Raw genomic sequence first — 72,089 nt, forward strand, 5'->3', positions numbered from 1 at the left:
CCGAGTCAAGCTCCGTATGAAGACATCCAAGAAGAAGATTGCCTGATGAGTCCAGCGGGGACGAAACGTACGTCGCAATCGAGCTATGTCGTTGCTGTGTCATCATCTATGTGCCATGCGCTACTTGATGTACCAGCCTGCTATGCTGGATACCGCCAGCCATGCATCGACCAGGCACCAGGCGCGAACTGATGGTGGCAGTGGTGAGAAGGAGAGCTCTGTGCCAGAACTTTGCAGCCTAGAGGGCGTGTGTGGGCAGGCGTGTGTTTACCGCCATATTGCCAGGTGTGTCTTTACCACCATATTTATCAACATCACAATGAAGAATTTTTAATCCAGCGCAAACGCAGATTGTGAATAGCAACTGAATAGAGCGGTTGTCAGTTGACAAACCGCCTTTTCTTCCACAACTTTCTTATTGAACCTAGCGATACTACTTGGTCCGCGTCAGCAATATTGTCGCTTATCTTTCGACAATTTGAACTTAGACTTTGGACATGAACGCGTGCACTTGGTGTGATAAAACTTGGGACGATGGACGGTAAGGTACAGAATGACAACTAGCTGTAAGGAATTTATTGTCCAAGGAAGGGTTCCTACTTTTTTCGGTCCTCTTCGTCGCTGCTCTCGACGCTGGTGACAAATATTTTTGCTCGGGTTCGACTCTCTTGCTTTTGCAAGCTCATCTCTCTTCCTCTCCGCTGCCTGGCTATTTTCTAAACAGAAGTCGATCGTGATCGTCGCCTTCTCTATAGGACTTCGCGTGGGCAGTACGACAGCCTGTGTGGTTCAAATCAGACGCCGTTCTTTGCAAGATTTATTTTGAACGACGACGACGACGCGTACAGTACTTGCAAATCTCCACGACGCGCTGGATACTCCGAGCGTTGAGTTGGAGGTAAGGGTGCTGAGATCTCAGCTTGACGAGCGATCCCTGAGGTGAGCGATCTCGGCCGTTCAGCAAAATGGAGCTGATTCCGAGTAGCCGATTACTTTCTTGTGGCTTGCGCTGCTCTTGCCTGCACAGCGTAACAAGATAATCTATTTTGATTCGGGGCTGTATCAATCAGAATCGACCACCCGTCGCTCTCGAAATCTACTCGAACTGTAGCCTTTCAGGTACTAGTAAACTAACTTACTAACCAAATTTGGGATGAAATGGGCTGCCGAGTGAGCTTTGGCGACATATAAACAAAGCTGAAAGATAAGCGACAATATCGCTGACGCGGACCAAGTAGAATATCACGTTTCATCGCTACATGTATGCTCAATATCCGCATTAATTCTGCTTTATATTGCTACATTTGAGAATATCAAATGTAGAACACTTCACTTCTCTAACTCCAACACCGTATACTGGTATACTGCTATACTGGTATACTGGTTTACTACAAGTACATTGCACACAAGTATAGTTAGTATACTGATATATCGATTCTTTTGCGGTACGTGACATTGCTGTTCTTGCAAGTATGGCGCGCATTAGCAAAAGGGGATAGCATTAATATAGACCTACTTGTACGTGACACTAATTCGCTAACGTTACTGCATCATAATTAGGCCTATTCATAGTACGCATACCTGGTACCACATAATCACGTGACCTACTGGCACAAAAAAGTGATTTCAAAACACCTAAAGAATATCTGTGTCACGAATTGTTAAAACCGAGTAAAAACTATTCCAGGTGTAAAGTGTACAGGGGATAATGCATGAAGGCCTTAAGGAGGTCAGAGAAGAGAACGGTGAGAGTTTGTTACAAAACTTTCACATGTGTTTACTTAAAAATGTGCAGGGGGTGTAACTGGGCTAACTTGCATAGTCATTTGTATATGCAGCGGGTGCAGATGGCCGAGCAGGCCTGGTTGGTGGTTGACTTGGTCGACCAGGTGCCTGGCCGATGATGTTTGGCCCAGAGTCAGGTATACCCGGATCTGCAGAGGTCACTGATTTCCCCATGCGCTCTTCACCATGACCGTCTGTAGCGCCTGGTTGGTCTCTGGTTCTCTCTTCGGAGGCAACGCGTAAATGACGGTGGTGTGAAGGTCGTGGTATTGCTCGAGCGATGGCCACATTTTGCTTCCGCTTGAGATAAAGTGCAATAAAGGCGGCACACAACAGTGATGCGAGTATCAGACCGATAACAAGTCCAGCAATACTGCCACCTGATAGGCCTGCGTCTAGTGTACCGGCTTGACGATTGCAGTTAGTGCCTTGCCAGCCAATTTCACAGCGACACACGTTCCTGTGTGTGCATACGCCATTACCCGAGCAGCCGAGTCCATTAGCTTGAGGACACCTCCAGGCACCAGACTGCAGTATGGAGGTGTTCACACATTCCTTGTTCCAGCAGGCTAAACCATTGCCACACGGGCTGCCATTATCCACATACACAGTGGGACGATTATCGAAAAAAAGATACAGCTGTTGTATGTGACAGAACCCTAGACTAGTGTGACCACACGTGAGAGAACCACACAAAGCATTCTCTGGCTTGCAAGGAATAGGTTCTTTCCTGCTATTTAAACCACAGTTACCCTTAGTGCTACCTACATTATTCAATTTGGAGCACCTTGCAGAGGAGATAGCTATAGCGGGATTACCCGGAGAGGGTGGGAACCATTCGTGGCATTGCGTATCAATGTTCCCGCACGAGCCCTGCCGGCAAGTGCCAGGCTGACCTACTGCCTCACAGTATGCCCCGAACTGTGCGAGGTCATCTGCTGAACACCTGTCTTGTCTTCCATCACAGTAGTCTGGCAGGTCGCATTGGCCTTTGGCCGGCCTGCAGAGTGTGCCAGCTGGCAGGATAGTACAGTTACTACAGCATTCACCTAGACTACACTGGGAACCGGGTGTGTAACGGCATGTTGTTGCGTTGCAGCAGGCATCCTTGCAGTACTGGTGCAGGCCGCAATCGCAGTCTTCGCCTGCCTCCACAATGCCATTTCCACACACCACGTTGGAGAGCGCTGGTGAGGGCTTGTTCAGATAACACTTCCTGCTTGGATCTGATCGCTGTTTGTTAAACCAATCAATTGTGCAGTTAGACCATACTGAACCGGAACCTATAGACATTGTGCTATAACAGCCAGGCTTGTTACAAGCGCACGGTGGGAAAACATGTTTAAATCCCAAATTGTGGCCAATCTCATGGGCAAGCAAGCCTGCATGGATAGGATAACGCGTTTCTTGTCCTTCCAATCCTTGACGGTAGTTGTTGCAAATATCACCGATAAAAGGACGCCCGGCAATTCCAGGACTTGTCAGCCGCTGAGCGCTGAAATAATGAATCATATCATAGTGAACAATTGGCTGGAGGTGTTGTGCTGAAAATAGACGCACTTTTCTGAGATTGTTAATCCCTGAATCTCCATCCAAGTTCAAAGGGCCAGGTGACTGAGTAAATATGAAGATAGTTACAAGGATAATACGGACATTAAGCTCCTGAAAACGAATATCGACCTCGTTTACAAGCTTCAGCATTGATGCAACAAAGTTTTTGGAGCCATCTAGACTAAGACCACCATATGCTTTAGTATATGAGTAATCAGAAGCCAGAGCAAGTTCCACATACATTGCTGGATCTCGTCCTCCTCCTGTACTGCTACTCCTCTTCACACGTTTGCGTGCTGCTGAAGCTAAACCAGCCAACCCGTCATCAGGAAAATCCCACCGCTGCTTCTCACCTGCAGTTCCTCTGCTGGTGTTCTTTGTAGCTGATATATTCAAGTGTGTCGCACACCCTCCTTTCAACGGATCTTCTTTGCTCATCTTGTATGTGGATTCTTTGAAGACGGCGTGTGGATACGTACCAGGTTTAGATGTCTGGCTGACCAGTGGTTCAATCATATATCTTTCAGAGTACGCTTTAACTTGCTCATTGCTACTGCTGTTGCTGCTGCTAGCTCTGGCTGGATCCTCTTCTCCATGGCCAGCATACTGTTCAAAACCAAATGATCCACTCAAACCATTGCATGTGCTCACAGCGACGTATGTAGATATCACAGCGGTGCTGCTCTCTTCACTGGCATCAGTACTACTTTGCTGCCGTTTCCTGTGTTTGTGAAGGGTGGACTGAGCATGACTGACGTTCTGCAAGCCACGCACTGTCCCATGGTAATAACAGTTGACTGCTCCACGAGTAATCACAGGACTCTCATCGATTGAATTGAATGTGAAGACTTTAAACGAAGCAGGAATCAGCTCAGTGTTCTGCTTCAGATCTAATGTCACCGTCTTTCCAAATGCCCGTATTTGGAAGCTGCTGGTTGGCGGATGGTGTACATGTACATGCTCACTGCTAGACTGATCATCATGTTGTCCTTGTGCTGTGGCATCTCTCTTGCCACGATTGCTGGCATGCTCAACATCACTAAGGTGTTGTGCCATGTCGATATGCACTACTTCATACTCATCCGTCATCTTGCTGATACGTTCTCGAGCCTCGACAGCTATATCAGCATGGTTGCTGCCCCTGCTCTCCGCATCCACGTGAGCACAGCAACGACTAAGCATCAATATGAGTGTGATGATTCCAAGGACACGAGCAAACTCCAAACTAGAATTCTGCTGACTAGACGCTGCCATTGCCAACTAGCTTGTAGTCGTAGCTGAGTTAGTTTTCTCTACTTGGAGTAGTAACACAGTTTCCTCTAACTTTGGGGCGAGAATCGCCAATCGTGGCTTTCTCCTACTTGCAATGTTGGAATGTCCCGCTTCATTAGAGAGGTTCTGCACAACGAAAGTTCGAACGAAGTTTCGCGACAGGCCTTGCGAAAGTGTGTACGAATTTTCGCACGAACTTTGTGTTCTGCACATTTTCGTAGTTTGTACGCGCCAAGTGCAGTACCAGGCGTGGGCCATCCCCTGGATTATCAAAATGGGTGCCTTATCATTTTTTCTGTTGTTTTTTACACTATCTGTATCATGTAAAAAATACGGTATTTTACGACTCCCGGCCTGGTACAGTTTTGAGTGTGATGAATATAAAATTAGTATTTGAATTAACGCACAAAAATCAACGTACAAGCGCATACTCGTACTTTTTTGTAGTCCATTTCCTTTCACACACAGTCACACGTACACACACACACACACAAGCACGTGGATTCCATACGTGGAAATTGTTTTTTTTTTGACCAGCACTGCAGCTTTCAATACAATGATCAAGTCAAAGGAAAACACATGGAAATTGTAGCATTTGTTGAAGTCCGTACGGTACAAAGAGTTCACTTGGTATGAAGTCATCCAAAACTGGCATGTACTTGCAGAGCTCGTACCTGGCCTAGGAGTCGCACAAACCACTTTTGGGGTCCGCACGTTCGGGCTCTCAGTGCAGTACATGTACCTTCTAATTCTGCGAGAATAAACTAAACAACAATTTTTTTTAAATATTAACTATAACTTGGTGCTAAAAGAAGAAGAGAAAATGATAACCCCCGAAAGCGCTAAACACTAGTACAAACAGAAGAAAAGTAGTAACAATGAATCATAAGCCACATAGTGCAAACCCGGTTTTGCGTTTGTTTCACCACGTACAGTACCAGCACTACATGAATATAATATAAATACTACTAAAATATTATTTTTAATAGTACTCGTAGTAGTACCGTAAAATCCCGCCAGATCTGCAGCGCGCCCCGTCTCTCCTTTCCGCCCCTCTCTGACTTCGGGGACGTGATTTCTCGTATCTCTGTCGCGTCTCTGGTGCCGTACTGTACGTGCTCGACCCCGTTGGAAGTGTACGCAACAGTGCCCACCCTCTTGATACTCTCTACAAAAAAGTAGTTGTTTTTCGTTGCGCAGTGCATCGTCATATACAAACTCCTGTACACCATGGTACACGCTCTCAAGTTTCTGCAGCCCTTATATAGGCTGTGTTTACATGAGAAATTTCAACCCGGGTCGAGTTCAGCCCGGGTTGAAAGTCTGTACGATAGACAAAAGAGGTGAGCGTTTACATGAAGACAGTTGACCCGGGTCAAATACTGATGTATATAATAACACATGGTAGAGGGGACGGCTCGATACCGGGACGTTTTGACAGCCAAATTTGTATAGACCCAAACCGATCATCAGCGTTGATTTTTCACTCGAAATATGTTTGTGCAAGGAAACTGGCATGTTGAAGTTTGCTCTGGGGCCAGAGTCAATCGAACTGAGCCAATTCTTTGTGTTGACCCATTGCCTCCAAGTTGCCCAATTTTTTGCTTCAAAAAAGTTCAAATCAGAGGTGGCTCCAAACCGGACACGTTTTAGAGTGCACGTCAAATTCACTCTGGCTCTGAAATTAGGTAATTGCTATCGCTCCACGACGGCCAGTACAGAGTAACAATAAGCCTTGTGTGTGCTTCCATTAGTTTTGATTGGTATGCGGTGCTTTATTGGCGAGAGGCGAGCCGCTGTTTACCTGCGACAAGAAGTTGATTTTTCGAAAGTCGTAAAACTCAAGTCGCAGTGCGAAGCAACACGTCAAAAACTCACCTGCTTGATATGGCGCTTCTGGTCATCGCAGAGCCATGAAATTTTGGCTCGGAGTATAACACATCGTAGTCTCACTGTGACATATGTTTTCTAATCAAAATACCAAGAGAGAAAGTGAATATTGAGTCCGTTCCGGTTTGCAACCGGTGTCCTATTTGAAACCGTCCCCTCTACGGAGGGCATTATGACTGATTTATGCCCTAGTGCGTAGCCCGAGGTCGTGCACCGTAGCCCAAGGGCCGCAGGCCCGCGGGCTACGGTGCACGACCGAGGGCTACGCACTAGGGCATACAATCAGCCATAATGCACGACGCACCATGTGTTTATTATAGTTCATACATGCCACGTGCCTAGTTGTAGACAAATAAGGTAAACATGGTCAAGGGAGGAGGAAGGTTCCAATCAGCTGTCATATGAATGAAGGGTCGAACAAGATCGGAAGGAGCTTTCTCCGTGGAATGATAGAACGTTTTGTGTCAGATTTACTTGCAGTTCCAGGAATATGGCTTTGCATTTTCGTGTTAGTGTTGCCTATTGGGCGGTACGGAAGTTAGCTGCTTCGCTGCTGCTTTGGCGTTAAGGTGGCACTCTGCCTTCAGAGGGTCAAAAAATGAATTTTTGAAATAGGTGTCGATTATGGTCTCAAACGTTTGGCATAGGACCCAGCCGACAGCTGAGAAAATTTGAGCGAATTCCATGCACGCACTCCAGAGATATAGGCGCTCAAAGAGGTAGTGCACAACGAAACTCAATTGCAAATTCAAATATAAATTGCAGTATTTCATCAAAAACGTATAATATTCATAACTTCGTCCAGGTTTAGAGTACCGTTCTCAAATTTCACAGGATTTGTCCCATGGGGTTTCTGGTTAGTTTGGAGATATCTGCGCATGGCACGGACCACTCATGCAGCAGTACATCCATACGCGCATCTGACAAAATTCAAATCGAAATATTTCGTTCTGATTTGTTCGATGTTGAGGTTATTTGTGGTGTTGCGATGGGAAGGAAACAGTGTAGTGGCCGTCCTGGACGTCCAAAGAAACGGATATTTCATGGCAGGAAGCCCCGCGAGCCTGAGCCAGAGAAATGCCCTCATCCTGCGCCTGAGTTGGCAGCCGACAATCCCATAGAGAATGTATTCCCAGATTTATTTGAAAATTCGTCAGACAGTTCAAATTCCGAGTCAGACCATCACAGCACAGACGACAGCGAGTCCGCCTAAGAGAGCAGCGAATCTGAGCCAGGATCCGACACTGAGAGCCAGGATGATGAAGCAGCGACCACCGGATATCGGCTGATCGACTTGGAGTGTCTTCAGAGCCTGCTGCAAAAACTGGTGTCTCTTGTAATGCCTGTCATAGCAATGTCACCCTCAAGGAGACCAAGAGAGAAGGCCTGGCTTCCACTTTGAGTGTTGTCTGTGACAGATGTGACGCAGAGGAGACGGAGACCATGTCCAAAAAGTTCAATCGTGTTTTGGAGGTCAACAGAAGATTTGTTTTGGGCATGCGCTTGATTGGAAGGGGCCATCAAGCCATGGTGAAATTTAGTGCGGCCCTCAACATGCCTAAGCCCATGTCCCTGTCTTCCTACCATGGCCATACCACGTCTTTGGCTTTGTCTGCTGACACTGTGGCGGAGAGGAGCATGGACATCGCTGCTGCTGAGATTCGCAATCCCCCTGACGTCACTTGTGAGACAGCCGTGACATACGATGGCTCATGGATGCGCCGTGGACATGCTTCACTGTATGGATGCTTGCGTGGGGCGACACAGAACCGCAACGAGTGCTTCAATGGCTTGGTGTGGCAGATGTGCCCCAAGACCGGCTTCTGTTCTGCCAGGATCGTGCAAATGGCTATTGCCCTTGCTGCTGCATGGTTCAATGACGGCCCAGCGTCCATCTCAGCGTTGCTGACGGAAATGGGACTCCCCGTTGGCAGTTGCACGGCGTCAGCACTGGGTCAACTCCAGCTTGACAGACAGAAGCATGCAGCAAGGAAGAGGTCTGCAGAGGTCAAGAGGAGGAGGAAGAGGCGAAGAAGAGTTCGCAAAGGTATCCAGGAAGAGGAAGTAGCTCAAGAAGGTGTCTCATACGAAGCTGGTGGCGTCTAGGTATGTGCTGTGACACGGGATCTTGTTGCTGCGGACCCAATGTGAAGTCCCTTTTTTGACCATTTTTCCATGACTGTGCTGGCTCTTAACCAGGCTGTGGCCTCTCCTGTAGCTGGTACACCCATAAAAGTATATATTTTCTGTTTCTGCATGGTGTAGGCTAGACATTGAACCAAAGCTTACCTGCCTAGCAGGTGACATAACCAGTATTGGTGTTCTGAAATATTGACGAATGTTTACGAATGTTTACGCGAAATCAGTATTTTCGCTGTAACGAAGCTATCTGAGTAGGAGATTTGCATATTTTGCTAATCTTTGGTTCAATGTCTTCATTTATGTTTCTATTAGCCTGCCAAGTAGACATTTTGGTCATCTTATACATGAGTTTTTCAGCACTCTGGTGAAGAGTGAAGTATACGGGCATTTTTGAATTTTCAAGCTATGCTCAGAATTAACTGTCACTGTTCATGCCTAAGGGTGTGCACATGGACCAGATATCCATAGAGAACTTGTGTAGAAAATTTGAAGTAATTATCTCTACCCAATCCAAAATTACGGATGTCAACGTGCCGTACGCCCACGAAGGCAGAGTGCCACCTTAACGTTGGCCGCAAACATCCTTGACCAAGTGGCACTAGTAATTAGACTAGTTTTGAGAGTACATTGTAAGTGTTCTTATTCGGAACAATGATACTTTTTCACATACATCTGAGATTTTGTTCGCATTGCTTTCAGTTTACTTGTGGTCTATGTGTACACTGGACAATCATGTAGCTAGGTACATTTGAAGTACAATGTAGATGTAACTGTATATTTTGTAGGAGTTCGAGATACAATCTGATCTCTTCCAGATTGGTAACTTTGTGATGCATGTTCACCTGTTGACTTGTTCGTCTCAATTGACTTGAATTTAGTAATGCATGGTAATGACATGCTGTGTGCTATTGTCACGTTGTTATAAATTACTTCTCCTATGTCGACATTGCTAGTAAAATATAAATGTTTTGGACGGTGCACGTAAGTAGTTTCGTTTTGTGTGGTGTGTGCGAGTGCATGTGGTGTCCTTAGGAATGGTCCCATGTGTTCTATGTGCGCTGGAGTACTGCCAATTATGTACCAGGTCACTGCCCAAAAGGCATGGCTTGGTGCATACATATGTATTTGGCAGTGCACCAGCGTACGTAGTACGCCTGGGGTCATTCCTAAGGCCACCCTTTGTTAATTCATTGTTTAACGTCCTTTTTTTCGCGAAAAGGTACGCGGGAGGGCGGAAAAAAAACAAAAGCCCATTCCAAAAACTGGAAACCCCAATCAAACATTTTGACCAGTAAAGCATGTGATATATACAATATTTCTGGGTCTAACGGCACTTGCAGGCATAGAACAACACTCTTTGATGGTACATTGGAGCACATGCCTGATGAATCCAACAAAACAGGTACATAGCATGGAGTTAGCATGTCATGAATTCATTACATCTGGATTTTTACTAGGACACACACCGTACGATATTTAAAAGCCAACAAAAAAGAAAAAGAACACAAGACAAAGGCATGCCCGGGAGGCAAGATTATAAGTTTAAGGTCATGATCGGCACACTGTGAAACTACACAATCATGTATTTACAACTTCGCATATTAGAGAGGTTTTGCATTCCGAATTTCGGAATGATTTTCGACTGTGCTTTTCCGAAAAAAGCGCGTTCCGAAAAACGGTATTTTCAGTGTTTTGCATTCCGAAAATCTGATTCGACTTCGTTTCCAAGGGTTGCCATGCAAAACAAAATGGAGAGCGTCGAAGGGGTTGAGCAGGATCAAATCCATGTGCGCAGGTCAAACTGAATTTGGGTGCGGTTCGAAGACGAGGACGGACTGATGGTGGACCAAGTGATCCAACAGCTGAAGACGAGGTTGGCGAACTACTGTCTTGTACTGTTAGTAGGCTCCAGGGCAAAGGAAGATAGAGTGTGATGAAGTGTGAGAAGATTAGTCAACATGGCGAGATAAGCGAGAGCAGCAAAACCAGCAAAAATCAAAACTACAGTACATACGTGGAAATTTTTTCAAATAATCGAGAGCAGCAGAAAGCAAAAATACAAACATGAAAAATACACTTTTTTGTATTCAAATATGCACTCCCAAACATGAAAGAGCCGAAAATCTATTTTCGGAAAACCATGCACTTTCGCCACCACACTTCCGAAAGTTCGACTACTTTTTCGACTCCTGCCGCCACATTCCGAAAATAATTCCGAAATTCGGAATGCAAAACCTCTCTATTATTGGTACTACTACTTTTTTGTTTTTTTTTCCAGTCTGAGGCAAAAAGGTACGCGGGCGCGGACGTTAAACAACGAAAAAAGAAAGGGTGGCCTAATGGGCATGGGTACGCCGTACCCGGGCATTATCGTCTGATAATGCCCTGGTACGGTGCTGCTCTGATTGGCCAAATGCTAGCAACGACCTGACAACAGGCACGTGACATGTATGAAATTATTATTATTTTGTACTTCGAACTAGTTTTCGCACAACACTCCTCAGGAAGCTACGTCTAGCTTCGTTGTACTAATGAAAAACAATCCAGAAACATACTAATAAAGAGAAATGGAGTGAGAAGAAACAACTGCTAATTACACCATGACCTATTTCAGTACGGAAGTACCGAGCCAACGGAATACACAACAGGAAAGTGAGACGAGGGATGGGAGGAGACGGGACCTGATTGCTCCGGGGCAGGACGTCGTTGAGGAGGATTCGGCCAGTGAGTCCAGTGATTCCGGTGAGTGTGAGAGCGAGAATGTTTGTGTGAGTAAGAGTGGGTGCGAGCGTGTGTTTTCAAGTAGGAAGTCATCAGTGTATAAGCATCTTGCATCTCGTCCTGATTGCTGTAAGGTTTATTCTGATTCTTCTTTTTCTGTTTTGTGCCGTGCTCGTCATGGTTATAAGTTGCAGTTGAGTGTGTTAGAAGCCGTTTGTCAACGTATTCATAAGCCTAATCTGTGTGTCCAGAAGGACAGCATTATTCGTTTGAAATTGTTTTAGTAGCAACTTGTTCTGTCTGTTTGGCTCTGGTTGGCCATGGTGTCATATCTTGTGTCACAGTATACTAGTAGTCCTTACAAGTTCGTTAAATGCTTTCGCAGTTTTTCCTGTTATTACCTTAGTGCTAGGATTATCATTTTCATAGGTGTTGTTTCTTCTCACTCCATTTCTCTTTATTAGTATGTTTCTGGATTGTTTTTCATTACTACAACGTACTGAGGAGTGTTGTGCGAAAACTAGTTCGAAGTACAAATTTTTTGTTCATCATTTCTTCCATATCACATTATTATTATTATTATTATTATTTTAAAACGAAGGTAAGTTATGGGTCGCAAGTATCCACGCAAACACACATCCAGTCATAATTAGGCACTTGTCATACATGTAAGTATCCGAACGTTTTCGGTCCCTTCTCATCAAGGATTATACAGGGAATGGCTCAAGTTGGAAAGACTAAAACTTAGGCTGTGTTTACAAAATTTAATAATAATAATAATGTAAAAGAGAAAAGGACATATGGATACGAGTTAAGAGTAACTCTCCATCACTGTAACATGATACTATATACAGTCAGAAAGTGCAATAACTAGGCACAAAACTGACAGAGTACTGAGACATTCGACGTCCTGACACCTAACTTCAACACATCTCCGTAGCGCTAACCGACAGCCTTCCAACTTGGAAGGTTCAAGGTTATGGAAAGACCAAAGAGGGGAAGGCAAGCGCAACGAAAACGAGCAAAAGCTACAGTCCCAACGGAACAAAGAATGTCGATTGTTACTGGACGATGACGAGACCAGTACGATATTTGACAAAGCGGTATAGTTATTGCACTTTCTGACTGTATATAGTATCATGTTACAGTGATGGAGAGTTACTCTTAACTCGTATCCATATGTCCTTTTCTCTTTTACATTTATTTATGGCTCAACATCCGAGTTTCAAATAATAATAATGAAGCGTTTCAACCCGGGTTGAGTTCGACCCGGGTCAGATTTCAACCCGCCATGTGCACAAAATGAATGGCGCGTTTACATGACGCATTGCGCTTGACCCGGGTTGAAATTTCGCCCCGGGTTGATTTCAACCCTCCCCCCCCCCCAAGCAAGGGGAGGGTTGAAATCAACCCGGTCAAGAAAATCGTACAAACGTACTTCTGTGCGTATCTCGCGCCAGGTTTGAACGGCACTGCAGATGCTAATTTCGCGCGAACGGATTCACGTGACCATACAGGACTGTAGAAGTGGACTTTTGGCGGCATATCAGCATTTGACCCGGGTCAACTGTCTTCATGTAAACGCTCACCTCTTTTGTCTATCGTACAGACTTTCAACCCGGGCTGAACTCGACCCGGGTTGAAATTTCTCATGTAAACACAGCCTTATATAGCGTAAAGACAAGAGTAGATAAACAAGAGTGTGCAACTCGCGGATGGGTTGGCGCCATGGCCCACGGCGGAATTTTTTGTTGACGTAATCTTTTCGACGACGCACGCGCTGCGAGCCTTTTGGAGAGGTTTCCCTCGTGCACTTGGCGGGGCTTTACACTACAAGGTCGGTGCCCAGCACGTGCTCTCACACTGCTCTGCGGCAAAGTCCGCGTTTCCCTGAAAAAAGGTGACGTCAACAAAAAATTCCGCCGTGGGCGAGGGTATCTGCAGATTGTGCAGGAGAGATCCGGAGTTGCACACTCTTGTTTATCTACTCTTGGTAAAGATAATTAGATATTAAACAACACTCGTGACAAGGTGGGAAATTATCAACGGTTTAGCACGACACAAAACTCGAAGGAAAATAATAATAGTGACAACAACATAGTGAGCAAATTAAGTTACATTGTTACCACCTCGACGAGGAGTAACACCAAACAATTGTAGCGACAACACATTTTCTTTCTGTACGCAAAGTTCAGGATCTAACTTACGGATATACAAAGCTTCTAACACAGCTAAATGCAACGCACATCTACCACGTGACAATATTGAGAAAACATTATCACTGTACAACTCACGACAATTGGTACCGGCTGACAGATGTTGCTTGATTGACGAAGTGCGATTCTTAGCTCCATTGGGTGTTGTCTCCTCCAATGTCCCGTCATCTCGCCTCTTCGTGGCATCACCACTATCCGTCTCTTCGCGTTTCCGCGGCCTTCCACGTTTCTTGACACTAACCGTTGGGTGCGCGATACCCAGTGTCCTTTCAGCTACGTCTCCTCTGAACACTCCCTGAACACCCTCTCTGCTTGCACCCTGGCTCCCCCCTTTTTATTTTTTTTATTTTTTTATCTTTTATTATTTTTATATATTTATTATTTTTATTTATTATTATTATTTTTTTCTTCCTCTATCACATGTATCATCTTTCCCTTTTTCCTTCCTCTATATAAATGTACCCCCCTCCCCTCCCCCTGTGCCTACTCCTCCCCAGTTTTTGGTGCTCTGAAGTGTCGCTGAAGCCAAGACCTCAGGTCGGCGGAGATGCTCCAGTTTCACCACCACAGTTGCGTCTGCAACCACCTCTACCATGCATGATTCTGTTCTCGAGGTTCGTGGTTTCTCGTAAAAGAAAAAAAAATTGCGGATTGCTATTGAGCTTCTTACTCCAACTTGTCCGGTGTCCGATATTGAGGTTAGTTTTCGCGGTCTACCACGTTTTCGAATATTGACTGTTGTTGTCACTTCCGTTGTCGTTGTACGTTCGTCCTCACCAGTCCGTATTTTCACTTGGCTTCTCGTCACCCTTTCCGACGCCGACAGATCCTTTGTCAGTTTCGGGGGTTTACGTGTCGGTCTTTCACCGTGTCGGATAGTGGTGATGCCACGAAGAGGCGAGATGACGGGACATTGGAGGAGACAACACCCAATGGAGCTAAGAATCGCACTTCGTCAATCAAGCAACATCTGTCAGCCGGTACCAATTGTCGTGAGTTGTACAGTGATAATGTTTTCTCAATATTGTCACGTGGTAGATGTGCGTTGCATTTGGCTGTGTTAGAAGCTTTGTATATCCGTAAGTTAGATCCTGAACTTTGCGTACAGAAAGAAAATGTGTTGTCGCTACAATTGTTTGGTGTTACTCCTCGTCGAGGTGGTAACAATGTAACTTAATTTGCTCACTATGTTGTTGTCACTATTATTATTTTCCTTCGAGTTTTGTGTCGTGCTAAACTTGATAATTTTCCACCTTGTCACGAGTGTTGTTATCTAATTATCTTTACGCTATATAAGTTTTAGTCTTTCCAACTTGAGCCATTCCCTGTATAATCCTTGATGAGAAGGGACCGAAAACGTTCGGATACTTATGACAAGTGCCTTATTATGACTGGATGTGTGTTTGCGTGGATACTTGCGACCCATAACTTACCTTCGTTTTAAAGTATTAAGGACGTTTAGCAATGCGAAAGTTCGAAAGAAAATTCGAGTCTGGGAATGAGTACAGAAAAAAAGCTCGAAACTTCGAAAACTTGGACGCGAAGTTGCAGTGATTTGCGAAAGTAACTTTCTCTTTTCTCGGTACGCATTTGACTACAGGGAGTAGTAATGTTACAGCCCCCTGCTACAGAGCTGCATATACGGTACGGTACTATAAGATTCAAATAACTTCGAGAAAAAGTCATTTCGCATTGCTATTAAAACCTCACAAGTTTTCTTTTTCGAAATGGATTTTCGCGAAATATCACCACCACAAAAAGTTCGAATTTTCGCATTGCTAAACGTCCTTATTATCCGCCTCCAACCTCTTTTAAAAATTATTATTATTATTATTTTAAACTCGGATGTTGAGCCATAAATAAATGTGGAAGAGAAAAAGACATATGGATACGAGTTAAGAGTAACTCTCCATCACTGTAACATGATACTATATACAGTCAGAAAGTGCAATAACTAGGCACTTTCTGACTGTACACGTATATAGTATCATGTTACAGTGATGGAGAGTTACTCTTAACTCGTATCCATATGTCTTTTTCTCTTCCACATTTATTTATGGCTCAACATCCGAGTTTAAAATTGCACACCTGATGAGCCGTCACAAACCATACGGCGAAACGTACGTCGTGTGAAACAACTTGTTTTGTAGTCAACTAGTCCATCATAATGTCATGCATGAGGAGTACTGTAGGAGTTTGGCTTTCGGCTTGTACAATTCGTTTTCGCAAAGCTTCCCTTTCTTTACTTATCTTTGATATTTATGACCCACCCAAGTTGGGTGGTGTGCTGCTTTGCTGCTTCGAATTGTAGTTAGACCGCTTTGTCAAATATCGTACTGGTCTCGTCATCGTCCAGTAACAATCGACATTCTTTGTTCCGTTGGGACTGTAGCTTTTGCTCGTTTTCGTTGCGCTTGCCTTCCCCTCTTTGGTCTTTTCCATAACCTTGAACCTTCCAAGTTGGAAGGCTGTCGGTTAGCGCTACGGAGATGTGTTGAAGCTAGGTGTCAGGACGTCGAATGTTTCAGTCTCTGTCAGTTTTTTGTGCCTAGTTATTGCACTTTCTGACTGTATATAGTATCATGTTACAGTGATGGAGAGTTACTCTTAACTCGTATCCATATGTCTTTTTCTCTTCCACATTATTATTATTATTAAATTTTGAATAGGGCAGTCCCACAGGCCTAGGGCCTTTTTACAGGGTACCAGGGAGTCGTAAAATACCGGTATTTTACGACTCCCTGCAGGGTACCCTATGAATTGTTGAATAGATGAACAGAAGTTTCTGAGCAAGGGGATGTAAAGAATATCTCATGAGTACGAGGGTGATACCGGCGAATATCAATCCCGACTGCGAAGCAGAAGGGATTGATATGAGGGTACGGTATCACCCGAGCTACGAGGGTGATATTCTACTTATCACATATGACCCTACGAACCTAACACGTACGACCGTCATATCCTGCTTATCACATGCTACATGTGTACATCGAGTCCATAAACATAAACATGATACTACAATTGTAGTACTACCCACTACTGTACATGTAGTAGATTTGACCCTGTGAACTGAATAGGACATCGCATTGTGTGGAGACCCTCTCCGATGCCACACCCATTCACCCCCGTCTGACATATCATTCGCGGGATAGAAATATTCAAAGCTTCGAATTGTTTTAGTTGAAGTCTAAGCAGAAGTGAAAGGACATCAATGTAAAAGAGTCCCAGGAAATAGAGATAGAAGAGAAGATGATGAAAATGAAGCAATATACTGCACTGTATCTGAGAATTAGCGCTGCTCACAGGCTTTGACATCATGAACGTGGATGTGAACAGCGCCTGCGAAGTTTCCGGAGAAGATGAACTTTGCGCTGTTCTCCGAACTGACACACGATGAGGCTGGCGAGGCTGGTGGTACTTGTGGTCTTTCCAAGGCTTCCAATTCAGCCGGAGTTGACTCCTGCAGAGCTTTATCAACCTCCGCATTGAGCAGGCGAGCTGTAGCAATCTTATCTTGCTCGCTAGGCTGCAAGTAAGCTGTTAGGCACTTGTATTTCTGAACCCCTGAGACACTGTGATATGTGATGACGAACCAGACAAGGTAGGTGAGATGCTCGGGGTTGTTTTTCCAGTCTTAGTCCGGTATACCCTTTCCTTGGTTATGTACATACAATTATCCCTTCACTGTGCATAGTTCGAAGCTCCCCCCCCCCCCCCACACACAATGGTTGCCTCTTTGCTTTGTCATACCACAACCATTCAACGCGGTGAACCCCTCGATAGGCGATTTGCCTTTGAGTCATCCTAATAAAGTTATTATTACCATAATGTTACGCTTGAGGTCTTGTAGGCTGGCGGTGAATAGCACTGCGGAATTGCAGCAAACTGTTCTTGGAGTACGAAAGCTTGTTGATCTGCCTAATTTCCACATACGCATGCTTTAGGATTGAGGAAAGGTTGGTAGCTGAGATGGTTTTCAGATCACATTTTTTCTTATAGACTGTACACCAAACATCCGAGACACGTTGGTGGCTCGCTTCGTGTTGGTTGAAACACGGCTTTCTCGGATTCTGTCGATCTCATCCTCCGACACTTGCACAAATCGTTGAGACGTTTCTTCTACAATACTTGGCTCGGATGTTACACGTTTTTCCGTGGTGGTCTTCTCCAGTACTTCGCCATTCGACAAAGTTGCAGTTGCGGTTGATGATAAAGAAAAATCAGACACTTCGGCTAGTTCGCTGGGTGATAAAAAATTGAAATAATTTGCAGCAGCCTCTAAAAGCTCTTGATCTTCCAAGTCACCTTCACAAACGCCCAAATCAAAGCTAGCCATTTTTCTCACGAGGACACGATAAGGACAAGCTTTAGAAGAAGAATGGTAAGTTTCTGTTTGTGCTTACCCTCGCCTTGTCATTCTTCATGGTAGGTCAACTTGGATGCGTACTATAGATGGAATTGCATATGTAAGGAATTCATTATTATCACTAGCCCCTCCACATAGACCCCCTCCCACAATCCCAAGCCAGCTGGCCGAAGGAGGGCTGGGGGGGGGGGGGGGGCTGGCGACGGCAGTGAAATCCTAATTACCGGTATGCAGTTTCAGCTACAGTACGCATTCGAGTATGTGAGTACCAATGGTACTGTACTAGGTACGCAGCCGGGTGTGATATGGAGCAGCAGGGGTGATATCGGCCTATATCACCCGCCTAGGAAGGGCAGTGATTGGCCCATTCCTAGGAAACGGTCACCTGATATGTGATAATGTGCGAATATCAGATTTGCCGCCAAAAATCCACTTCTACAGTCCTGTATGGTCACGTGAATCCGTTCGCGCGAAATTTGCATCTGCATGCTGCAGTCACAGTGCAGTGCTGTTCAAACCAGGCGCGAGATACGCACATAAGTACGTTTGTACGATTTTCTTGACCGGGTTGATTTCAACCCTCCCCTTGCTTGGGGGGGGGGGAGGGTTGAAATCAACCCGGGGCGAAATTTCAACCCGGGTCAAGCGCAATGCGTCATGTAAACGCGCCATTCATTTTGTGCACATGGCGGGTTGAAATCTGACCCGGGTCGAACTCAACCCGGGTTGAAACGCTTCATGTAAACCAGGGAGTAGTACAATACCGGGAGGTGACACGGCCACACATCCGGGATTACGAGCTTTGCCTCACCAAAAAAATACAAACCGCGCGAAAATTCAAATTTTTGCTCTTTTGACAGCGCTGAGAAACCTTCAAATAGTGACGAGAAGACCAGACGTATCCCTTCGTGACAAGCTGCCACTTGTTCTTTTCAGCTCGAGCCTTTTTTGGGAGCTACTCTGGTACATCGTCCACACTGCTGCCAAGTCTCGACTTCCCAAAATGGATGGAAGTGACGAATATGGAGGACGCTATCCTAGGTAAGTAACGTGATGGAATTTTCTCATCTTGACATGGTGTAACACGAACCTGAATTTCTCATTTGGACACCTCACCAAGTTGGGATATTTCGAAAGTATACCTATTTGTCTACCATTCTACTTCATCTCAACGTGTTAGCTTATGTAACTCTTTGTAAAACTCATTCTGAAAATTTTGAAACTTATTAATTTGTATAGACTTGAACATAATGTTCAAGATCACTTGTTTTCAGCACTGAATGAGGCCAGGCCTGCTTGCTTTGTTGCTTTTTTAACCCCCAGAACCCGTGGACAGAAGAGGAAGAGCGACGACTTGGGTGCGGCTGCGAAGTCTGCCTGCCCAACGCCAATTGCTCCTCACCCAAAAAGTAAACAAATTATATAGCAGGAGTGGTTTCAAGTGGTTTCAATGCATTTTGTTTTGGGGATGTTGGTGTGTACTTATGCAGTCCTAGCGTGTTGAGCAATAGCAATCATGAGAAGGGTATAATTCTGCAATACAACATTGTTGATTATAAATATGACACTGAAGCAATACTGAAACTACGTTTTGGGGTTGTATTTGTTTTCATGCGTGTTCTACAGCGCACCCCATTGACGAAGATCATCCTTGTATAGACGATGATAAAATACTCTCATCTGACAAGGTTAGTTGCACAGTTCTACCATATGTGTAAGGTGGACGTCGGATATAACATGGCTTATCTCTTTTTGGTATGCCATCTACTGCACAGAACACGTCATCAGAAGTCACTGCCTGCTGCGAATAACAGCGCATCGTGTATGACAATCTCTTCACCAACAAGTGCTACCCGTAAGTCAGACAGCAGAGTACAGTCATTCAATAATAGCCAAGTAAGCCCATGCTTTATATGCTTATATGACAATAAGCTGATGGAGGAAAAACAGATCCAATTACATAAAAGTACGCCCAAAAAAGCAACGGCCAAACACGCACACACCAGAACAATTTCAATGCTCTTCATGCACACCAACTAGGCTTATAAATCTGCACAGTGTACGTAAATGAAATATCTTATCCGCAGATCGCATCTGACTTGTTTGATAAAACCTGCAGCAAAACAAAAGCACAACACAGACATATCGATGAAGCCTGTGTGGTTTTATGTTTGTTCTGATTCATACAGCCTCTTGTCCATCGTCACATGAAGAACATGGACAGCCGCAAGCTGGAAATGATTTCTCAACAGCAGAGAAGAACGATACTATTACGTTCACACCCTTGACACAGACTTGCGTCATAGTGACATTTGCGAATAGCTGCCCCTGCAGTATATTTTGTGTTTCTCTCTGACGACTATAGCATCTGGATTCGGAATAGCCTTACTATCTTGAGACGGGTCAGCCATACCTGAAACATGTTGTTCATTGTGACTAAAACTTGAGTCAACATTATCTATTCCCCTAGAAACGACGTGAATAACTAAATGTAATACAAATTAAATTAGGAAGAAAATTTCACTCTTACAAGCCGCCCACGTAAATACTGGACACACTGAAGGTACCCGTGCGAAGGCCAGCTGCTACTTGATATCCTTCGTAGGATTCATCCTCATCACTCAGCAAAGACTGATGGATTCGTTCCCTACATCGTCAAAACAAACTTCAAAAAGTACTGCTCGAAAACTTCTTGACAGCATTCTGCCACTCTCTTCAAGTCGTTCTATGAATTTTTTTGAAAAATGCTACGAAATGCTACGATAAATGGTACGCGAAGTACGATATTTCGTGACGTTTCCCGGGACACAGCGCGCGAAGTACGATATTTCGTGACGTTTCCCGGGACACAGCGCTCCACAGAAAAGTGACCTGAGGCAAAGCTCGCCCGCCTGAATGTGTGGCCGTGTCACCTCCCGGTATTGTACTACTCCCTGATGTAAACACAGCCTTACTCTTCTATTCCCCCTGCTTCAAATCGGTGTGGTCTTTTTTCTCTTAGTTTTCTAGGCAGGCAGGCATAGTGGGATGGTCTAAGACCATGATTGAGAAACAGAGGGTACCAGGTTCAAGTCCTGCTTGGAAGCGGAAGGAATTTTTCCAGCCGTGCTGCGACCCACAGTTAATTGGGAACTCGTGGCCTGGCACGAGGGTAACATGGATGCAGCTAATGGGATTTCGGTCTTTGACCACTTGGTGGTGGGTCTGATCCAGGGAGCCCTACACATACGTGTAGGGCTCCCTGGTCTGATCTACTCACCTCCCACCGTTTAGGCGCTGCATCTGCGCCTTTGATCCTAGAGGGTGGTGGCGTTCCCACGGCGGATGCGGAAAACTCGGCTTCCAGCCGAGTCTCACGCGAACCGTGAAATTTATTTTAATTTTTCTAGGCTCAGATCGTTGGAACTCTCTCCTGCTGACATTCGCCTATGCACATCTGTTTCTCGCTTCCGTAACCTTGTATTGGCACATTTAGGATACCCTGCTTGAAGGCCTTGGGCCTGTGGGGATTGCCCTATCAAAAATTTAATAATAATAATAATAATAATAATTGACCAGGGATCGCACAAACCCTGAGTTTTGACGGGTCTATACGACTCGGATCGTGGCTCTTGACCTTTCAAACGAATGAAAAACGCAAAATGTTTTTGGCACCTACATGATGTATGATCAGGGGACCACGCCTGGTAAAACAAAAACTTGGTCGGTGTACGAGATGCACGAACAGTTTTCGTAGGGTGAGTACTTTTTCATGTAGCACTGAATGCGGCAAGTCGGACTAGGCCTTGACGGATTATGCTAATATTTTCGTGAAATTATGCTTTTCGCATTGCTGAAAAAATTGCAGAATTATGCTATTTTTATGCTAAAAGCTATCAAATTATGCCGCATTATGCTCACATATGCTGCTAATGTACATGTATAATGATGGTTCTGTGCAAAATAACAGGGATTTTTTTTGTATATGGCGTTGTACTGTAGTAGCAAAAGTTCAACGGGGTCTATGCACCGTCCGACCTACAATTGTAGCTACGACCGTCACTGATTGTAGTGGACTGGACATGTTATCAAGGGAGTCGTAAACCTACATGTATGACTTCCTGGTGCATCTACTTGAACTTGTACTTGTAGAACATGTACAACTCTATGGAATTTGATGCAAACAGGCGGATTATTCCATTATTTATGCAATTTGTATGCAATTTGCCTCGAATTATGCGATTATTCGATTTTGGTAGGAATTATGCGAAAAATTATGCTAGCATAATCCGTCAAGGCCTAAGTCGGACTCGCCCATCCTCCCCTGCCCATCCTCCCCTGCCCACCTGAAGCGTCGAGGAGGTAGGGGCCAGGGCGCTCTGGCGGGATTTTACGGAACATGTACGTTTGCCACTCAAAGCCCTTCTATTTTTTTTTTTTTTTAAACTTTCCGAAAGACTCGCAGTAACCAACAGAAAATCACGGAGTCATAGCAAAACAAAACAAGATCATCGGATAATAAAAAGTGTGGCTAGACACGGCTACTCCGCAAGAGTCTCAGTCACGCAACTGGCAGTCGTTGACTGCCAGCACAACAGGAGTGGCAGCATCCAAACGACTGCGCAAAGCCCTTCTATGGAGTTTCTCAATCTGTACGAATCTCGCCAGAGTATGCTCAGACCACGCAGCTCGCAGTGGTGGTTATAGTAGGCGATTCACACGACAGGCAAATCCACGTTTGTCAAGTGCCCGCAGGAAGTGAAACGTGAGGCGCTAGGCCGCAGTTCAGTCTCTCACACGGCCGCGGGTGGCGGCCAGAGCTCCCGCTGTGAGTATCCGGTGAGTATACGGCGTTACTGTGGTGATTTGGAATGAGTACCCAAAAACAAAGGTCAAACAACCAGGGTTCAAGACTACCGTACCATAGACATAGTACGACCTCACAGCCTCATAACTGTAAAAGTGCCCGCAGATGAGTGCATCCGCGGGCAAAAAGGCCATGGACACTTTTGATTCCCGCGGGCAAATTTTGGTCACCCGCAGGAATATCTCCATGGTGACTTTCCTGTAAACGTGGATTTGCCTGTCGTGTGAATCGCCTATAATAGGCCATTCACACGACGGGCAAACTTACTTTTACTTTTATCGTACTGTTTCCAAGGATATTTACTCGGATACGATAAACTTGGACACACGCGTGCAACTGATTTTTTATCTTGGCCGAGGCCCTTTTGCTCGCGATTATCTTTGCACGCCAGGAAAAGTGTCGGTTGTTGAAAGTGCGTACTGCAAATACAGTGCTTGAACAAGGGAAAATTCAAAATTGAACATTTCCCGGCATTTTCAGGAGGTCACTATGGATACATTGACGGTTGCAAAGTTTGCCCAGCGCTGATGCAGCACCGTGTGAACTGGATCACGGTTTGCCAGTGTTATCTTGGTCACACATGTGCAAATATTTACACGTCGTGTGAATGGCCAAAAAGTATAGGCCATTCACACGACGGGCAAACTTACTTTTATCGTACCGTTTCCAAGGATATTAATTTTACTCGGATACGATAAACTTGGACACACGCGAGCAACAGATTTTTTATCTTGGCCGAGGCCCTTTTGCTCGCGATTATCTTTGCACGCCAGGAAAAGTGTCGGTTGTTGAAAGTGCGTACTGCAAATGCAGTGCTTGAACAAAGGAAAATTCAAAATTTAACATTTCCCGGCATTTTCGGGGAGTCACTAAGGATACATTGACGGTTGCAAAGTTTGCCCAGCACCGTGTGAACTGGATCACGGTTTGCCCGTGTTATCTTGGTCACACGCGTGCAAATGTTTGCACCAGGGAGTAGTACAATATACTACTCCCTGGTTTGCACGTCGTGTGAATGGCCTAATAGAGAGGTTTCGCTTCACGTTGTTCTGCACTACACCGTGAAATTTCACGTCGGTGTGGCAAATTTTGGCGTCGAAACTCCCGTTCATGACGTGAGCTGAGGTCAACTCACGTTCGACGTGAACGCGAGTTTTTCAAATTTAGCCTTGCTATCAGGTTGGGATTATTGACTCGATTTTGTCGATTTTGCCTAAACTAGCTATAAATAATATTTGTGCGACTTTGGCCTCACCAAAAATCACTTTTTTCACTTTTTGAAGTTTTCGCTCCCAGTTTTCGCTCCTGTCGTCAGCGAAACGACGTGCTTCACAAACAACGTGAAACGAAAGCTCTTTCTGAGCTCGCGTCGACGCAAAAAATTGACGTTCACGTAAGAGCACAAATCACGCGGGTCGAAACCTCTCTATTATAGGCCATTCACACGACGTGCAAACATTTGCACGCGTGTGACCAAGATAACACGGGCAAACCGTGATCCAGTTCACACGGTGCTGGGCAAACTTTGCAACCGTCAATGTATCCATAGTGACCCCCCGAAAATGCCGGGAAATGTTAAATTTTGAATTTTCCTTTGTTCAAGCACTGCATTTGCAGTACGCACTTTCAACAACCGACACTTTTCCTGGCGTGCAAAGATAATCGCGAGCAAAAGGGCCTCGGCCAAGATAAAAAATCTCTTGCTCGCGTGTGTCCAAGTTTATCGTATCCGAGTAAATATCCTAGGAAACGGTACGATAAAAGTAAGTTTGCCCGTCGTGTGAATGGCCTATTAAGGCCTCGGTCACACTACGGCAGTTTGAAGCTGGACGCAGCGTCAAGCCGCAGCACTTGACGGAGACGTGGGGTCACACATATGACTGCCGCGGCTTGACGCGTTTGTCTACGTCACAAAACCACCAGGAAAACTCAATGACGACACGGATTCCCACGGAAACCGGCCTTTTGCTTATTATACTTGCAAGTACAAAAAAATTGTCGGACAAAGTTTTCGAATTTTTCATTGATTTTTGATTACAAGAAGACGAAAGGTACTAGGTCCACGCGTGCACGATCGTTGTTGTTTCTTTCCGAATTTGAAGCCATTTTCAGTTGTAGTGTCATTGATCAGGCAAGAAAAGTCCGCATCGCAGCTGTGTTTCTCCTGACTTCCTCATACTGGTTGCCCTTTTTGGGGCTCTTGACGACAACACAGCACTCACAAGTCAACAGGCTCCAGTTGGCCGATGACCCACTCAAACAACTGGTCCTTTCTCGACATCATTTTCTTCTCAGAAAACGCCTCGCTCTTCCGCCAGGTTCGGAGCAGAGCAGCCTCGGCCTCGTAGGTCCAAGGACTCATCTCGAACAAAAAGAGGGAACAAAACAAACCTTGAACAGACGAATGTCGAATAACTGCTCAACTCAAGCAAAGTGTCTTGAAACTAATTTTACTTGAAAGACACTGTTTTTCCGCCAAGCGTCACTCCCATCAGCGGCAACGCAGCCGATTTCCCCACGTCAGACGCAGCAGCGTCTGACGCTCAAACTTCCCGCGTTGCGTCAGTTGCCATGGAAAAGCTCATGATTCTGACGCTGACGCAGCATTTTTGCCGTAGTGTGACCGAGGCCTTATAGGGGATTCACACACACGGGAAAACCTGAGGTCACGGGACAAGGTAAAAGTTCAGACCGTCGGGCAACTGAGTGGGGCCGTTCACACGCGTGGTCACTTTTCCCTTGGCCTCATGTCTGACCATGAATTTGTGGCGGGGGAGTACAAAACGTAGTCTGTACTGCATTTTTGTAGTACATTTAGTACTATGTTTCGCATTCGCAATGCGCAATGCGTGGGTCCATTGTCTGCAATGGGTGCGAGCGCACTGCCTGAAAATGCGGGTTGCGATGCACTCGTACAACTAGGGTTCAGAGTTCTCGCCAAAGACAAGATCTACGCATGTGCGTCGAATAGCCGTGGACTTTTTCCCTTGACAAACGCCCTGAGGCCCACGGCCACGGCTTTGCCAATTTTTTCCCGACAGATTCTTCCTTTCCCCCAGTACCATAGTTTCCATAACAACTTTCCCATAACCGTGGTTTTACCCGTGTGTGTGAATCCCCTATTAGCGATTCACACGACAGGCAAATCCACGTTTGTCAAGTGCCCGCAGGAAGTGAAACGTGAGGCTGCAGTTCACACGGCCGCGGGTGGCGGCCAGAGCTCCCGCGAGTATCCGGTGAGTATACGGCGTTACTGTGGTGATTTGGAATGAGTACCCAAAAACAAAGGCCAAACAACCAGGGTTCAAGACTACCGTACCATAGTACGACCTCACAGCCTCATAACTGTAAAAGTGCCCGCAGATGAGTGCATCCGCGGGCAAAAAGGCCATGGACACTTTTGATTCCCGCGGGCAAATTTTGGTCACCCGCAGGAATATCTCAATGGTGACTTTCCTGTAAACGTGGATTTGCCTGTCGTGTGAATCGCCTATTATCCTTTTTTTGTACACAGTTGCGTGGGCATGACGCTCTGATCAGGCCCGAGGTCTGTGAGTGATCTTGCCCGAGGTCGCGACGCCCAAGGGGCGTAGCCCCGAGGGCGTCGCGACCGCGGGCAAGATCACTCACATGACCGAGGGCCTGATCAGAGCGTCATGCCCGATGCAACTGTGTAGGATTGCGGTTCAGACAAGGCCCACATATATGGAGATGTTCAAAGAGAAAAAAGCCTTGGCAATGGCAAAATGCCGCAATGTCACATTGTGTGCAATGTCCATCACAAACAGATTTGTTTGGTCAGGACTTTCCACTCTTGAGATGAAAGTATTCAAGTACAGTGAAGGCAGTAGTAACGTTAGTATTACCAGTAATATGATTGGTTGAATAAACCCGTTCTCTGAGTAAGATTGATGATTGTCAGAGTAAGGTTCGAATGCTAGTGCTGAGAAGCTACACTTTTGTTGAGGTCTGCTTCCCTTACGTGCGTTTCGCCGAGCAACATGCCCAGCTGCAAGGTTGGATGGCGTTTCTGGCCTCCCTACAGACGTTCAAGACGTTCAAGACAGTAGTGAGTAATTTTGGAGAAGCGAGACAAATTTTGAAGAACTCGTCGGAGATGTTGACCAAGGCAAGGACTTCGAAAAATGGTAAGTACGCATGTGCGGCGCGGTGCTGTATGACTGCTGTTCTTGCCCGGATATGCGGGCAAGAACAGCAGTTGTACCGTATCGCGTACAGAATAGGCGGGCAAGATCTACTGATCTTGCCCGCTTATTCTGGCCGCTCATTGGCTGTGGCCTGGCAACAAGCACGTGCCATGTCTGAACAGCTATTCTGGATTATACATCTATGAAGAATGTGATGTCAAGCATATCATTGTGCCCACATGCTTTCCATGTTACAATTTTTCCTTGGCTCACCATCCGAGAACAGTGATTCAAACGACCCACGTGCCCTTTGCTAGGTTACGACCAATCAGCAGCCTCGGAGAGCGGGCTTTGATATTCCATCAAAGCCCGCTGTCATTGACAACCTGTACGAGAAAACCATCAAAGCCCGCTGCCATTGGCAACTGCACGACAAAACCATCAAAGCCCTGATCATGCCCAATCGCAGTCTTTTCAAGGTGATCTGGCTATAAGAACAAGAAACCGATAGGGGTGGTGGTCGGGGATGCGGTGGCTCTCAACTACTTGTGGAGTTGGAAATCTAGCTGCAGCACTGCAGAAATACATAATCCTACACAGTTGCGAGGGCATGACGCTCTGATCAGGCCCGAGGTCTGTGAGTGACATGGCACGTGCTTGTTGCCAGGCCACAGCCAATGAGCGGCCAGAATAAGCGGGCAAGATCAGTAGATCTTGCCCGCTTATTCTGTACGCGATACGGTACAACTGCTGTTCTTGCCCGCATATCCGGGCAAGACAGCACTCCATCAACCTTGGCAGTGAGGCGGGTGCGTCCAGCTGGCTCACGTGTCGCCCCCTCAGTCGGCATGGGTTCAGCTTGTCAAAATGTGAATTTCGCGATGGTCTGGCATTGCGGTATGGCTGGCACCCTGCACGGCTCCCTTCTACTTGTGTCTGTGGTGCCACCTTCTCTGTTGAGCATGCTCTCTCTTGCCCCACTGGTGGTTTCCCGACGCTTCGCCACAATGAGGTACGGGACATCATCGCTGGCCAACTGAAGAAGGTGGCACACAGCGTAGAAGTAGAGCCTCATCTCCAACCCCTCACCGGCGAGCTTTTCCGCTACCGGACGGCGTCCACCGAGGATCAAGCCCGTCTGGATGTGGCGGCGAGTGGCGTGTGGGGAGGACGGTTTGAACGCGTTTATCTTGATGTACGGGTGTTTAACCCTTTCGCTCCTTCAAACCGTTCCTCTTCTCTCGCTGCTCGCTACCAGAGCCATGAGCGAGAGAAGCGTCGCAGGTATGGTCAGAGGGTGCAAGAAGTTGAGCGAGCCTCCTTCGTACCTGTCGTATTCTCAGCCACAGGTGGAGCCGGTCGAGCTGCTTCCGCTCTTCTCAAGCGAATTGCTGCTCTGTCTGCTGAGAAATCCGGAGAGCCATACGCAATGGTGATGGCGTTGCTGCGTTGTCGTCTTGGTTTTGGTCTCCTGCGTGCCAGTGTTGCCTGCCTTCGTGGTGCCCGGCGGATGCGCCGCGTCAATGATCAGTCTGCTGTCCTCGCAAACGCGGAGGCTGCATTGATTTAACTTTCTTTGCAACTCCTGCAGTCTAGGTACTGAGTATCATTGTTATCTTGTGTGTGTGTGTGTGTGTATGTGTGTATGCATGAGTCAACAGCGTTGATAAAGTTATTGTGTTTAAAAAAAAATATCCGGGCAAGAACAGCAGTCATACAGCACCGCGCCGCACATGCGTACTTACCATTTTTCGAAGTCCTTGCCTTGGTCAACATCTCCGACGAGTTCTTCAAAATTTGTCTCGCTTCTCCAAAATTACTCACTACTGTCTTGAACATCTTGAACGTCTGTAGGGAGGCCAGAAACGCCATCCAACCTTGCAGCTGGGTATGTTGCTCGGCGAAACGCACGTAAGGGAAGCAGACCTCAACAAGTGTAGCTTCTCAGCACTAGCATTCGAACCTTACTCTGACAATCATCAATCTTACTCGGAGAACGGGTTTATTCAACCAATCATATTACTGGTACTACTAACGTTACTACTGCCTTCACTGTACTTGAATACTTTCATCTCAAGAGTGGAAAGTCCTGACCAAACAAATCTGTTTGTGATGGACATTGCACACAATGTGACATTGCGGCATTTTGCCATTGCCAAGGCTTTTTTTCTCTTTGAACATCTCCATATATGTGGGCCTTGTCTGAACCGCAATCCTACACAGTTGCATCGGGCATGACGATCTGATCAGGCCCTCTGTCATGTGAGTGATCTTGCCCGCGGTCGCGACGCCCTCGGGGCTACGCCCCTTGGGCGTCGCGACCTCGGGCAAGATCACTCACAGACCTCGGGCCTGATCAGAGCGTCATGCCCTTGCAACTGTGTAGGATTATGTATGCAGTATGCAGCGTGAGCAAGGCGTGTATGGTCGAAGTGAAAATACTTCCGTGACTCTTCAGCCACGTCTGGCTCTTGACACGTAGTCCTGAGAAAATTCTCACGAAACAGGTTTTTCGTCCACTGACATTACTTTCCCTTTGCTGTAATCTCTGTGTGAAACATACGAACGGGACGAAAACGACATGCACTTTAGACTGCTCTGAAATCCCAAACGAAAGGCCAACATTGTCCACACTCGAGATCACCCAAAGAATGAAGCGAGTTTGATTCAAAATCAAAAAAAAATGTGCGGGATCGTCTGAAGCATACTAGTATTCAAGCGAGGTACAATCGGGCTTGATGACTGATCAAAGCCCTCGGGCCCAGCCCTTGGGCCTACGGCCCTCGGGCTGGACCCTTGCCTGGCCTTGGGCTTTGATCAGCCATGATCAAGCCCTCTGTACCTCGCTTGATTATCTACATAAACACAAAACTAAACGGCGCGAGTGCGAGTGTTGTGACAGATTCTTTCTGGATGCATAGGTCGCATTGATTTGTTTTTTGGTTTGTTTGTAGGGCGCTGGCACCCACATTCAGTGACCCAGCTGTAATGTCAGTGGTGGCATTGATTTGATTTTTGGTTTGCTTGTAGGGCGCTACGGTTGAGTTGGGTAACTCCGCTCTTCTTCCTCGCTAACTGCACCGGAGGAATTTCTCAAGTCTCCTCGCGCAACTGGGGAGCACTCCAATATGCAATGGAGAGAGAAAGATTTTCATAGAGCGGCTTGCTGTGAGAGGTGGACTGAGATTTGACGGCACTAACGGCGAGTATCAAGACCTTACGGCCACGGAGCTGCGGGACTCTGCGCTGGTCGTCTATCCGTGTGGAGGCAAAGCAAACGCGGGCAACATTCTGCTGAAGCGAGCGCGGAGCTGAAGCTGGATTGGTGACTGACGTACTTGTTTACTTCACAACACCGGCGCATAATGATGTACATGTACATGTACATGTACAAGACTTCGTGAGTATTCAACTCAAATTCGTGTTCCGTCAGCGTCAGTGTCAGCAAGTACATGTAGTACAATTATTTGTTCCCAAAATAACTCCGGAACAGTCTGTTCATGGTTTTCATTTGTATTGGACTCGTTCTCTACACTTGCGATAATTTAGTGGAACCTGTATTAAGTAAATGAGTTTTATGTTTCGTTACATTGCCGACAGATCTCCTGTGTACCGGTTTTGTGGCACAATGATTATAGCCATTTGTCGTCTCCATTCTTGTGCAATCATGCATATGTACAATGTAGGTTGGTTCTCTTCATGTTAATGTTATTGTGACCTATTTCATAGATGTTGGTTGCCTTGTTGTTTTCTCTCCCCTCTCCTCTCACCCAAGCCATTCTGCATAAGCGAAGCTGTGGACGCAGCATACTGCTGCTACACTTCAACGCGGGAATGCGTATAATAATAATAATAATAATAATAATAATAATAATAATAATAATAATAATAATAATAATAATGTAGGGCGCTGACACCCACATAGAGTGACCTACATAATTTGGCACTGCTGTGAATAGTTAAGTCGCAAAGTGAAGATTCACGGGTAAAAAGCCCCAAACTGTGTGATTGGTTATTTTTCAGCTTTCAACAGCCCTGGGCAAGTTCTTTAGAGAAATGTGGCTCTTTTTCTTGGTGCACTTGTCTATGTCCAGCTAAACAACGAGATGAGGATGGTCATTGTAATTTTCTGAGCTGCGAACGGGCAGAAAGGTGAGAAAACGTCGGATTTTGACCATTTGTGCTCACCTTTTTTTTCAATGTACCTCTCTCTAACATGACCCAGCTGTAATGTCAGTGGTCCCATTGATTTGATTTTTGGTTTGCTTGTAGGGCGCTGGCACCCACATTCAGTGACCCACAAAAGTTGGCAATGCTGTGAATAGTTTAGTCGGAAAGTGAAGAGTCACGGGTAAAAAGCCCCAAACTGTGTGATTGGTTATTTTTCAACTTTCAGCAGCCCTGGGCGAGTTCTTTAGAGAAATGCGGCCCTTTTTCTTGGTGCACTTGTCTGTGTCCAGCTACAGAAGGAGATGAGTATGGTCATTGTCATTTTCTGAGCTGCGACAGGCAGAAAGGTGAGAAAATGTCTGATTTTGACCACTTGTGCTGACCTTTGGATTTCAATGTACCTCTCTATAACATGACCCAGCTGTAATTTCAGTGGTGGCATTGATTTGATTTTTGGTTTGCTTGTAGGGCGCTCGCATCCACATTCAGTGACCCAGAAAATTTGGCAATGCTGTGAATAGTTTAGTCGCAAAGTGAAGATAAAGTAAAAAGCCCCAAACTGTGTCATTGGTTATTTTTCAGCTTTCGGCAGCCCTGGGCGAGTTCTTTAGAGAAATGTGGCTCTTTTTCTTGGTGCACTTGTCTATGTCCAGCTACACAACAAGATAAGTACGGTCAATGTCATTTTCTGAGCTGCGAACGGGCAGAAAGGTGAGAAAATGTCAGATTTTGACCATTTGTGCCCACTTTTCAATTTCAATGTACCTCTCTATAACATGACCCAGCTGTAATGTCAGTGGTCGCATTGATTTGATTTTTGGTTTGCTTGACCAACGCATATGGCCGATTGGTTTGCAGGCCTGCCTGCGAATCATGAGGTCCCGAGTTCGAGACCCGCGCTGGTAGCAGGGAGCGTGTAAAGACCCTTTACGTGAGTAAAGACTCTTTAATATGCGTGGTGAACTGCGCCGACACCCACGGTCAACTGGGTACTCACAGCTCGGAGTGAGGGTAACAAGGATGCAGTTTACAGGGTTATGGGCCGTTACACGCCCGATTGGTTGAGAGACTCACCTACTCTCCCCTGACTCACTTGTGAGGTCTGCATTCGCCACTCAGGTGTGCAAGGCATAGGCATAGTGGTGGCCTGCGGAAGCGAAGGCTAGTTTGTGTGTTTCTGAACATTCAAGCGATGCCAACGCGAATCCCGCGAATTATTATTATTATTATTGTAGGGCGCTGGCACCCACATTCAGTGACCCAGAAAATTTGGCACTGTTTTGAATAGTTTACAGTCAACTTTGCATATAACGACATTCGGCGGGGCATCAAAAAAGTGTCCTTATTCGCGAAGTATCGTTATACGGGAAGTCTCATCATATGTATTATAGTTGAAAGGGACTTTGCTCTGGCCATGGAAATGCTGTCGTTATTCGCGAATTGTCGTTATATCCGCAGTCGTTACTAGAGAAGTTGACTGTGGTCGCAAAGTGAAGATTCACGGGTAGAAAGCCCCAAACTTGGAGATAGACAATTTTTCAGCATTGAGCAGCCATGGGCGAGTTGTTTAGAGGAATGTGACTATGTCTTGCTGCACTTGCATATTTCCAGCTATAGAACCAGATGAGGCATGGGCAGCAAAAAACAGGGTTAGGTGATATTTGGCGAAAATGAGTTTTTTGATGGCTTTGAACTGTCCACTAAATGAGTGATCTATGGGCCAAATTTTGGAGCTCTGGGCACCTTCCAAGATGGTAAAAAGAACGCCCGAAATGATGGGTGACGGTCAACAAAAATGGTCAGCAAAAAGGCAAAATGGAACGCAGTTACAGCTAGCTCTAATGGAGTGACTGAGAACAATTTAGAATATTTATAGGTCTTCAGGGAAGCACAGCGTACTCTAGTTGATATTATAGTAACATTGTTTTGTGCAGGTCGTAACATTGACATCATCCGCTGTTCAATTGCCACAAATCGTTATTTCGGCACAGCATACGCAAAAGTTACCATTCCGGCTGATGTCATCAACACCGTACTCACGCCTGCGTTTTGGCCTGCCACCATCGGCCACACAGTCAGAAAGTGGCGCTTCCATGACGAGGCGTCCATGCCGACGAAGGAACAAAGTACTGAAGATTAACCATGGCTAGTAGTAGTAAAATGAACCCAGGCGCAACCCCGTTCTACCCTGGATGTATACGGACACTGTCCCTGAATATTTGCAGTCTACGTAATAAACTTACTGACTTGTCCCAATTGATATCGGACACAAAAACTGACATTGCTGCTGTATGTGAAACGTGGCTTAACAACTCCGTTCCGTCGATGGAGATGTCAATCGCAAACTATACTTTATTTCGGCTTGACAGGCGCGACAAACCCGGAGGTGGTGTATGTTTGTATGTTAATAACTCACTGTTTAGTCACCTACGTCCCGACTTAACAGCCGATGGCGTTGAATGCATTTGGGTAGAGATCAAAGCTCACCCACAACCTCTTCTTGTCGGGTGTATTTACCGCCCACCGAGTCAGTCACTAGCTTACTGGCAGACTTTCGAGGCCATGTTACACAAGGCATCGGGAGAAGCCAAGAATATTCTGCTTTGTGGTGACTTTAATGTTGATCTGGTCAGTCAATCTCCCACATCCCAGCATGCTTCCTTGCATGACATCACAACCACCTTAGGCCTGCATCAACTTGTAAAATCTCCAACACGCATAACGCTGCAAGGGAGCTGCACTCTATTAGATCATGTCTATAGTACAGCTCAAATCATATCCCCGCCTGATGTGTGTCCAGTTCCGTTCAGCGACCACTGTGCTATTGCAACCAAGATTTGTGTTAAACCAGTGCCGACAGCATTGCCTTCTCAGCGACTTTATCGAAACTTCAAGAGAATGGACTTGGCATCACTTCGTATGGATATATCTTGCGCCAACCTCTGTGAACTTCGTGGGTCCTGCGATGACATGTGGCAACAGTGGCTGACTAAGGTTGTGCCCATTCTTGATGCACATGCTCCATTGCGCCACGCGTCTTCCCGACCAAGACAGCATTCACCATGGGTCAATGAACATTTGTTCCTGTTGATACGACGACGTAACCACGCTCATCGGAAATGGCTGCAATCTAAGTGCCAGACTGATTACGATGCGTTTAAAGAAGCCAGGCGTATCGTGACTCGTATGAACCGTGAATTGAAGACGAATTTTTTTCAGTCTAAGTTCACCAGTGTTCAAGGTAATCCCAGGAAAACGTGGAAGGTTTTGAACGAGTTATCCGGAAGACAACGTGTTCAATCCGTTCCACAATGCTCTGCAAGCAACATTGGGTGTGTATTTGCTGATGTTGTCAGTGATCAACAACGAGCACCTGAACTGTGTCTTCCACAGGGCCCAGTGGGACCTAAGGGTTTTACATCCTTCAGTTCGGTGTCAATAGGTTGTGTGCGTAAACTGTTGGGTTCCTTGGACACCAGCAAAGCGACAGGCAGTGATGGAATACCCGCATTTCTTCTGAAGTCCTGCGCTGATTTGCTAGCTCCCTCCTTAACATTGATATTTAATGCATCTCTTGCTGTTGGTTCTGTGCCGGACGGCATGAAGTTGGCACATGTCACGCCGGTATTCAAGGCTGGAAATCCTCAAGATCCGGGAAATTATCGCCCTGTGTCTCTCCTGCCAATTGTGTCGAAGCTGTTAGAACGAATTGTCCATAGACAACTATCCTCATTTCTGGACAAGGAGAATTTGTACCCTCCCTGTCAGTTTGGCTTTAGACGTCAACATTCAACGGAAGACGCTCTAGTTTTCGTCACGGACACGTTTGTTCGCGCTCGCGATGCCGGACAAATTACTGGTGCTGTGCTCGTGGATATGTCAAAAGCATTTGACAAGGTCGGGCACCAAGTGCTCATTAATGATTTGTTTGAGCTTGGCATATCTGGTTCAGCATTAGTTTGGTTTGCCGACTATTTGTCCAATCGTCGCCAAATAGTGCACATTGCTGAGAACTATAGCCCTCCTTTCCCCTGCATGTGTGGCGTTCCCCAGGGCTCTGTTCTTGGTCCGCTGCTTTTTGTACTCTATGTTCGTTCGATCCAGTCCATTGTCTCCGAGTTTTGTGTGAAAGTTATTCAATTTGCTGACGATATTCTATTGTATGTTTGCGGTACGCAGAAGAATGCGCTTAGCAACTCCCTGTCTGCAGCTGTCTCAGCCATTAGTACCTGGCTGTCAAACCGCAATTTAATTCTAAATGCTCGGAAGACACAAGTGCTCTTCCTGTCTACGCCACATATTACTGACCACCAATTTGCAGTCTACTGCCATGGAGTGCAGCTCAAGCAAGTGACATGTGCAAAGTACCTTGGAATACATTTGGACCAGGATCTTTCTTGGAGCACTCAAGTTGATTCTATGGTCTCCAAACTAGCCAGTAAAATTGGTATTCTGTTCCGAAATCGACACAATATTCCGCTGACTTGCCGAGAAACCTTCGTAAAGTGCCTAGTGTTGCCAGATTTTCTATATGCATCAAATTGTTTTTCTGCTGGCCTTTCCTTAACCCAGTTAGGTAGGCTTGAACGAATGCTAAAGCGAGCTTTGCGTTCAGTGTACGATACTGGTTTTTGTAGCCCATCAAGCCCTTTATTTGCGAGACTTGGTCTAGATCGTTTGGCAACCATGTATTGCAAGAAATTACTGTATCTGACGTGGCGCTGTTTGGAAGGCCGCTGTAGTGTCACATTAAGTCAAATGTTCGAGCGTTTAAATAATGGTCTTGCAACGCGCAGCCTTGTATCACGCACTCTTAAGTTGCCCATGCTCAGAACTGCCTTTGCCCGTCATGGCGCTTCCTTCCAATGTGCTAAGCTGTGGAATGATTTGCACCCTCTAGCTCGCTGTGTGGATAACTCCGCCCGTTTTAAGAAACTGTTACCCCAATGCCTTGCTTTTTCACGCTAGTAATTATGACTTTCAGCTATGCAAAATGCGAACATGATCATCTATCCAATACCGGTAGTCTATTATATTAATTATTCATATCTTTTTGCATCTTTCCCTCGAGTGGGTCTATTGTTATTAAGCAATTGTCTGTTATAGTCACCACTATAAATAAAAATCCAATCCAATCCAAAAATTGTTGCCTGCACTTGCTGCAATGTTACTTGAAAACTCAATCCCTGTCATGTGCAGGTCTGGTAATGTATGCAGACTTGTCAGACAGAAAGAAGCCAAGCAACTGATGTTTCACATGGCTGGGAAGAAGCTGAAACTTAGTACAAAACTAGATATGCATGCTGGACCAAGCCAGATACATCCACCAAGCATGTCTTGCTCTCCAACGCACAGCAGCTCGTAGATACATGTATAATACTGTGACAAATTTCATGCGCACCGCAAGCGTGCATGTGCATGTATACTTGCAACAATTTTATTCACAAAATATCTTGTATCAAGTAAGGTTTAGTTCATTCAGGGCTGTCTCCGTATCTCACCAACTTATTCAGCTGCTAAAAGTCGCCACGGAGTACTGAATCTCGCTCGTCACTCTCAGCGCTGCTGTCCGCGTCGCCACTTCGTGTCACGGAGCTCTCAAACTCGTCGTCTGCGCTGCCTCCGCTGATGGCTTGTCATCTGAGCGAAACCTCTTCACTTTCACCTGATTCGTCTTGCGGGGGACTATCACAGGCAGCGGAGTATCTCTGGAGATCCAGCTGCCAAATATTCTAGTCGCTCGTGCTCCATCAAGAATTCGTGACGGGATCGTTCCGCCAAGAAATTATTTGTTCCGCTCTCTTTTCAGCGCATGATCAGCAGACGCTACCCAGAGCGCAAAACGCTTCCATGGTGGCTGAAAACGCCTACCTGGACGTCCCAAGTGCTTGGCGGATAAACTACAACTGCAATGACAACAAATTATAGCGAAGCCACCAAGAGGAAAGCACTTTCAAAGCGATATCGCAAGAAGTCTTTCCGCTTTGATCGCGGTGACTAAAAAACGACATCGGTTTGGTTTTTCGCAAATATTGGCATTTTGAAAAATCGCCAGGACCCCGGTTCTTGCTGCCGATGCCTCAGATGAGGATGTTCATTGGCAATTTCTGAGCTGCGATGGGGCAGAAAGGTGAGAAAATGTCAGGTTTCGACCATTTGTGCCCACCATTCAATTTCAATGTACCTCTCTATAACATGACCCAGCTATAATGTCAGTGGTCGCATTGATTTGATTTTAAGTTTGTTTGTAGGGCGCTGGCACCCACATTCAGTGACCCAGAAAATTTGACACTGTTGTGAATAGCTTAGTCGCAAAGTGTAGATTCACGGGTAAAAAGCCCCAAACTTGGACAAAGGATATTTTTCAGCTTTCAGCAGCCCTAGGCGAGTTCTTTAGAGAAATGTGACTCTTTTTTGCTGCACTTGCCTATGTCCAGCTATACAACGAGATGATGTTGGTGGTTGTCAGTTTCTGAGCTTTTAACGGGCAGAAAGGTGAGAAATTGTCAGATTTTGACCATTTGTGCCCACCTTTCAACTTTAATGCACCTCTCTATAACATGACCCAGCTGTAATGTTAGTGGTTGAATTGATTTGATTTTTGGTTTCCTTGCAGAACGCTGGCACCCACATTCAGTGACCCAGAAAATTTAGCACTGCCGTGAATAGTTTAGTTGCAAAGTTAAGATTCACGGGTAACAGCAGATTTTGACTTTCGGCAGGCCTGGGCGAGTTCTTTAGAGAAATGTGGCTCTTATTCTTGCTGCACTTGCTTTTGTCCAGCTATACAACTAGACGAGGATGGTAATTGTCAGTTTCTGATCTGCCAACCGGCAGAAAGGTGAGAAAGTGTCAGATTTTGACCATTTGTGCTGACCTTTCAATTTCAATGTACCTCTCTATAACATGACCCAGCTATAATGTCAGTGGTCGCATTGATTTGATTTTAAGTTTGTTTGTAGGGCGCTGGCACCCACATTCAGTGACCCAGAAAAATTGGCACTGCTGTAAATAGTTAAGTCGCAAAGTGAAGATTCACGGGTAAAAAGCCCTAAACTTGGAGATAGATCATTTCAGCGTTCAGCAGCCTTGGGCGAGTTCTTTAGAGAAATGTGGCTCTTTTTCTTGGTGCACTTGCCTATGTCCAGCTATACACCGAGATGAGGATGGTCATTGTCAGTTTCTGAGCTCGGAACGGGCAGAAAGGTGAGAAAGTGTCAGATTTTGACCATTTGTGCCCACCTTTCAATTTCAATGTACCTCTCTATAACATGACCCAGCTGTAATGCGAGTGGTCGCAATGATTTGATTGTTGGTTTGCTTGTAGGCCGCTGGCACCCACATTCAGTGACCCAGACAATTTGGCCGTGCTGTGAGTAGTTTAGTCGCAAAGTGAAGATTCACTGGTAAAAAGCACCAAATTTGCATATACATGGTTATTGAGCTTGCAGCAACCCTGGGCCTTGTTCTTTAGAGAAATGTGTCTTTTTCTTGGTGCACTTCCCCATGTACAGATACGATATACAAGGAGATGAGGATGGTCGTGTCGTTTGCTGAGCTTAGAACTTTCAGACACGTAAGAAAATGTCAAGTTTTGACCTTCTGTGCCCACCTTTCAATTTCAATGTACCTGTCTATAACATGACCCAGCTGTAATGTGAGTGGTCGCAATTTTCATTTTAGGTTTGCTTGTAGGCCGCCGGCACCCACATTCAGTGACCCAAACATTTTGGCACTGCGGTGAATAGTTTAGTCGCAAAGTGAAGGATCATGGGTAAAAGCACCAAACTTGGAGATATGGTTGATAAATATGGTGGTAAATACACACCTGGCAATATGGCGGTAAACACACGCCTGCCCACAGATGCTCTCTTAGCTGCAAAGTTCTGGCACAAAGCTCTCTTCTCACCACCACCACCATTAGTTCGCGCCTGGCGCCTAGTCAATGCATAGTTGGCGACTATGCCCCAGGCGCGAACTTATGGTGGTGGTGAGAAGGAGAGCTCTGTGCCAGAACTTTGCAGCTAAGAGAGCGTGCGTGGGCAGGCGTGTGTTTACCGCCATATTGCCAGGTGTGTCTTTACCACATTTTTTATCAACCATAAGTACAGCTGCATTGGTGTCTTCAACTTCAGTCTCCCGAGTCAAGCTCCGTATGAAGACATCCAAGAAGAAGATTGCCTGATGAGTCCAGCGGGGACGAAACGTACGTCGCAATCGAGCTATGTCGTTGCTGCGTCATCTTCTATGTGCCATGCGCTACTTGATGTACCAGCCTGCTATGTCGGACACCGCCAACCATGCATCGACTAGGCGCCAGGCGCGAACTAATGGTGGTGGTGGTGGTGAGAAGGAGAGCTCTGTGCCAGAACTTTGCAGCTGAGAGAGCGTGTGTGGGCAGGCGTGTGTTTACCGCCATATTGCCAGGTGTGTCTTTACCACCATATTTATCAACCATAAGTACAGCTGCAGTGGTGTCTTCAACTTCAAACTTGGAGATAGGTTGTTTTTGAGCTTTCAGCAGCCCTAGGCTAGTTCTTTAGAGAAATGTGTCTCTTTTTCTTGCGCACTTCCCCATGTACATATATACAACGAGATGAGGATGGTGATTGTCAGTTTCTGAGCTTCGAACGGGCAGAAAGGTAAGAAAATGTCAATTTTTGACCTTCTGTGCCCACCTTTCAATTTCAATGTACCTCTTTATAACATGACCCAGCTGTAATGTGAGTGGTCGCAATGATTTCATTTTAGGTTTGTTTGTAGGCCGCCGCCACCCACATTCAGTGACCCAAACATGTTGGCACTGCTGTGAATAGTTTAGTCGCAAAGTGAAGAATCATGGGTAAAAAGCACCAAACTTGGAGATATGGTTGATAAACATGGTGGTAAAGACACACCTGGCAATATGGCGGTAAACACACGCCTGCCCACACACGCTCTCTTAGCTGCAAAGTTCTGGCACAGAGCTCTCTTCTCACCACCACCACCACCATTAGTTCGTTTGTTGTGTAAAGAATTGTTGTGCCTTCCCTTTGCCCCGCTTTTCAACAAGATCAGGATGGTCACTGTCAAATTGTGGCCATCCAACGGGCAGAAAGGCGAGTAATTGTCAATTTTGGGCTATTTGTGCCAGGCTGTCCTTTCAATGCACTCTGTGCATCTTGGCCCAGCTGCATGTGCCTTGATTTGATTTTTAGTTTGCAGTTTGGCTGTTTGCACCAGCATATAGTGACCAAGAAAATTTGGCACTGGTGTGAATGGTCTATTCGCATAGTGAAGCACCGTGGACAAAAAGCCCCAAACTTGGAGAAAGGTTATTTTCACCTTTCAGCAGAAATATGGCTCTTTTTGTTTGTTCACTAGCCCTTGCTCAGCTATTCAGCAAGATCAGGATGGTCACCGTAAGTATCAGAGCTACATAACAGCAGAAAGGTGAGTAATTGTCAATTTTCGACCATTTGTGCCCAGCTGTCATTTCAATGCACCCCTGTACAACTTGGCCCAGCTGCAATGTGAGTGCCCGCATTGATGTGCAAAAATCCTTGTGTGTACCAACTTTGGACAGACACAGCATGATTAGCCGTTCCGCTGTGAAGGTGCTAATAATGCCTTCAATGGTCATTCGAAGGAGATATTGATGTCCGGATGATGCTCCCTGATGCAGTTGTGCGTTATAATTTGTTTCAGTATTACAAGGAGTATACAAGATGCAGACATCACCCATCACCATACCAACGGCTATAAGTTAAAATACAATGGTATTCCAGAATTGGAATTGGAATTGCAATTTTCGTGTTCCGCTCGTCAGAAAATTGCTATACTGGAATCCAGTGTTGTGTGGTGATTAGTGATGTCTGCATCCTTTACCATCCTTAACGGGGAATTCCCTGGAATATTTCGGTGTCGGCCTTTTCTCTGTGTCTTTGTCTTCAGGTGGAGCAGCCATTAGTGTGGCTTGCAACAGGAACTAGATTACAAAGGAACAGGAAGCAAGGAAATGAAGGAAGCAAAATGAATCAAGATGGAATGAAGATGAAGCCCGCAAGAAAAAACAGAAGTCAACAAAGATAGAAGTCAGCAGAGAGAATTCTAGAAAGCCATCCCAAACCCCGACCACCATTCCCTCCCTCAACGATTACTTTTATAGCCTATACAATGGTATTCCAGAATTGGAATTGGAATTGCAATTTTCGTGTTCCGCTCGTCAGAAAATTGCTATACTGGAATCCAGTGTTGTGTGGTGATTAGTGATGTCTGCATCCTGTACCATCCTTAACGGGGAATTCCCTGGAATATTTCGGTGTCGGCCTTTTCTCTGTGTCTTTGTCTTCAGGTGGAGCAGCCATTAGTGGCTTGCAACAGGAACTAGATTACAAAGGAACAGGAAGCAAGGAAATGAAGGAAGCAAAATGGATCAAGATGGAATGAAGATGTAGCCCGCAAGAAAAAACAGAAGTCAACAAAGATAGAAGTCAGCAGAGAGAATTCTAGAAAGCCATCCCAAACCCCGACCACCATGAGATGAAAGATGAAACCCGGACAATTTATACACCTGGCAACCCATACACCTGCTGCTGTCGAGCTACACATGGCAACTCGTACAAGGGTATTTCCCTTGAGCCTGGTGTTAGAACACTGATGACACACAACACATGCATGTATACGCATTGATAGCAGGTGCATAAACGCACACTTGTACACAGAACACGGGTAGTGGGACAAAACATATCAGGAATGAACACTGGACAGTGGAATGGCACCTGGCTATTCTAGTAGGACAACAGTACATTGGGACATCGAGATTCCAACCAAAAAAAGAAAAGAAAGACAATTACAACACAGTAGATATTGAATTTGGATTGTTCGTTTTCTTGTGATATTGACTGAGTTAGGGGTGCAATTAGTTAATGACTAGTACGTACGTTTGTGGCTAATAATCGTTTGTGGTCATTAATTGACATTACTACTGAGTAGAACCAGCACATCTGCACACAATGGACAAAAACAGGAGCATATACAGGGCAAGCCATTGTCAAGTATGCAATCATGCACAAATGATATCCAATCATGTAAGGCTGCAACCACACTAGGTACAAAATCACGTACAAACTGCATTACAGTAGAAATCGTCATGCCGACGCGTGCGAAATGCAAAATGCGCTTTGTAGGTTTTCAGCAACTGGCGCACCCCTGTAGAAAGCCACGTTTGTCGTTTTCGCGCTCCATCTCCTGTGTACAACTTTGTTTTTGTACCTGGTCGTCGTACATAGCATCAGCATCAGCATTGTTTTTGAATTTCCCGGTCTTTTCCAGCGCATGGCACACGCTTTGGTACGACAACGTCACGTGCTGTTCGCGTGAAAACGTCAACTATGCAGACCGAAAAGTGTAGTGTGGTTGCGTACCGACTTGTACTGAGATATGCATGAAAATTTGTAATGTGATTTTTACGTAGTGTGGTTGCGGCCTTAGGTAGGGATCTCAGCGCGTGCAGTGCGCAGGGTGTTTGCGCATACATTGCGTCATCGAGTTTTGAGTGCAGCTCGCGGACACAGCAGAAAATGGCGACGGTCGATTTTCGACACTAGCGGACGCGGTGGACACTAGCGGAATCGTCATCTTCATCGTCATTCGAACATACTTTGTAATTCCCGCCGAAGGACAGCGTGGCCAAGGCGATATCGCCCCGGTCGATTTTCCTATAATTTGCCATGCGGCAAGAACCCACTTCAGAGAGGATTCAGTCAAAAATTCAGACGTTTTCTCCGGTTAGATTGTCCTAACTTCGATTTTCAGTGCATCAGCCATCGCGAACATCGCCGCCATTATCACTCAGAGAGAAGACATCGCGCTCAGTAGAAGAGGTGTTCACGCTGCGTCCAAGAGTGAAAGATTGTGCTCTTTGACCCTCCATAGTTCCTCTGAGAGAGTGTCTGGGAGATAGGTAGCTTGGAGATGGCCGTAGAACGTGCTTTCCTGGACGCAATATTCAGCCATTTCTACTGTCTTCTTCAACTTGATTTATTTCGAAAAAATGTTCTTTTCCACGATTTCTGCACTGGACGCGTTTGGGATCGAAAATCTCACCTGCGCAGACTGGCTGCGCAGTTCACGCGCTGAGATCCCTACCTTTAAGGGGAAGTATACCCTAAAATCAAATTTTCACCAGTTGTCTTCTGGGTGCTGAGTCGAATGGTCTGGGTCCGAGGAAGCTGCGACGCTCCCTTCCTACTTGAATCCCAATCGAACTCGCGCACTTCCACCGAAACTGGGTGACTGCGCCCTACTAGATGGGGAATTGTATGCAAAATGTCACTAAAAGCGCCATTTCGTTCTTATAAAAGCACGGATGACCGCGATTGGCCCATATGTTGTACTCTTTTGGACGCTGAGTCGACTGGTTTTGGTCCGAAAAGGCTGCGATGCAGCGTTCCTCCTTTATTCCCAATCAAACATGGTTGAACAAGCGGTCACGTGCTCCTGGGTGCCCAAATCACCTGGTCACCACGCCAGCAGGCGACAAATTTCACACCAAGGTTCAACTCAAGTTCAACTCGAGTGACAGGAGTGCACCCAAAAAAGGTCAAACAGGCTAGTAAGTTGTACCCTGCAGGCACGGTGACCAGGTGACTGGTGTACGCAGGAGAACGTGACCGCTTGTTCAACCATGTTCAATTGGGAATAAAGGAGGAACGCTACATCGCAGCCTTTTCGGACCAAAACCAGTCGACTCAGCGTCCAAAAGACTACAACATATGGGCCAATCGCGGTCATCCGTGCTTTTATAAGAACGAAATGGCGCTTTTAGTGACATTTTGCATACAAATCCCCATCTAGTAGGGCGCAGTCACCCAGTTTCGGTGGAAGTGCGCGAGTTCGATTGGGATTCAAGTAGGAAGGGAGCGTCTCAGCTTCCTCGGACCAAGACCATTCGACTCAGCACCCCGAAGACTACAACTGGTGAAAATTTGATTTTAGGGTATACTTCCCCTTTAAGATGATAACCAATCATGTACAACTGATAACCAGTGACAGTGTACAGGTTTTGAACAGTATGACGGATAACTCATATGCTGACGAAAGTTCCAATTACACATCACCGACTACCGCCACTATTGCCTTTCATGCTCAAACGCGAGTACTGGCTGTAGGCACGCCATCTACCTGCTTTCACCTGTGAAGCTGTGTCCATGTTTGACTATCATAGGTTGTGGACATGTATCGCTATTTGAGCCTGTTTCCCAAGCTGTAACTTAGCATGTGCTCCCACTCCAGTAGTACTATGTGTGCATGTGCAGCAGAGAGCTGAAAAAGATGGGGACACTGCAACGGAATGTCTGGCCAGATATGCAGCAGAGAGCTGAAAAACAAGGGGACACTGCAACGGGATGTCTGGCCAGATATACAGCAGCGCTGGAGAATACCGTTGATTAGGCTACAGCTCGGGAAAAAAGCAACACTTATCCTTTGAACCTTCCTATTCCAATATACAGTACATTTAGTTCAATATAACCTGCAGTATAACCTGTCAAGGCGACCACCTGCCCCAGAAGACAACCTGCCCCAGAAGACCACCTGCCACAGAAGACCACCTGCCACAGAAGACTACTGCAACCAGGACCAAGGTATGCTTTTTTGCAGGCAAACGATCCAGGATAAGAAGACACCTGGCAACAGAGACCACATGTTGAAGGTCCCTATAGAGGTCTTAGACAGGTTTCACTGTATGAGTAGGTGCTATGACAGGCACTCCTCCATAGCTGTCCTGTTGTGCAGTCATTAGCTGTCATACGTACAACAAACCAGTGTTTCCTCATTATCCAAGACATCAACCGCGCCTACCTACAGCAGGACGAATACTCAAATCGTTAATAACTTTCATCTAGTAGCACTCCAAGTATACCGGAATAGGAAATGTCAAATGCTAAGATTCAAAGTGTCACTAGGGGCGCGTTTGGTTGGTACGAACTAGAACAGGATTCACCAGAACAGCGCGTTTGGTTGGGACTGCACCTGTTCTGGGTCGGCCAGAACATGTTCTGCTTGCTCCGGCCTCGAGGCCGGAGCAGACCGAGCAGTTTCACTTTTTCACAGTGAAACCTGGCGGGAACATCGATTTTGGTCCCAAATGATCACGTGCATACGCTTTTGGTTTGGACTCGTTGTACCGTACAAAGTGACCATGGTGACCCATACACATTTTTGAAGGATGCACCCAGTTTGGCACATTTTTCCACAAAAATGTGCTCTGTTTCTGGAGTACCGTTTGGTTGGCATGAGGCTGCTCCATGTGCACCAGCTGTTCGATCCTGTTCTAGATCGTACCAACCAAACGCACCCTAGATCTGGTCCTTGAACCTGCAAGACATTTTCCAAATAAAATTTTAGACAATCTGTAGCACCACGGCATTACATCTGTGTCGACAATGGCAGAGGAGACCCAAACCATTGGACAGTAAGAATGGTAGTGCTCGGTAGGGCAGAAATCTACTTTTCTAAGTCAGCCTCTCTTGCGCAGACAGCATAAGTGCTTCCCTGTCCAGGATCTTCAATGAGACCTTACAGACAGACCTAGTACCAGATATTGACAAGTTGGCGAGCATTTGTCCAATATACAAATCTTGTAGTCAAACAGACCCCTCCAATTACAGACCCATGTCCCTCCTTCCGATCGTCCACAAACTGCTGGAGCAGATCGTCCACGCCCAGCTACAGTCCATTCATAAAAAAATGGGTCCTGGCTCTGGCGAGCTCCCGTATTTGGCGATTTTTCGTGATTTCATCGTACACAGTGCAGTGCTGCGAACTTTGAAATTTGAAAAAGGGTCCAAAAAGGGTGCCTGAACTGGGGTTCGAACCGCAGAATGCACTGTTGCAGGCGGGGTCAAACGGCCTGGATTTTGATGGTTTTTCCCAATTCAGTGCTTTTGGGGCAAAACCTGGCCGAAATCCTATTCTTGCTATGGCTTGCTTTTTGGACAAAAAAACTTCAGAAACATAATTGGAAGAGGATTCCATATGGGATTGCAGAAAAAAATTCTAAAAAAACTCAACGTTTGACCCATTTATGGCCAAAAGCTAGAAGTTCATTTTTTCTGAATGGACTGTAGTGCAGCACATAGCCAAAACACCGGAGCTTGGGGTTATGCCCCCTGAGCAGTTCGCATACAGAGCAAACCATTCCTGTGAAGATGCACTTGAGTTGGCCATCGACCGCTGGCAGCGAGCGCTTGACGAAGGCCTGTACTGTGGTGCTGTGTTTGTCGATATGTCGAAAGCCTTCGACAGGGTTCGACACAACCAACTTCTTCTCGACCTTCAGGCTATTGGCGTGTCGGGTGTGGCTCTACGGTGGTTCACGAGCTATCTGGCTGATCACTATCAGCGAGTCTCAGTAAATGGCGCCCTGAGCAGTACCACAGAATGCTCCCGATGTGTCCCGCAGGGGTCTATACTCGGGCCACTCCTGTTTTGCGTTTAAGTACGTGATATACCCGCCACATTTCAGTATTCGCAGTGCCAGCAGTATGCCGACGACATTACCCATTGCCGATCCAGTACTGATCTCGACGACCTTGTAAGGAAGCTTAGTGCAGACGTCAGTATGTTGGACACATATTTTACTGACAGAGGGCTTCTGCTCAATCCCCAAAAATGCACTTTCTCGTGATTCGGAGAAAGGGGCAGGTAATTCCACCCACGCTAGCCATTCAGTGTGGACCTAACATGACCCCAATGCCGCAAAGCTCACAGTACCTCCGTTTCGCGGGGTTCTGGAGAGCGAAGATGAAACCAGGAAGTCGTAAAATATTTTTACGACTCCCTGGTGCAAACGAGTAATCGCCATCGCGGCGGATCACGCAGCTTGAAAGCCAACTTACTTGAACGATGGCGACATCAAGTCCAGCGGAATGTGATCAAAGAAGCCGATGCAAGGCTGAAATGAGCTGATAAACGACTCGAGAGAGATGACGGCTCGCGTGCAGCAGATGACGACAGCGACGCAGGGTCAAAAAATGAGTGGAGCGAAAGCGACGCAAACTGAACTCTCTGCTCATTCCATCAACAGTTTCTCTTGTAAAGATGCTGTACATAGGCTGAACTACCTTCGTCCAGTGATTTGCAGTCGACACAAACTGTTCTTGACCTGTTCTAGAAGTGTTTTCGAATCCATTAAAATCCATCACGTAGTTTTTTGTTAACGGAGGAAGTACTACTACGACTAGTTCATAGCTGGTATATAGAGAATTATTGTTCCATCAGAGAGGCCTTTGTGGAAATTACAGTTATTACAGAGGTTCAGTGGCTCGTTTGTTTCATACGAAATGAATCAATGGATCAGGTGTAGTTTAGAGTCCCGTGAATATCTCAAAGATTCGATTTGTTCACATGGGTCGGGCCTTTTTTTTATTCACGAGTAGCTCCGAGATCATAGTGCACCAAAATATGGATCTATCATACATAAATCTCTCCTCCTCCATGCGCTCTAAAGCCAATCATTGCTCTAAAGCCGATCATTGCTCTAAAGCCGATCATTGCTACCCTCGGTAGCAATTACTCACACCAATAATTTCAAACAACGAAGGGGTCACGGGAAAACATTTCCTTCTGGCAGCTGTTTCACCTATCAAAGGCTCTTCAGAGAATGTGATACTGGATATTGTGATTGGCATAGCAAAATTACTGGGTGAATTCCCCCAGTTGGGACTCCCACTTCTGTCCGTCGCTATGCTTCGTCAAGACATTATTTGTTTCTCTCTCTTTCGAGCGCATGATTTTGCAATGCTACCCAGAGCGCAAACGCCTCCATGGCAGCTGGAAATCTGTACCTAGACGTCCCAAGTGTCTGGCGGACAAACTACAAAGACGATGACAACAAAATATAGTGAAGCCACCAAGAAGCCATATTCAAAGCGATAGGGCAGGAAGTCTTTTTGCTTTGATTGTAGTGGCCAAACAACGACACCGCTTAGGTTTTTCGCAAATATTGGCATTTTGAAAAATCGGCGGGACCCAGTTCTTGCTGCGGATGCCTCATATGTCCTTGGTGAGGCAAAACAGCTGAAACAGTACCCCACCCAGCCTATTGCAAAGTAATGCATATAGAATATCACCTACACTACAGCCAATAGTGAAACAGCTGTATTACATGCATATCGATCATCTTATGCGTAACTCACCTTCTTTTTTTTTGAAGATGGACGAAGGCCACATCTCAAGGTTGGAGAACGTTGCAGCACGCATCCATTGAGCCATATCCAACTTGCGAGTATGTTACGCTGACTGCTCCTTGGATATGCACAGCGCTCAGCTTGGCTTCTCTCCGCATGATCTTTCCAGGCTAAACCTATTTGAAGTGTTTGGATGCGGATGTCTAAGCTGCTGCCATCCATCACAGGTAGACCCACACACAGCTGTAGTGTATTGTACTGCCAGCAAGTACTACCACCAATGCACTGTACACAAACTGCTCTTGGCCTGGCCTATATCCATGAAGTTGTAACAGTTGTTGTGTCTGTCAATTCGTACCCGTAGGACGCTTTACGAGTCGGTTGAGAAGGTGAACTAAATATCAGCATATTGACGAGTAGTTGTGAACCAAACAATTGAGTAGCAAGAAGCCGTAAATTGCTGACTTCTGCACTCCACACACTAACAGCCAAGACAACAGGACGCTGACAGGAAAGCTGCAGTAGAGAAGCAAGTGCCGGAGAACACGACTAACCTTATAAGCTCTCCACTAGCGGAGGTCGGGTGATGGTTTGTTGCTGCTTTCGTATGAGTGTGCATTAGCGGCTGCTCCGTAAGATACTTCCCGGTGTCTTCTCACACTTTTCGTAGAATGTCGTTGAAAATTCGGCGCATGGTCACGATATTGCGCCTGTGTTTGTGACAGTCAATGGCGGTCGTGAGTTGAGTCTTCCGCCTCCCGAGAATCTCTGCATGCTGCTTCTCTATGACCCACGACTGGCTCTCGTTTAGACTGGCTGTCTTATTGAGGGCTTGACGTTATTGCCCTCGGGCGCGGAGAGCCGCTGTAAAAGATAGCTCCCGAAGGGTGGCGGAGTGTTGCCGAGCGATGGCGGGTTGCTGAGTGGGAACGGGGAGAGGACAGGCGACGTTAAACCGGACTCGTACTATTCGGCGTCGTCGCCGTCGGTCTACTTCATTCCGTCTTGCTTGTGCGAGCGCAATGAATACTATTATATTCAGGGCAGCGAATAGCAGTCGAGCACTAACACGGATATTGTCCATGCTCGAACAACAAGGCGTAGAGGAAAGTGAATCGGCCGCCTGTCTGCAACACAAGCTGGGTGCTTCCAAGTAACAGTTCGTTCTAGTTCAAAGCACAGGACTTCCGTTACCCAAACTGGCTTTTTGCTCCGATACCTTCCCACTCCATGTAAGCGGTAGTACTTCCAAACAAACTATGAGATACTGGTACACGGAAACCTTTAGGAAAACGAGGAAACTAGAATGAAGAAGAAAAGAGTAGTAACTGCTGACTCGTTGACCATCGACCCGTCCGCTAGTGGCGCTACCCAGCATTTAGTGCAGATCCGCCAGCGAGAGAAAACCTCGCGTGATGTCTAGTACTGCACTCTCACATCGAATACCGCCATAATATGCATCGTAGATCTATGCACCTATCGCCAATGCCAAAGGGAACGTGGAAATGACAAGTCGTCAAAAACAGCGCCCGGAATCACGTATTTGCAAAGGAGCATCATTGACATTATTAATTTTTCTGTACATGCAGTCGGTGGCTTTTATAGTGATACCAAGAATATACGTTGACTCACATAGATTTTTGCAATACCTAAGCAGTCAAAATAATAATACTATTCCTGCATACCGGTATTTGACTCCTTACTGACCTTCGGGCTATATTAGAGAGGTTCCGGGGTACGATTTTTCGTGCCAAAATCCGTATGGGCGCTACGGATGTTTTCGAGGCGTCTTTCATACGATTATTCGGCACGGAGAATTCATGTCTCCATACGAACCTTACCAAGTTTCGTATGAAGATTTTGCGTCATCGAGCGCAGAAAGATTTCTCCCATACAATTTTGGTACGAGAAACATCGATTTTCCGCGGGAAGTTTTGATTTCGGTACAAATTTTCAAAATAGAAAGGCATAGCGTGGAAATATGAAATGTTTGCGATCGTAACCTAGGCAATGACAGCAAACACCTAAGTTCCGTGCTCCGGAACATTTCACTGCTCGAAAACGACGTATAAAAATCCGTAGCGCCCCTACGGATTTTGGCACGATTAATCGTACTCCGGAACCTCTCTATTGAGTATTGACTGCTTATATTTGACTCCATTTTAGGGATTCAACGCATCCTTTGGCTAGTCGTGATAAATCTAATATTGACTTCGTACTTGGTCAATATAGGAAAGAAAACCTCGTAAAAGACCTCGGCTTCACCTCGGTCTTTTACTCGGCTTCGCCTCGGTCTTTTACTCCGCTTCGCCTCGGTCTTTTACTCGGTTTTATTTCCTATATTGACCTCGTACTGAGTCAATATTAGATACATATACGCAAGAGTAGATAAACAAGAGTCTGCAACTCCGGATCTTTCCTGCATAATCTGCGCCCACGGCGGAATTTTTTGTTGACGTCACCTTTTTTCAGAAGAACGCGCATTTTGCCGCAGAGCAGTGTGAGAGCACATAGTGGGCACCGGCCTTGTATTGTAATTCTTTCGTTTCTTGAGCACGGTCCACTATATTTTCATCGGCACATCGCTGGAAATGGTGGGTTTTTAATTAACACGTCATAATATAGAATTTATACCCACCATTTCCAGCGATGTGCCGATGAAAATATAGTGGACCGTGCTCAAGTAATGGACCATGCCCAAATAAGAGACCGGGGGTCCAACCCTCTTCAAAAAACAAAAGACCGGGTCTATTAATCGAGGAAATGCGGTATTCAGTATTTACTATGTGTCGTGTGTGTCACTGTGTGTATAGGAGGAGCGGGGTGCGGTGCACGGGGAGATCTAAATGGCTGTACAATGTGTAGGACCAACACAGACCCTGGTTGAAGTTGATCAAGGTGTGGGTCGATCCTCTTCACTCAGAGTAGAGACAGAGTCGAGCGAGCTGTATTCCCGGTGCCGAAAGGTGGGCTCGCCACCCCTGTACGGCAACTTCCCCATGTCTAACCCACACTGAGACGAAGTGAATACTGTAGTAGTAGTCATACTTGCCGAAGTATAGAAAATAAAAAATAAAAAAGTTGATGGGAGCATCAACTAAATCCGTCCGTCCACTGAAAAATGGAGCAAGTCCGAACTGGTAGAACTAATGCTCATTGTGGGGATTGGATTGGATTCAGGTCAACCGAAGAACTTCGTATAACAGCATGACACTATCCGGACCTCAAGAAACTGCTATCCCCCCCCCCCCCCCTCTCCCCAGCACAAACACAGACAGAGAAAACACTGTCCCGCAGTAGGCTCTCTATTGTCAGCAGGGGAAGCCAGCACAGCTCTGCAGTGACGGTGAATACATATAGTCCCAGCGGCATCACAGTCGCCACACAATGTTCCCACTCATCACAGTCGCCACACAATGTTCCCACTCAGGAAGACGAAGTAACATGTTAGTTTCCAGTGGTAGCATGACACAAACCACCACAAAAATAAGCACCATAGCTATCTGCTGAGAACGGCTTCACAGACAAAAACACCTAAAAGCGATGTAAAAACAGAACTTTGGACATAGAATCAGGGAAATTCCCTTAAAAGAGTGAAAGGAGTAGAAGATGAACAGAAAAGATGACAAGGCTACAATGGAGGCTACAATGGAGCTTCAAAGTTCTGAAAAAATCCAAATACTAAAAGAAATTCGTCGCAAGAGAAAATAGGTTCGAGTTAGCTTCTCTCGACCACAACTCCTGTGGGCTCACTGCGAAATCCTTACACGAGAGGATAGCTGGCAGAGGTGGCGATTCCGCAGTTGTTGTCACGGTTGCGTGCCATCTCAATGTAGCCGTCCTTGCCCCAGGTGGTTCCCCAGCTGTTCTTGACCAGCCAGTAGTCCTTCTCTCCGTCAACACCATAGCCGACAGCCAGCACACCATGGTCGAGGCGAGTGTGAGAGCAGAACAGATGGTAGAACACGCCGGACTTGTAGTAGCGGAACGAGGAGGAGCTGGCATCGATAGCGACGGAGACGGGTCCCACAGTGGCGACAGCCTCCTGCAGGTCAGCCTCGCTCTCCTTCTTGACATCGGTGTAGCCGCTGACGGTGGCACCGGAGTTGGTCGGGTTGTAGTGGCACTGGCCGTTCTTGGCAGTGTACGGGTAGCTAGCCTGTTACGCATTACACACACACACACACACACACACACACACACACACACACACACACACACACACACACACACACACACACACACACACACACGACAACATAGACACGGAATAAGACAACAAAATTTGCAGATCCACTTACTTTATTTCCTCTCCAACCCCTCAAAAATGGCCCAAAAACACATGCTTTGCGGGTCTACAGACGGAAAAGCAGCTTTGATTGCATTTAACTTCAACTGAAAAGCTTCTTCTAGCGCCATCAACATTGCTTTGTGCGACCGCTGATGCAAAACTGATCGAAATCTTGCCTGCAGTTTCGGAAATTTACAGCAAGATGAATGGAAAAATCGTGGCGGTTCGTGGTGCAGAATAACAATATTTTGATCACGACATGAAGCACACGATTGTGATTGCGCTTAGTGCGCTATTCGTGGTGTTGCATGTCAATGTCAATGTTCGGCTTAGAGCTCCAGCCGACAAGGGATGGATACAGAGCATGTTAGCCACGCTGGTTCATAGTGGCCGGTGCGGGAACAGAACTGCATTGGCTACGCTTCACGCGTGCATGAAGTCAAGAAGCACACAATCACCGATCTTCGTGCTGCATCCTCAGAGTAATGATTTAGCTACATTATGGCGTGCTTTGTCTGCTTAAGACACCGGGACACTTAGGGTGTGGCCGAGCATCCTGGCCCCGCCACCACTTCTCGTGCCTATTCGGCAATACAGTGGACTTTCATATAAAAATATAAAAAGTAAAAGTAAGACTGGGTTTGGCGGCCGTCAACGCAGTCAGTGTACTCCTGAGCCGTGCAACAAGACACACTTGATCTTTTCCACACCAACAGGAGCTCAGTGTAAGGGCATGTGCATGATCAAGGTGAGTCGGGAAAACTCATTCAATGCAACACCTGGTATTCTTGTGCCACAAGGCAAGTGGATTTAACTGTTCCTCTTGCCATAATGTTCAAAAGCTGCAGGCAAGACTGCAGTCACTTTTGCATCATCGCTTGCACAAAAAGGTGTTGGCGGCACAAGGAGAAGCTTGTAGTTTGGAGTGACAAGTGATCACAGCTGCTTTTCCGTGTCTGACTCAACAATACACTTGGTCCTGAAGGGTTGGGATTAATGTAGGAATATACATTGCTGACGATGTGCAGGGGCCAGCTTTCCTGCGCAGGTATGAGTGCAAAAATCAAACTTATTTCAATCAGGCAGAGTGGGCTGGTGTAAGACTGTGATTGAGAAACAAAGGGCACCAGGTTCAAGTCCTGCTTGGAAGCAGAAGGGTATTTTCCAACCTTGATGCGACCAACTGTTTTTCGGGAAATCGTGGCCATTTTGTTCAAGGGCTTTGCACAGTCTATCTACACCCCGAAGCAAAACTACCTGCAACAAGTAGGCGAGATCGGAGAGACTGACTTGGACACATGTCCAGAGCAGTGCCGCCGCTGAGAGTGATGGGCAGAGTGACAAGCAGAGTGATGGGCAGAGTGACAAGCAGAGTGATGGGCAGAGTGACAAGCAGAGCGTATACCGCAATACCATTGCCTATGTTTTCTCTTTCTTATCATATTTCTCCATGTCTTGCCAATCAGTGGCATGGAGAGGAGTTGTGACCCTACAATCAGGACAAAACCGAAGCTCAGAAGCAACACTGCGGTGGGTAGCTCATCAATCAAGAACGTACCTCAGTGTCGATTCCACCGTTCTTCTTGATGTAGGTGAAGCCAAAGTCCATAAGACCACCCTGGCAGCCGTGATTACCTGGGCATGGCGAGAAGAGGAACAGAGGTAGATTCAGAAAGACATTGTCAGTCTGCAGATTCCTTTACACATCTGTAGTAGACGAGGATCAGATGGAAAGCCAAGGATTAAAATTAAAAGAAAGGAACAAAAATGTACCACAAAATAACATGCAACATTTTGTTCATTCTTTTAAATTTAACACCTGCAGTAGCTTAATTTCCTGCTGCCGTCAGCTGCTTTGTTCATTCTCAATCATCTACCAGAAGTAGTCACTGATGAGTTCTGGAGAAAAAACGTCTGTCCAAATGAATCGCTGTCCGTTGGTTGTGGATTGGTTGTGTTTCTATCAATAATCAATTGCCCGTTCCAGCCTGAGATCAGGCGCGTAATCCGCATGGGGCACGGGGGCACCCCCCCCCCCCGAAAAATCTCGATTTATGTTCAGCAAGCACATAATGACCATGAATAGGATACACCTGCCATCCTACAGATATGCAGCCGTGCACCCCCTGAAAGAGGGACCAACTACGCCCCTGTGAGATGTTCTTCCATCTGAGTAGCATGTTGCCTGAATGTTCTTACAATGAACAATCCTGCATGCTGATCTCAATGTAAAGACCGTCACAAGAGGTTTAGTATGGACAAGAATCTACAGTACTGTCGGTTGACAAAGAACTGGGGGGGGGGGGGGTCAGCCTTGTAGCCTTGGCCTTTCTTATTTTCATGTACTACAGTCTAAAAGCACAGTTGAGTCACTGTGTGTGCATTCATATGCTGTGCTTTGTGAAATTCTAGCCTGTTTTTTTCTTCGGCGCTCCATGCTTTGGCGCCCGAAAGTAGTGCATTCCAAAGCCTTACCCTCAGCTTGTGAGCAATCGACCAGATTCTGCTCAGATAGAGAGACGAGCTTGCCGGTCTTCTTGAAGTGTTGTCCCTCTAGTGAGCCAGTGGTACTGAATGCCCAGCAGGATCCACAGGCTGCCTGATTCTTGATTGGGGTGACGTATCCTGTTCATGATAAACGGAGTTGGATAGAAAAGGAAGAGAGGGAGGCAGAGACAGAGCAAGAGCGAGATGGAGAGAGAGAGAGAAGAGAGAGAGAGAGAGAGAGAGAGAGAGAGAGAGAGAGAGAGAGAGAGAGCGAGCGAGAGAGAGCGAGCGAGAGAGATAGAGGGAGAGAGAAGAGTTTGGTTAGCTCAAATAAATTTGAGAACATCAAGTTTTCAGCCCAGTGTAATCAAAAGGTCTATGGGAACCACCAGGCAAAAATTCACATTCCAAATATGACCAGAACAATTTCAAAACTGGAACCCAAGATATGAATCTAGATACTTCCTACAATTGCCCGTTGCCAGAGTGATTTTTTCAAATATATTTTGTCCAATTGCAGCAACATGTGTCACTAGTGTGCTGTGTGTGTGTGTGTGTTTCGCTTGGCCAAGTGCTGTTCTTCGCACCATTTTTCTGCCTCCCGCGTCCCGCCTTGCTACTGCTTTTCACACCTGTAGTAGCTTTATTTTCTGCTACCATGAGCTGCTTCGTTCATTCTCTATCATCTACCAGAAGCAGTCATTGATGAATTCTGGAGCAAAACACTTCTGTCAAAACAAATCGGCATCAATAATAGAGAAATTCAGATAAAATATTTACTAGCTGCGGTACACCACACTTTCCTGTAGAGCCCATTCTTGTCTAGACATATACACCTGATCCATACTTTACTATCTATGATTTACAACAAGGTCAGTCTTTTCGCCTATCAGATGGCCAATCTTTAGAAACTAATACGATATGTATGGCAAGAAATTTCCAGGTTTTCTCTTTTGTTGCGCCTTTCGACTGCGCGGTATAGAATGAGGAGTTCAGTTCGAACACGGGTCAGGTGAAAACTGCAGTCACGATTCCCGTGTACAAGTGCAATGGGCCCCGCATGACAGCTCTTTGGGTAGACTTGCTTCTATCTAATTCCATGGCCAATACCGTAAAGCATAGCGAGAGCACGCCCCCCCCCCCCCCCTTGATTTTACAGTCGAGAGAAGGAACATCGTATAGCAGAGTGCTACTTAATTTGTACGGTGTGAGAACCTTAGTGTGCTAAGGTCACACTTGGCATGTTTTCGTGTGGAGCTCGCGTCCGCTCAAAGGTAAACTGAGTCCGGATTGACTGCCTAACGTGCAATGTTTGTACAAGCTCCGTGTCGTACGACCTCCAGACAGGACACCAGCTCCACTATGCGACCAGGAAAGAACGACATGGCAAGGCGCTCTTCCGGTACTTTACTGTACTCCCCTGTCGATGATGTTTTTAGCTAGCTGAGGTCTTTGCTCATTACCTCTTTATTGATGCCACACATGCCATGCTTGAAAAAATGGAGCCGCGCTTTGCACAGAGCCATAGTGCGCAGTACAGTGGAACTCGGATAAGACGTACCCCTCGGGAGTGGAAAAAATTATGTAGATTCATTTTCCTTTCTACTCCAAGGTACATGTACTTGTTATGCAAAGTTGACTCCTGCGGCCCCAGTAATACGATACATGTGCAGTATGTCAAAATACTCGAAATTATTTGTTGCACTCGGAAGTGTACATGGTTAGTGCCACCAAACCAGGCTTCCCGCTCTGCAAACAGCCTCCTCTGCACTGTGAACATACTAAAGTACTTGTAAACGAAACTGTCAATTGTAAGGGTGTCCAAAAACACAAACAAAATATTACGTAGTATGCAAGGCTACACGAGTCGAATGTCTTATCGGAGTACGTCATATCCGTATACAGTTGTACATGCGCTAATGGGAGGAAAATCGGCGCACCGAAAAAGGACCGTACTAAGCAGGTGTATGTCTTACCCGGGCACGTACAGCTATGGCAAGTGAAATCCGACACTTGGTATAAGCAAGAGTACATAACCCCCAAGAGTGCGCAACTGCCTGCACAACGTCTATGCAGTGCTGCGACGGCAGAACTTTACATCACCTGACATGGTTCAAAAGGTTGCACTGGCAAACAGTGCAAAGTGATCACAAGAGAATTGTACCCAAAGCAGGGTTGAGTACAACCCTGTATCAATCATGCAAAGAGTGCAAATAATGTGTACGGGTTCATCACGTGATGTGAAGTTCTGCCGTCGCAGACCCCATAGCTGGAGTTGCAAACTCTTGGGGGTTATGCCTCATGACAGAATAAGTACTAATCACAGCCAATGTTCACCTGAAAGGTTCAAAGGTGTTTGCAAATATGAATGGGCATTGGATACCATTACTCCTTATGTGTACCATGTCGGTGAACTGTGTGTATCTACCATGTGACCTTTTGACCTGTTTGGGATGCCTACGGCTCTAATGTACTAAATTGTGCTGTCCTGGACGGAAACCACACCAGCCCCATACATACTTTTATTGCTTTCTCTCACTACTCGGGCGATCATTTTCCAAACTACTTCAATCGTCCATAACTCTGAATTGCCTTCGAATTGTTGTTTCATATCAGGTTGTTTCTGACACCTTCCCGGTTACTACTAGCGTTTTATGCAAAACTCGCGATTTTGATTTTTCAAGTGAACTCCCTAGAATCATTCAATGCCCTCGATCGCCATCCATATCAGGCATATGAACCACAAAGCTTGCAAGCAGCCTGCGTGGAGGACATTAATTTAGTCCCTCACCTTTCGAGCGCCAGTCGACGGAGGTGGGCAGATCCTTGGGATCGGTGACGGCCTCGAAAACCTTGCCGGTGCTGTTGCGGCGCAGCTTGGAGTTGTAGCCCAGATACTGCAGGTATTCCTCGTCAGTCAAGTCACCAAACTGGTTCATGCCCAGCGTGAAGCCGTGATCCTCCGTGTTGAACTGGTTGATGTAGTCGTTGGCCTTCGTCCACAACCCGTAGCGCATGTCATCCTCCATGTTGTCCGCGTACTTCTTGCCGTGTTCCATCTTGAACATCTCCCACTCGGCTGCCATTTCCCTGGCAAATCCATGGCCGACCAGGGCAAGGACAAGAATCAGGGCAGCACGCATCTTGAAAAGATCTTTTGGAACGTAAAAAGCAGGAAGAACGAATGTAGACCAATGGCTTTCCAGAAGGAAACTCCAGCTAGTACAACTACAAGATCCGACTTCGGTAGTTGTGCCGAACGGAGAATTTTCTCGAGTCCTCTACCCCATCCCCAACCCGGACCCCGGCCCATCGATCCCACAGTGCCAATGCATGAATGCTCATGAGAATCACGAGGCACGCCATGTGCATCATGTGCATCCGTCAAGGCGTCAACCGCGTCTGAGCAGGAAAATCACATCGGTTCCGGTCAGCTTTAGCTATTCAATGGGATTTTAAGGGAAATTCCATGGCAAACCTGACTGTTCTCGCTTTCTGCTGGCTTCAAGTCAAGATGACCACGTGAGTTTTTGACACCATCACTCATCATGCATCAGCATGATGCCATGGCCTAGCGCGGGCTAGGGCAGGGGCCTAGGATGGCTAGATTCTAGGCTAACGCGCGTATGCCATGCATGATTTTGTCAACTGGTGAGTGGTGGCACGCACGCGTGCACGACACTGGCCGCAAAAACTGAACAGTCATGCACGCTCGGCTGTTCCTGAGCTGATAATGAGCCTTGTGAGTGAAGCCTGAATAGCCTTGTGAGTGAAGCCTGAATGAAGGCTGTTGCTGAAGCCGAGTGTAGGTTGTGAATGTGAATGTAGAATTCGCTATTCACCTCCAAAAGCAAAATTTACGGTTACCGGTATCTGAATATGAGGGGAAGGACTGGAATGCAGGTAGGGTGATGGTGACATGGGTGAGTGGAACCAAGAGCGCATAACCTGTACTCTTGGTGGAACTAGAAAGGTAGACAAATAAAATAAAAGATCAGCTATGAAAAGTGATTTTTAGTCGATGATGTCTTTATGATGGTACCAATAGGATGACTCGATAGGTGCGAGGGCAAGTTAGTAGCAGCAAGAGTACTCTTGATAGTAGTGCAATAGACGCTTTATCTTTTTTTAAATTTTTAAATAGCACATACATGTACATGTACCTGTAATATTATGTGAGTCTGACATACATGTACGTACTCTGCAGAGGCTGGTCATGCATACTGAACTTGAATGCGAGAACTACTGAGTACTAGTAGTAGTAGTAGACCTCAAACGGAGCCGAAAGCCTCACTTTTCGCGCACCTCCAGTGGCCCAGCCTCGCATGGCGAAGACACATTCAGTGCCTTCTTGAGCTCCACCACCTTATCAATAGCCAGATGACGACCCTGGAGGACCTAGGCTACTCAGTGTCAAACAGCGCCAGGCGCCCCCAACACCTACTCCCACCTGCTAGAGCCAGCACACACACCCGTACCACCTTTCTCTTTGTCACCACTGCCACATGGAACTCCCTCCCGGCTGCCATTCGTACTGTATCCAGCCCAAAATGTTTTACCGCTCTTGTCCGCACACACTTTGCTATCACCCGTTATGAGCCCTCTGGTTTCATTCCACGTAGAGTAGCGATGTCATAGAGCACTGTGTTATATTACTACCACCCCGCATCATTCTATTTCCTATTTTTATTTTTCTCCTCAGCTTCTTCTTCATAAGCTGTTGACGGAGACTCCCTCGATTTAGGCTAAGGCCTGTCGGTGGAGAATCCATAAATACAAATACAAAATACAAAATACCTACTGTCCTCTCTCCAGACTGTCCAGTCCACACCACAGCTATGTGTACATGTATACAGTGGACTTGTACAGTGCTGGCAATTCAGTGAAATCCGACCCCTGAGCGATGCGTTCGTATTCTAGCGGTCTCTATTTACTACCATTCATGCACCATTCATTGCACCACTCATGCACCATTCATTCACCACTTCCCGACCAAGGCCTCAAGGCCAAGGCAAGGGGCATCGCTTTCTCTGTGAACAATACTGTAATCCGCTGTACATGTTTGTTTTTTAAGAGTAAGTATTTAAACGTTATGGTGTCTGTTCCCGAAAGGAACTCACTAGGCATTGGCGGATAATGCTCGAAAAGGTGGCAGATTCTGCTCGAAAAACAGTGAAATTGGCAGAACCATACAAACCTTATGGCGGGCAATTCCTCGAATTCTGCTCCATTTCTTTATCCACATACCAAACATGCATGAAACTTACCAGAAAAAGGACCGAGTTCTGCCAATTTTTCTGCCGGCATTCTCCTCATACGCCTAGAACTCACGATGTCCGCCAACACCTGCGGTAAACATGTTTATTCTGTGGGATATAATAATTTTGAGCCCGTGGCACGGTACACGCAACTCGCAACACACGAACAGTCCCTAGCTACACCACGTACAGTAAATTGTCCAAATTTTTCATCCAGGAGGGCGTCATCATCATCAGGGATAAATTTGGACATTTGACTGTACGTGGTGTAGCCCAAGACTGTTGGGTGTTGCGAGTTGGGTGCACTGAAAACATGACAAGGCTACAATGGAGTTTGAAAGTAATTAAAAAGACATATTAATACAAGTCATATTGCGAGATAGTGGTAGCGACTTGGGCGATGATTTCATAGGAGCAGATCTTTTGGAAGGTTCGATGGGCTTCTCTTGTGCTCTGGATGGCAGTCGTGAGTCAGTCGGCGGAAAAGCGCCAGCTCCGGTATGGGGAACACCTTTCCAATAGCACAGGACTATACATGAATATTCACTGTTATATTGATTGATTACGAGTGCAACAACGCTTAGTGGTAGTGCATCGATAGCTGGCCATACTGATAATGATAATACGCAAGAGAGAGAGAGAGAGAGAGAGAGAGAGAGAGAGAGAGAGAGAGAGAGAGAGAGAGAGAGAGAGAGAGAGAGAGAGAGAGAGAGAGAGAGAGAGAGAGAGAGAGAGAGAGAGAGAGAGAGAGAGAGAGAGAGAGAGAGAGAGAGAGAGAGAGAGAGAGAGAGAGAGAGAGAGAGAGAGAGAGAGAGAGGGAGGGAGGGAGGGAGGGAGGGAGGGAGGGAGGGAGGGAGGGAGGGAGGGAGGGAGGGAGGGAGGGAGGGAGGGAGGGAGGGAGGGAGGGAGGGAGGGAGGGAGGGAGGGAGGGAGGGAGGGAGGGAGGGAGGGAGGAAGGGAGGGAGGGAGGGAGGGGGAGGGAGGGAGGGAGAGAGGGAGAGAGAGAGAGAGAGAGAAAGAGGGAGAGAGAGAGAGAGAGAGAGAGCGAGAGAGAGAGAGAGAGAGAGGAGGGAGAGAGAGAGAGAGAGAGAGAGAGAGAGAGAGAGAGAGAGAGAGAGAGAGCGAGAGAGAGAGCGAGAGAGAGAGAGGGAGAGAGATTGAGTTGAAAACGGGAAACGTGCGAAAGAAAAGATTGACTGTAAGGCAAGTAGTGTAAGCATCAGGACTTGAACCTAGGACCATCGCTTATGGCCAGCATTGCTCTACCACTAAGCTTTGGTGTAATGCCACTAATGGTCATCATTTCAAGAGGAAATAATTTCGACGCATCCTGCAGCTTCATTCCTAGAGAGTAGTACTACTAGTAGGGTGGATACACCCATTCCCACAGCACTGCAAAACCAAACCGATTCCTTTTATGTACAACGTTTCGGCAAAATTGCCATCGTCAGGTACGAAAATGAAGCAATGATGCAAGAGGAATAATTATTATCATTTACTCTGTGGGACATTAAATGTCACAGAGTAAATGATCTGTTGTTTCGGATGAAGAGATTATTCACGAGAAAAAAGAATCCTTCGAAGCCAAATAATTCTGGCGATTGCGTTGCCTTGTCTGTGACCAAGTGGAAGAAAATATTTTACAATTTAGAGACACACACCCCAGCTCACCGTGACCCATGATCACCGCGCTACCAGCTTCCTACCCAGGAATGAATTACTCAACTAATCCCCGCGTGAGTACCACAGATAGGTAAACACTACTTCTATCAGCGGTTTGTTTCCAATTCCTTTTCCCTCGTTTGGGTGTCCCTTTTGTGTGGGTATCCCATGTGCAAAGGACTATCAGCCTTGCTCCGCTGTTTTTTTCTGTGTTGTGCAACAACCTTGTAAGACCGACCTGTAAATATATCCCTTTTATACCTTGGATTTACCATACTTGTAGTTGGTGCTTAAATGTCCCTTTTATTGAAATGAAAATGAGGATTTCGAAGACTTTTTGTTGGCCATCTTGACTGTGATGCGAATGGCTGGATTGACACCATTCCACTACCTCAGCCTTTTCGTCTAGATCCGGTTGCCTGAAGAGAATCAAGTACTGCCATTAAGCAAAGGTATTAGATATAACGAGTTCAAAAACCAACTCGCGGTAGTGGTGGTGGTGGAGGTGGTGGTGGTGGTGAGTACCGCCAAATACTCCCTGAGCCTCTCCCACTAGCATTCGGGGTGTACTGGAGATTCCCACCCCGATACCGCGTATCTGCCGATCAGTGGGGCTGGTGGTTGAGTGGAGAGTGAAAAGCCCGCCAAAAGGCACTAGCATGTTGATGCAGGCAGCAGTAAACAAAAACAAACATTTTTTAAGGTTAAAGTGAAGTTCCAGAGGTGCAATTAGCTATCGTCAAACAGTCGTTCAAAGACATGTACGGAGACAAGACAAAAACTCTGCAGGTGGCCAGCGCTTGCTCGCAAAAATCACTGTTAGAGCGTAGTGCTCAAACAAGGAACAAATGCTATGCTGGCATCGTCAAGGGTTGACTGTATCAATGATAGATAGAACATACGACGACGTTCATGGTTATGTTCTTCTTGCCATGTCTGAATGCACCTAGCTTCGGGTGTACCTTCTGCAGCACGCTCTCAATCTGTAGGTCGAAGGCTAAAATAATGGTCGTCGATGAGGATTAGGCATCAGCGGGTAATGCTAGCATTAAAACTAGCATGATGGGGGTGTTCGCAGAGGGGGGCATTGCCCCGGCATAATGAGGCTTTTTTGGAGAAACTAGCATAATTCGCGATTTTCAGCAGTACTCAGCAGTACTCCCTGATCAAATGCCTGTACATGTACGTGCCACGTGACCATCCCAACGCAAACTATACCATCGCGTACAACGATGTTGCCTTTGTTGGAGTAGAAGTAGTCTACCACCGATCAATCAATTTTTCCACGCATATCTTTATACCTACTTTGGAAACAGACTTTTTCGCGTACTCTCCTGATTTGTTTGCAGTATTGCTAGCATAAAACGCCCTAAACTAGCATAAAAAGCATTAAAACGAGCATAATATCCTGTTTTTGCTGGCATTCTGAAAAGCGTAATCGGCTGAGTTTACTAGCATTACCCGCTGATGCCTAATGAGGATTGGTGTAGCCCAGAGACCGTTTGGAGAGTGTTGTGGGTATGTATGGATATATCGGAGGGTTACAGACAGTGGTCACTGGAGTCAGCACATATTGATCCTACATATTGATACACTGGAAAGGTTCCAGCATGTAGATGTACATGGATGATCATGTGCTCATGCAGTGCACACACGTCTGTTCTACGTATAAAGTACAGGCACGTACATGTACATACTGTGATACTGTCATGCACAGTGTGTATCTTTACCTTGCAGATGAAGATCAAGTTGGAGTCACTCGCACCCTTTCAAATTCCTCTGGTCGGTTGTCACTGGAGCACCGATCATGTTTGTACCGATTTGTGTTTGTGGTCATGTCCCTCGCTAGTACCAATGAAGAATTTCTCCTTCTCTTTATGGTCTCTCTACGAGACTGAGGATGGAAATTCCCGTATGTCTGCGGTACAGTATTGTTGCCTCCGCAAACTAGATGCGGAATGTGATGTTATGTGCCACGATAATACATTGATGAGAGATGCCAACTCCAAGAGTCCTATTCGCTCCGTATGTAGTAATGTTACACACAGTGATACCAAGGAGAATGTACTTCGAAGTAGTTACAGTCATGGACATCAGTGCTTTTTTCCTGCCTCTCTGGCAGTTTGGATCATTGAGGACGAGGGTACCAGTACGTCTTGCCAACCATTCCCTTGTGGAGCATGCACTAGCGCACTGTCAATATCCATGCGGTGAGTAGTGTGCGCAGCGCAGAGCCGTGTGAATGTGGTCTTGCTGGTGAACTGGTTGGCAGCGTCGTTTTGACGGCCTTCCCATGCCCTGTGGCACGGCCATAGTGGGGCAACGTGCACTGCAAGCTGCCGCCTAGATTTGCCCGGTGTCCTGGTGAAATCGTGCACTGGCTGGGATGCTGCATCTGCTGCTAAAGATGCAGTACGTCTGCTATGTGTTCTCACTTCGCATCTCTCTCTCTCTCTCTCTCTCTCTCTCTCTCTCTCTCTCTCTCTCTCTCTCTCTCTCTCTCTCTCTCTCTCTCTCTCTCTCTCTCTCTCTCTCTCTCTCTCTCTCTCTCTCTCTCTCTCTCATTATAAATAATTCATTGAGTCCATACGCAAACCTGTGCGTGAGTGGTCATCTCAGTGTACAGAATATACATGCACCCACCATCTACATGACATGTACAGTACATGATTGTACATGTACACAGTCACGTGTCAGCTGTTGTGTTTCAAGTGACCCATTGCGCAAGCAGCATGTCGCATCTACCTAAACACAATCATAATAAATAATAATACAATCATAATCATTATGATGTTAGCTGAACGAACGTCCTCGCTATGGTGTGGTAAATGTGGGCCGGGAGCGCAGTGTGGAGAGGTGGACAGTTTCAAATTAGCTGATCGTATTGAGTTATTCACTAGTTTCAGGCAGGTGAAAAGGTAGAATTGATCTCAAACAATAATTCAAAATTAGTCCGAATCATCTACTCAGTAATTCTGCAACGTCATACATACATGTACGTAAAACATTAAAACATTGTTCCGGCCCAGTTCAAAAATTCTTCTGCTGAATTGATCCATTTGCCCATGTACATGTATGAATCTCGCTTCCATGACGTAATCTGCCTTTCCCCTGATTATTCGGTAAATGACGCCTTTCCACACGGGGATTCAAATGTAAATGCAAAATTTCACGAGGGCATACTTGCCCAAACCCTTTATGTCCTGGGCTACTCCCAATGCGCGGGTACTTACCGACTTTTTTCCACCTTTTCCCCAGTGCTGGCTGGAGCAGTGGTAACAGTTGCGTGTGGTCACCAGGGACTTGACGTAATCTTATACGCGAGTCCGCCTAACTTCTCATAAAGTCACTTTATACACGACGTTCCCTTGAACTAATCTACAATCCAGCTATTGGCTTCATCGTTCTATGTTTTCCCAGAGGCGATGTCCAATGGGTATGATCTTACGCTGCTTAGAACTATTTTCATCACACGTTTGATTCTCCATGATCGCGCTTGAAACCGTCCGTGCTGTTCTCTGTGCAGTACTATCCTAGGCTTCAGGTGTAGGAACGTATGGATGTGCTCACCGCTGACGGTATCAGGGTCTAATTCTGTTACAACGTGTGGTTCCTCACGTCCGGAAAATAGAAATACCACCGGTGAAAAAAACATACCACCCGTGAACACTTCGCATGGTTCGACACCTTTTCTGGCCGGTGGATATGCAGGTTGAGAACTCAATGCGACCTCCACGAGGATCGTTGCAGGAAATAGGAGCCGAATATAGCGCATGTCCGAATCCGCACACATTCGGAACCTAGCCGGAGGTAGAGCTTCACAAAAGAAAAGTGAGCGGATCACCCACTGCTCCACCACCAATACCGAGGATTAGATTCCTCTTACAATGTACATGTACCGGTAAATCCATATTGGCCAGCGTTATTATAACCTGGGTTGAGCAGTAATCTATTTACATGATCCACGGTACAGTCTGTACATGTACATTTATCCGGTACGTCTTGTGTATCCCCCGATAGGCGTTAGCCTTTGGGTAATCCTGAAATAAAGATTAGATTACTCTCGTAGTTTTTTTAGAATTGTTCTGGATTGTTTTGTTTTAAAATACACAGCAATAATACCGTCATAACATTGACTATACTAAACGTGCACATTGCCTTGCATATTAGCAGAGCTAAGCCAAGCGTTGCAATGACCCCACACTAGGATCAACTAGCACCGTGGAGTTTGATTCTCCATTCATTCGCTTGCAGCTGATATGTTGATGGCGTGGGCTGATTGCGGCACGGAGCCCAGGAGACATGTCATTGCAAGCGAACCGTGTGGACTAGTGATAATAGATAGTGGTAATCGTTGGGCCCATGGCCTAGCTAAGTTGCCATGACTCTAGCATTAGCTGCGTGTATGCCTGGCAGTGTTTATCTTCGGTGCTTTATCCTCTCGTGTTGTTTTGGCGAGAATGGTATACCCTGAGGAAGGTGGGAGAATGCGCCACGAACAAGACCTTTTGCAGAGGGTATGACTGGCTGGAGGAAAACAACATCGCTAAACCTTGATGAGTTGTTGTTGTCTACCTATATTCCTCCGTGCAGGCTACATGTAACCACTCGGAGATCAAAGTCATGGCTCACCTTGTCAGATTGACAGCTTGTCTATTGGCAGTATTGCGTGCTGCCCTTGCGTACCTATTGAACCCCAGGGGGTGATGTGCGTAGATCTACGATGTAGTCTATAGCCTACCTAGGCAACAGTGCACCCGCGGAACGGAACGTTCCAGAACCTCCGATACGACGTTCAAAGAGTGACCTGTATTAGTGACTATGTACTGCGAACTTTAGCGTTGGATATTGGTTCGTAATCATGCTGTTCTTGTTCTGAAGTACGTTTCTATTGGACACTAGATGAGGCCCAGGGCATACGCTGCCCTCCGGATACTACGGCTAAGCATTATTATATTAAGGTGTATAACACGGTACAGCCTGCAGGGAAGAAAGTGAAAAGGTCCGGAGCTTTCTCAACCTGTCGTATTTTCTACCGCTCTGACACACGGACAGAACTGTCTGCAGGCACGATTCTCGTACTCGACATGTAGCGGAGCAGCAACACACGTGGGTAGATCTAGTGCTGCTCGTGCGAGTGCAATGGAATTCTGTCGCTCTATGACAGGCCGCCACAACGTTCCGTGCTCTTGGATTAATGACATGGAGGCTTCACCAGAACTGAAGCATCCGAGGCAATACTACCAATAGAACGGACCACCTATTTGCGTTAATTCTACATTTGCAGGCAGGTACCAGTTCATAAGGCATGTAATGGCCAAGACAGCTCATACCTGTCCGATACACTGGAACGTGAGGTGCTGGCTACCAGTCACAGGGAGGGCCGCGTCGCCGGACGAGACGGGGGACTCCGCAGTGAATTCGGCCTCTTCTCTAACGTCGACCTCCCGTAGGGAGGGCAAGATTGTCAACAAAGCCCATGCAGATGCCTGGAGTCCACTGTCATGGTTCTAAGTGCGCTTGCGAGGCTGTACTACTAACGCTTTGTGCGTGTAGGTAGTGCAGGCATGTTTCATAGGATTCGGTCTGTTACAACACATTACTCTGGCCACCATTACCAGTACCCGTAGGTGGTTGACATGCGCAGGTGATGAAAAGCACAAGCAAGCATTAGAGACCGTTTCAACTGTGTCTGCGAGGTACCAGATATCAAAATGTCCTATTCAATCCCCGAAGAGTTCTGATTTATCTCAACCGTAGGGCGTGCGAGGTGCAGAGCTGAATATTTCCTAAGGCGGACTGAGTCCTATTCGTATCGGCAATAGACATAAATGCGGCACACTCCCCACGCACCAGCAGTAGTTGATCCAGTTGTCACCAGTGCAGGCTGATGATCATTTGATGTAGTTCACTTTGTCTAGATAGCGTTCTGATTCCAGACCGTCTGTTCGGAAAGTACCTGTTACTTCCTTTTTACACAAACCAGAAGGCAGTAGTCGGTTTTGGAGTTGGTGTTGTCCTGCCGACTGAGAAGATAGCTGTTTTGGTGGCATCCCATTGGATTACTTTTCAAGGTATGTCTATGAAATGGTTATCAATTTGTTGCCACATCAATGCTATGTTATCACACGATTGTACATGATAACGCTCTCTCTCTCTCTCTCTCTCTCTCTCTCTCTCTCTCTCTCTCTCTCTCTCTCTCTCTCTCTCTCTCTCTCTCTCTCTCTCTCTCTCCGAGAGTCTATCATTCTTTATCTCTATCTTCCCCCTCTCTCTTTCTCTGTTTGCCTCACTCTAGCTACTACTCAATACCGACAGATTACTACTGTCTCTCTCTCTCCCTCTCTCTCTCTCTCTCTCTCTCTCTCTCTCTCTCTCTCTTTCTCTCTCTCTCTCTCTCTCTCTCTCTCTCTCTCTCTCTCTCTTTCTCTCTCTCTCTCTCCCACGTGTGCGCGCTCTCTGTATAATAATCTGCCGTTCTATCTCTTTCTGTTTTCTCTCGGTCCCTCAATCTCTCCATGCTGAGGGGCATCCTTCTATTTCAATTTTAGATGGCTTTTAGTTTTACATACGATATACTTGAAGTACACACATGAGAAGGCGGTCATTTTCGGTCCCCTGCAGCCTGATTGTAGCATTGGGGCTGACGTTGCAATGAGTAATGCAGCTAGTCATTTCCCTTCTAAAACATACCTAGCCCGATACAGGAATGTTTCGCTCGGTAATTATATACTCAAATCCGCCCGCGATCCTTGCAATATAGCAGATAATTATAAACTCCTGGTAATGACATCATGGGGAAGATCTAAAATATTGACCAACAGGCGATGTATCCACTCATGAGAAAGACCAGTAAAATGTTGGGTTTTCGCCCTCTCTCTGCGACTCACGTACATCCTCCTTCTTCTCTCTGTCCGTCTCTCTCTCTCTCTCTCTCCCTTTCTCTCTCTCTCGCTGTCACACACACACACACACACGCGCACGCACACATACACGCATATACATGTACACGCACAAAAACAAAACACACACGAGAGGAAGAAACATCTCCTCGTCAGTCAGTGTTTCCACCACGTTCATAAGCAAAGCAGTGTACGGTGGGAGATTCGAAATCAGTTGGTTGCTTCTGTAACGCATATCCCATTGCTGTTTTTCAGCGCACAGACGCTCTGCTTTCATTCCCGTTTCCCGCCCACAAAACTCGTGGAATGAAAAGTTCCGATATTTCGTTCGTCCACAAGTTGCGTATTGTGCCGCTTCGGATTGTATGATTGATTACTCCCATACACAATAGTGTCCATGTAATGTTACTACTGCAGCGCGGAGCCATGAGCTGAGACTAGCAGTAGTACTGTGTCGATCCGTGTTGACATGCGGTGGGAGCAACTATGACAGGACCTATGCGAATGCGTAAGAACGCAGTAGACTTCTCCTGTACAGGCACCGGCCTAGACTAAAGGCTAAACCAAAGGCTGGGGAGTAATGCTAGGAACTATTCTAGGGTCTCCGGCTCATCCATTCCAGAGTGTCAGCTCATCCTTGTTGATCACCAGACACCAGTACTAGTGGGGACGAGAAACCCCGAACTTGGTGCCGACTCTACTGCAGACCACTAGTGCACTGTCATGTGTTAGGATGACATTCAACCGGGAGGAGCCCTTGCCGAACACTCATTCTCGTACGCTACTTACTCAACGGCCACTCAGGTGTCTGATGGCAGCACTAATGGCCGTTGAAATATGTTCAGCAATGTTTTCTAGTGGCCCAGAACCGGTGCAGGATGGTGGCGGACGTTATAGTTAATATGTAATGGATCACTGAAACATGTTGAGCATGCACGCATTGCCGCACACGCGACGTGATGGGCAGACGTGATGACATCTCTGAAGCTCCGTGTGGTCCTCTAAATGACATGGCATAAGTCAGGCTACACAACAATGCATTTTGGTCTTGTCTGTTTGACTTGGGGTCCAGCGCTCTGATGCTGTACATCATACTGGCACACGACGTCCTGTCAGCAGAAAATAAATTTCGCCTTTGATGGTGACACGCATTGCGTGTGCCTTTAGTCTTAACCCTACGGGGTCGATAATGCAATCATGTAACTGTTCATGCACGCTCTCACAAAATGCGTGACTAGCACATGGCACGTCTGACCCAAAGCGGCGCCTGCTCCCTACCGCCGCCTGATTGTGAGCATACGTTCCGCCCAGGCCAGAGTCCGAACTTGACTCTTGTGCAGGGCAGTTACAGGGAGTTTCAGATTTACACAGCGACGAGAATCAATGACATCGACCTTGAAGATCCTATCATTGCTTTCGCAGATCTCCATGAAAGCACTGGATCTTGATAGCACATGTGGATGATCCCATGCCGAACATTGACCGTCCACAGATTACTACACTGTGACGTACATGCACGTGTGTGCATGATTATTATCAGTATCAGTATCAATCGCAGAACATGGCCACAATTCGACCACACCTTGTAGAAGATTTCTCCAGGGGGCGTTCCTGATACATTGTGCATGCTACCCTGAGCCATATCTACTTTACAAATTGAACTTCGTGTTGGGTTTGCTGGCAAATTTAATTGATTGGAGTACTGCACGTGATCGCTTACATTATGTTTGGCGGCCGAGTCTGGACATTTCAGCAGTACAGGCACCTTTCTTTATTTTAGTTCGTTGCCTCAACAGTAAAATGTGCTGCTTCTTCCTGAGCAGGGATACATGTTACCATGGATACATTCCCTAGTGCAAGGGCAGTTGTGATGATAAGACTTGAAATTACTGAGAGGGCAGTTGTTTTTGACGATTTTCACGCCTTTCATACATGTATCGTACGGGTCGTTTGGTTATAAGGCTTATCTAATGCATGTTACGTGTATTTTACGTTGTAAAGTGGACATTTTGCTGCTCACCGATGGCAACACACCTATCTGCAAGTGATCTAAATTGTGACCTGCCTGTTGAGGCGTGAAGTGGGTGTCCTTCCGAATCAGTTGATAAAGTCACTTGAAATTGTAATAATATCCAATTGTCGTAGCCTGTACTAGCATGCACTAGTCTGTACTAGCATGCACTAGCCTGTACTAGCATGCACTAGCCTGTACTAGCATGCACTAGCCTGTACTAGCATGCACTAGCCTGTACTAGCATGCACTAGCCTGTACTAGCATGCAGAGAGACGACGAGTTCTTGTTTTGGAAGTGATGACAAGTTTAGCCATACGTACACGTGTGTCCTGAACACTGAAATGTGGACATCGTACTCCATTATATTATTTAATGACGGCCATGGCATACGAAAGGTAGTGGACAGGTGTGTAAGACGGAGACTCCCTCGATTTAGGCTAAGGCCTGCGGAGAATCCATAAATACAAATACAAGACAGCCTCGCTCTGGCAATGACCGGCGGAACGAGCTAGTGTTTTGCTGCTGCTGCTGTTGGCATTCTTGAAATGGTACTACATAATGCACTAGTATTCCCTTGCCATGGGAACACGGAAGAGAAACTATCTGAGTGTGTGTGTGTGTGTGTGTGTGCGCGCGCGCGGGCGCGCATGTGCACGCACTCGTGTGTGTGTGTGTGTACATGTAATACGTCGTGTCAGAACAGCTTCCTGTGTACCAGTTCTAACTAAAACGTCAGCCTTGAGGCTACATCATGTATATATACATGTAGTTTGCATGAGTCCTTTACAATGACGAGGGCACTACATCATACATGTTTGGGTTCTATGACTATGTTGCCGACAGCCATGCACGGGAAGGCTGGCACACAACACTGAGAGAGTGAGACTTTGTTTGGTAATGACTGTATGCGTTAGAGTTACGCGTGCATGAGGCCACCAGGAAGTCGGTCCTCTTTGATTTCTCCTGTCCCCTGCTGCCTGTGCGATGTTCGCATGTGCGTGTGGGGTCCTGTACGCATTGGTCCTGGGGCAGTTGTGCATGTTTTAGCGTGCCATTGTGTTCGTTAATTCTCTTGTTTTCATTGGCTTCCCAACACCGCCTTAAGCTTGAATTGGCCATGGAAACTACGTCAGAGGCTTTCCAGTGGAGCCATGACAGGCGGCAGGGAAACAAGTAGCATCGCGTGGGGCTAACAGG

The 72,089-nt window shown here is 46.3% G+C and overlaps 3 protein-coding genes and 3 long non-coding RNA genes across 6 annotated transcripts in view; 3 read left to right on the top strand and 3 right to left on the bottom strand.

Moving 5' to 3' along the window:
* Positions 1-1,607: 1,607 nt before the first annotated feature.
* On the bottom strand, positions 1,608-4,820 carry LOC135811582 (zinc metalloproteinase-disintegrin-like berythractivase). The gene has a single exon (XM_065324813.1). It carries the CDS (start codon positions 4,588-4,590, stop codon positions 1,810-1,812), a length of 2,781 nt encoding a protein of 926 aa, XP_065180885.1. The 5' UTR covers positions 4,591-4,820; the 3' UTR covers positions 1,608-1,809.
* A 13,944-nt stretch (positions 4,821-18,764) lies between these two features.
* Positions 18,765-20,478, top strand: LOC135812511 (uncharacterized). Its single transcript, XR_010552837.1, has 5 exons — positions 18,765-18,984; positions 19,267-19,352; positions 19,570-19,631; positions 19,719-19,798; positions 20,133-20,478. It is a non-coding gene; the product is annotated as an uncharacterized LOC135812511 (long non-coding RNA).
* Positions 20,479-29,873: 9,395 nt separating this feature from the next.
* On the top strand, positions 29,874-41,591 carry LOC135811584 (uncharacterized). Its single transcript, XR_010552662.1, has 11 exons — positions 29,874-30,337; positions 31,032-31,089; positions 31,398-31,454; positions 31,761-31,818; positions 37,545-37,602; positions 37,891-37,948; positions 38,256-38,313; positions 38,622-38,920; positions 39,180-39,749; positions 40,471-40,539; positions 41,041-41,591. It is a non-coding gene; the product is annotated as an uncharacterized LOC135811584 (long non-coding RNA).
* An 88-nt stretch (positions 41,592-41,679) lies between these two features.
* On the bottom strand, positions 41,680-49,745 carry LOC135811583 (uncharacterized). Its single transcript, XR_010552661.1, has 2 exons — positions 48,288-49,745; positions 41,680-42,092 (listed from the first exon to the last, which is right to left on the bottom strand). It is a non-coding gene; the product is annotated as an uncharacterized LOC135811583 (long non-coding RNA).
* Positions 49,746-51,711: 1,966 nt separating this feature from the next.
* LOC135811586 (procathepsin L-like) lies at positions 51,712-58,313 on the bottom strand. The gene is made up of 4 exons (XM_065324814.1): positions 57,848-58,313; positions 55,045-55,194; positions 54,128-54,204; positions 51,712-52,437 (listed from the first exon to the last, which is right to left on the bottom strand). The coding sequence occupies exons 1-4, from the start codon at positions 58,197-58,199 to the stop codon at positions 52,042-52,044; spliced, it is 975 nt and encodes a 324-aa protein (XP_065180886.1). The 5' UTR covers positions 58,200-58,313; the 3' UTR covers positions 51,712-52,041.
* A 9,116-nt stretch (positions 58,314-67,429) lies between these two features.
* LOC135811587 (uncharacterized) overlaps positions 67,430-72,089 on the top strand; it is a 38,788-nt gene continuing 34,128 nt past the window's right edge. The window contains exon 1 of the mRNA XM_065324817.1: positions 67,430-68,050. The gene's annotated coding sequence lies outside the window, so the exon portion shown is untranslated. The remainder of the gene's footprint in view (positions 68,051-72,089) is intronic.

This window comes from Sycon ciliatum, chromosome 3, assembly GCF_964019385.1.
Source record: "Sycon ciliatum chromosome 3, ocSycCili1.1, whole genome shotgun sequence".
NCBI lineage: Eukaryota > Metazoa > Porifera > Calcarea > Leucosolenida > Sycettidae > Sycon > Sycon ciliatum.

Bases quoted from the DNA above. Each gene is read 5' to 3' on its own strand.
- LOC135811586 (XM_065324814.1), bottom strand. From the start codon at position 58,199: ATGCGTGCTGCCCTGATTCTTGTCCTTGCCCTGGTCGGCCATGGATTT. The intron at 54,205-55,044 runs GTAAGGCTTTGG...CGCCATGCCCAG, and splicing joins CGATTGCTCACAAGCTGAGG to GTAATCACGGCTGCCAGGGT. The intron at 52,438-54,127 runs GTACGTTCTTGA...AATGCGTAACAG, and splicing joins ACGGTGGAATCGACACTGAG to GCTAGCTACCCGTACACTGC.
- LOC135811582 (XM_065324813.1), bottom strand. From the start codon at position 4,590: ATGGCAGCGTCTAGTCAGCAGAATTCTAGTTTGGAGTTTGCTCGTGTC.